The 72,089-nt window shown below is 38.4% G+C and overlaps 1 protein-coding gene and 2 non-coding genes across 3 annotated transcripts; 2 read left to right on the top strand and 1 right to left on the bottom strand.

Annotated features, from left to right (window-relative positions):
• Positions 1–13,716: 13,716 nt before the first annotated feature.
• LOC119721044 lies at positions 13,717–43,958 on the bottom strand. Its single transcript, XM_038190915.1, has 3 exons — positions 43,773–43,958; positions 30,161–32,071; positions 13,717–13,876 (listed from the first exon to the last, which is right to left on the bottom strand). Exons 2-3 carry the CDS (start codon positions 31,524–31,526, stop codon positions 13,788–13,790), a joined length of 1,455 nt encoding a protein of 484 aa, XP_038046843.1. The 5' UTR covers positions 31,527–32,071; positions 43,773–43,958; the 3' UTR covers positions 13,717–13,787.
• A 22,388-nt stretch (positions 43,959–66,346) lies between these two features.
• Positions 66,347–66,418, top strand: Trnaa-cgc. Its single transcript has one exon. It is a non-coding gene; the product is annotated as a tRNA-Ala (tRNA).
• A 1,587-nt stretch (positions 66,419–68,005) lies between these two features.
• Trnaa-cgc lies at positions 68,006–68,077 on the top strand. The gene has a single exon. It is a non-coding gene; the product is annotated as a tRNA-Ala (tRNA).
• Positions 68,078–72,089: the final 4,012 nt, after the last annotated feature.

Genomic DNA, 72,089 nt, shown 5'->3' with positions numbered 1-72,089 from the left:
TGTCAAGTGGCCAAACATTTGGCTCAAATAATCTCTGAGGGTCTGAGTGCACCGCTTTAGTGCATTCACTCTTCTATTCACATTCAATTTGGATACGTCAGATACAGCGATAAGAAAGACAGGAGAATTGGTTTTGATCCTTCACGGCTTCTGTGCATATCCACAACATTTACAAACAGCTGAGGCCAGATCATTTGATCAGCAAGTTTTTTCAACAAATTGATTACATTGATTGCTTAATGTAATCGTTTGGTAAAGCTTTAGTCCAGTCACAAAAAAGTGACAAACTTCTGTTTGATCCCATTAGTTTGGTTGATTCCTAAAAAAACATTCACCCAACTCAACTCAGTGATTTTTTTTTTTTTAAGAGGATGGCTTTTAAGAAAAATGGATGTAAAGAACTTATTAGGCCTGAAAAGAAGTTTCAAAATAGGTACAGAATCATACAGAGTTAAGGAAAGGAGAGACGAGAGTGAAAAATGTTTTGAAGATTGATGGAAATGAGGTTCACACAAAAAAGAAGTCGCTGGCACAAACCGGATTCAGAAAACATCGCCAGGATCATACAGTAAAAAGAAAGACCTGAACCTATCGGTACCGTACATTTTTCTCCATTATTATTATTACTTTCTGGTAATGAAACATTTCTGGTAATGAAACCAAGGATTCCTCAAAAGCGCCCTAGGCACTGTAGCCCGAAAGCCTGAAGAAACCTGTGGAGAGGAGACAATGAGAAGAAGTTACAGTTTTAGGGGTGGGAGGAAAAGCCCAGAAGAATATTCTGGGGAAACCCACGGAATCAGGTAGGGACTGAAAACCCAATCCACATATTGGCCCAGGTGGGATTCGAACCCGGGTCACAGCGGTGGAAGGCGAGGAAAGAACCGTTACGCCAACCTGACTTTAGCTACTCAATAAATATGTCTTGCTCCTGCAGACAAAATGACTACGCATCCCATCTATTCTGAAGTAATACCACGCAAGACCTAAATTTAAAATTGCTTCTTTCATGTTTCCATGATGTGCAATTCCACTAATCCGTAGTGATGCCACGGCCATATTTTTTGTTGTTTTGTAGTTTAAGGAGTATACCATATGCACAGATATGCCAACAAATATGCTAAATCCATAACGAGTCAAGCTTATAAAAGCCCACATGTCCCTGTTTATGCTTCAATTGTCAGATGGTGGAGTGTTGTGGTATAATATGACATCCTAGCCTCATGCTGTTCTGGCAAAAATACTAATGAAAATGACAGACATGATGCCAAATTACACAAATATTTGTGTCATATTCTATCTGTATTTTAAGTCTTTGATGTAGTTTAAATGCAGGGACTAAATTTTATGAACAACATTATTCAGACCGTTAGCCAAATGTTTTTTCTTTCTTTTTTAATGAGAGATTAAGTTCCTACGGGGGGTCTACCCGATGTTCCCCAATACCTATGTTCCCCAAAATCGTTAGGGTTAGGGTTAGGATTAGGAAACATCTAGTATTGGGGAACATCTAGTATTAGGGAACATATAGGTATCGGTATGCACCCCCTACAGGAACCAATTGCTTCTTATTCTAGGTATCTTGTGATAGTGTGATCTATTTTATATATCTCCTGACATTTTGGACACAAACTACATAGATTGAATTTGTACAATTCAAATTTTCTTGACGGTGAACTGGGCAGTGCTATCATATAGGATTACCCCGTAACATCAATGAATGGGCTCAATCCGGCCCATTATGTGTAGACCACATGCATGAAAAGACTCCCTGTGAATAGCCATTCTGAATCAATCGAGTAGAATTATGTGCACTCTGGGACTAGCTTTACTGGGCTTACCTCGTCTCGATCGTTGACAGATAATCCTCAAGAATGATATGACACCCATGTGGCTGAGATTGTCACGATCTTCTCAGATACGCAATCGAGAAAATGAGCAAATGACCAAGATGATTTACAGTCAATGTGGCACTGTGTACACAGACAATCCATTCACGCGGATATTTATGTGTGTCATTCTGGAAATGGTCACGTAATGCGCAGGAAGGGATGCTGGTGATTTTATCGGAGGGAAAATCACCGGCCGAAACAAATCATTGTTGCCGAGACTTCGATAGTGTCAGGTGACAATGTTCGTAGATAAATCACGCAATGTATCAGTGAATGTCGGAATGTATTGCTGTATGATGCGTCACTTTACGCATGCATGAAAAACTTGTTGAGCTATTTTGAATCGAAATGCTTTGCCATTTTCCATAACAAGTACTGAAAATGTAATACATTGTATATGATATTTTTACACTAGCCTAGGGCTATCCCAAATATATTGAAGAGTTGAATATGCGATTATCAACCAAATATTCAACCGAATATTCGTATAGCTTTTTGCAGGCATGAATATTCGGCCGGGAAAAAAAAAGAAAAACAATATGCACATACACATCGTAAAGTTGCAGCACTTTTTTGTCAAATGCCACTATTTTGTTGACTGTAACTTTTTTTTCAATGGCGGTTCAGTGTTCACTTCCTTTTAACAGGTTACTTAAAACCCTTTACAGTTAAACAATACTTCCCGCAAAACACTGCAGCACCCCATATCGATCACCGCATGCAAATTTTAACACGCACACTCTTCGGCCAACTCTTTACCCGCGCAGCACGCAGTTGCAGCCGGCAGTTTCGAATATCCGAGTATTCGGTCCAACGCAGTTTCGAGTAATTGGATACTTAATTATTCAAAAGTGGACAGCCCTACACTAGTCGAGTGAACTTTTAGTACAATGGATACTTAAGTCTTGGAGAAAATTGAATAAACAGCGAAAGTATGATTGAGGAATCTCCACATAGGGATGGAGGTTTGCAATTAGACATGCGTTTATGGTAGCAGTTAAATCCATTCCCCCGTATATAGACACGTGTTCACTATTGGTTACTGACCCCCGGGAAGGGGAAGGGGGAAGGGGGAAGGGGTGCCAGAGGGGTGTACGGGGAGAGGCGGGGCTAATGAAAAAGGGAGGAATGGGTGTTATACAATTCCTGATGCATAATACCTACTTTTTTTCTTTCCGACACACAGGAGCATGCATTCCACGAGACAGCATTTTTCCAAGGCACTCTTGATCCTTGGGTAATGTCTGAAACAGTCCATACTTGCCGTGACGTTTAGCCGCAGGCAGTAACATCCACAACAACAACAACAACGACAACAACAACAAGGTCTGCGTTGGAATTGGGCAGGCAGCTGCATTGAGGATGCGGCTGCTACGGCTACCTCATCCAAATCTCTCGCACTCTCCGGATGCAGATAGAGTGGTTTTTTTTTTTTTATCTTCCAGGATTTACATCCTCATTGCGATATTCCGTATCAATAAGGAGATCCTCTATTGTTTACTCCAACAACGACGACATCTAATACTTCTTGGAGCCACTGCTTGAGATAAGTCTTCTCAGTGATTCAGATTTTCTGGGAAAATCTTAAGTCCACGAAGCAGAGCCCCATCAGCCTCAAGGACGTACAGCCATGTTGGCCAACAAGAACACACCATCTGGTTTTTAGTCCCAGGATATAATTTTTTTCTTCGCTGAGATTTCAGGCACGCACTTGAGAAGGTTTGGTATGCGTTGCAGAGAGGAAACAGAGATTGGGCAGATGTCTAAGGGATAAATCACTCCATGACGATGGTTGCCAACGGCAACCAAGGAACTCATCAAGGCAACTGATGAAAGACAATGAACATCTGGTAGTGATGTTTCACGTGTGTGTAGTAAAACAATAAATACCAATAAGTATTTTTGTAGACTCTCCAAAAAAAATTTAAACATTTATTTCTCCATCCAGATTTTTCGAACTGTTCGAGTCAAATGAGGATCTCCAACTTTCTCACAGTCATCCTTAATTTATTTCACACGAGGAAACAACAGCAGCATCTCATTGTGGCAATTAAGACAGTAAACAAACTGTCAGCATGACAGAAAGAACACAATGTGTTTCATCCATTACAGAATTCTGCCGATATACTTCAGGTAGCTTTCCAGCAGTGACAGAAACTCAATGACACAAACTTCCCAAAATAACCAATGAATTAAAGGCTGTGCCAGAAATATACACAGCTATATTGCAGTCATTCAGTTGATTCAACTCACTATGTAGTAGAAGTAAATATTAAATGATCCACCATCAAATAAATCTTGCTGTCTACAACTCTCACCAAAACGTCAATACATGGAATTCCGTGACAATTCCATGCAGATGGAGAAAAGTTGTTTTAAAGCCGGTTTTTGAAATGATGCAAATGATCCATGGTATCTATTCTTCCGTCGTTAATGTATACACGCAGGACACAATGGCTGAATTGATTCAACAGCTGACTATGATGACCGTCGGCAATCCACCGTAAACACACACACATGTGCTCGTCGGGCTCTCTCGCGTGTTGCCTCAACAGCGAGTGTCATATAACTTGTGGTGCATACGTGTGCATTACCGCCTCGCACCGTCACACACCAAAGGATTAAGTGGAAAACTTGCGGACTGCTGAAAAGTGACAACAGTCAATGCAGCAACAGACACATCCATATGTACATGTACGTATGAAAAAAATGAGCAGGAAACAGCAGTTGTGATTGGCCAGCAGGTCAACATCACTACGGCAACCGATGTTTGACAATGTCCACCCACACGTACCGACAGAGACTATTTTATGTCCGCATAATTTGATGCTCATTGAACAGTTTGTTTTTTTTCCTCCCCGGTGATTTTTTTCCCCTGGCTCCCACCATGCAATAACCTCTGGGGGAAATTGTCAGCGGTGGACATATGGAAGATTGAGAGAGATGCGCCGATGTTACAATCTCTACAGGTCAGCCGCAACCCGCAAGGCGCAAAACGCTCCAGCAAATTACACCATCCCTTTCACATGTAAATCAGCCCATTACGATAATCCGCAGCCTCTGATGGGACCGATTCATTCTCCCACGGGGGTGATTCACGAGGTTGGTATTAAAAGAGCGTTGGTATCTGGAGGGGCTGCAGATGCAGACGTTGAATGCACGGATCCCAGGGTTCGTTTTCTTATACAGCGATACCCAAGCTGTGTGGACGACAGGTCAGCTATGCGTGGTATGAAGCACCGATGCATCTATCTCATGTGATATCTCAACAAATCATCCTGCTCGAGACATCCAATCGAATATGAAGACATTAACACCTTAAATTGGATGTAATATACGCTGTGATTAATTTCTGACGAGCTTGAGCTCGTACTGAGAGGCGTTTAGCGGGACCTCCCTGAAACGCAGTGGGTCTAACCATCAAAATCAAAACAAACACAAAGAAAATCAATAATACCCTTAATCCTGGGAATGTTGAATGTCTTGTTTTGATAATGAGGGATACCAGGAAGGCTCGTGCACATGTGTGTCGGTTGTCAGTTTGAAGATTTCCGAAACATGCAATCTAAAACTTGATAATTTATGCAAATTTAAATTCTTATTGAAACATGTACATTGTACTGTCAACTGAACTTAATACGCAATTTAGAAAAATATTGTTAAAATTTAATACATTAGGTATGTAAAGGCATTTTAATTATTCCAAATGTCATGCCATACACAGAACAACTTAGACATACAAAAAACTGACATTGAATGCAATTATACTTTTGCTGGTAGTGTCACCAAGAAATGAATATCTTTGAACAATTAAAAGTTCAAGGAGAATTTTAATAGAAATTGTAAGGGATTATGTTGAAGAATTCCAATTTATACCAAACAAACTTTTTTAATTTGAATTTTTTTTCTGTTCCTCTCCTTTTTATTCCTTCTTGATGAAATGATGGTTGGTTTTAGATTGTTTTTTTTTTTTGGTGAAAAAGTAAAATGCTTTTTTTCCCGTGAGTTTTCTTACATATTGCAGTTGAGCAATTACAAAGTACATGTACATTTTTAATATGATAATTAACACAAAGGAAATTTGAAACATGCATGTAGGGTTGGCTGAATTGTATAACTTGTGTAATACAATTGTTTTACATTGTACATGTATTACATGTACTTTTTGTTATATTACTACATGTACCTGAATGTCCTTTTTGTTTGTACATAGTTAAAAAGCAGTTCAACACAATATTAAACATAGTACTGCAGTTTTTCTTTAATTTTTTTGGATTCCTAGGATTGTAGCATATTGTATTTTTGATTTGAAATAAAATTGTGTTTTTATTCCAATCCGTTAATCTGTATATTATCATAAACTTTTGTATTTGTGATGTTGAGTTTTGTAGAAGTTCATGTAAAGTTTTGCTACATATCAGAACTTCCATGAATGTTGAAATGTTGGTTTATTTCATCATAGATTTTATAAACATACACTTTTCACGAAGGAACATGAAAGTGTTGGAAAAAGAGTAGCGAGCACTCTGGTTTATCCTAAAAAAAGTTCAAGGAGTTTAACATGACAACACACAAACAACAGCAGTGTCTGAAGATGAAAACACATCATCCTACCTTGCAATTATTCCAGAATTAAAAATTTTAAAATTTAAATTACTCTATCATTACATACACAAAAATATTGTAAGATGAAAATATCACGGACAAAATCTCAACAACAGAAACACAAAATCATTTTCATCCGTAACCGCAAGTCAAAAACCTCTTAACTGTAGAGTTCAATGACATTATTTTTTTTAAAACCCCGGCCTGTATTATTACTCGGGTACAGTGAGTGTATATGAAAACATCACAGAGTACATCTTATTTTGATAGTACGTGACCTACCTCCTGTTAAAATTCCATACCGGATGATTACCGGACAAATCTAGAGTTGCGTAGACGGAAATTTATGCAGAGAGCATCCGAAAACATCTCTCAAATTCTGCCCGTGGCAATACTTTGTGTTTTTTTATGATATAAATTTATCCATAATGTTTATTTTATTGCGGGATTATCGAGTTCAAGCTCACGCACATTAACAATGTGGACATCCTTTGAAATAATTGTGGCTGCATTGTGAATTTTAATTTCTTAATTGATTTTTTTAGAGTTAGGTAACGGCTGAAATTGGCAAAAATAGGGAATGGATGATTTGCTAGAATGTGACAATAAGAAACTTTGCAGTTTCCTTGGCATTATACGTTAAGGGTGAGACTATCAATTTTTTAAAAAATATCTAAATATTAGATGAAAATTCTGAAAGATGTATTGCTTTCAATGCGGATAATGTCTCTCTCTCAGATTAAAAAAGTCTGATTTCAGAGCAAAATTCTGCCAAATCTCATGCCTGTGTATTCAGATGAATATTTCTCTTGTTGCATTAGTTATTAAAATTATATTCATGAAACAGTTGTACACTATATATATAAATGCTTCCAACCAATATTTGACGATGTGAGTACATATCCTTGTGATATACTTAACAAGTTGATTGCTGCATAATTTCTATGGGTGTCCTCTAAGCATCCCATTATTTCTCGTCCCCGAGAGTAAACAACTTGCATTCATGAATTGACAAATGAAGTCATCTCCATTGATTGGGAAATGCCAGGACAAATACCTCAAATTTGCCGGCTTTAATTAAAAAAAATCACTGACCTGTGGAAAATAACTATTACCATGGCAACCCCACTGTCATGCCAACTTGTCATTCCAATTGCAATTTGTTTATTCCACGACCGTAAAGAATTTTTTTTTTTTTTTTTTTTTTACGATATTTTTTTTGTATCTTGCAGTCAATTTTATGCATAATTGGTATATATACTGCACTTGTTTTATATTTCTTTAAACATAGTATGGTGTTATAAATCAGACAAATGTCGTCATGGTAATTTGTGGATTTTCATCTCTTTTCATACAGTTTGAAATGGTTTCTAGTTTTTCAATGAATTTTTTTGTTTCGTGGTTTAGCACAAGAAATAGCCACATTCAAAAACAGCCAAATTTAGTTCATTCTTACAAAGTTTCTACCCATGATCAGCAAGTATGCCTCGGATTCCTGCACATACACATGGCACGCGCGCAATGTCCTAAAGATGGTTTCGCAAAAACTCCTCGGGACCATCTCCAAATTTGAGGATGGATCAGACTATAAATCACTGACGAGCAGCTATTTGCAGAGTTGAAGAGGGGGAAAAAGAAGAAGAAACATCGGGGGAAACGATCAAGCAATGACATACGGTACGGTGCCCTGAGGAACGATGAATGATAGAATGTCTCTCAGATGTGAAACGCAAGCAGCTGTCGCTAGTTTGCTATGTAAACCGTCGGGAATTCTCAGCCAATGTCTGCAGGACAATCAACCACAAACTCTGGAGGGTAAACCCGATCATTTTTCGCTTGCATCTAATGCTCGGCGAATGAAACACTACCACTAATCGGGAAAGTCGGTAGGATGAGATCTGCAAGCGATTTTGGAAAACCAAGCTGGGAATTGGATGTTCCAGGGGAGCGATGATTTGAGAAATGACTTATGGCATTAATCTGGAGACTGAAGGCCGTAATGGCCAGTTTCTGGAAGACATTAGCAATCGATTCAATTGTCAAGTTTCTAAGAAGGGCAAGTTGAGAAGTCCCAGAGGAGAGAGGGCAAGCTTAAAGAGAGTTGATAGGTAAGTTCATCTCATAAAATGTTCAAAAAAAATACGAGTGTCTCCCAAAACTAAAATGCTAAATGAGTCGTTTGCCGGGAAGTTTCATTTGGAGATTCAGGCCAAAATAGGGCCACTTCATCACATCACTTCATCACATCTCTTGGTGTTCCGACTTCCATAATTTTTGAACTAAAAATGGTATCAGCATGTGGTTTTCACAGCAGTTATGCTGAGATTATGTTCGTTTCAAATCTGTAAAAAAAAAAAATTACAAGGGTCGACAAACGACTCATTTAGCTTGATCGCGTCACAAATAAGTAGGTAAGATGTAAAGAAACACTAAATGACACATCCAATTAAGGATTAATTTATGTTTTCAAATCAAACCTACATGTACATGTAATACATGTACTGAGTATTTCGACGTATTAAACACACACTCTACATGCACATTTCCCAACCCGATTTAACGACATAATTGCAACAACCAAATGGACGTTAAGTTGTTAATAAAAAATCCCACAATGTCTGTTAGGAAGGCATGCCAATTTCCTTTGAGTGTCAACATCAATTGTCGTCAACATTAATGCAATATAGCGGAGATTATTTGACAGGTCCAATATTAAACTCTTTACTGCTGCGTCTTGTCGACGGAGGTTTATATCTGGAATTTTAAGAGCTCTCATCTCAGTTGAGAATTTTTAAAATGATGCCGTTCTGTTTGAAAATGATATTTCAGAGTTTTGAAAAAGATTAGTTGCTGTACTGTTTCAGAGTTTAAATAAAATAAGATTCAATTTACATTATTAATAAATAGGGTTTCAGAATTTTGCATATATTACCGTGGTTGAGTTTCAGAATCTTGAAACAATCTAATGCCGTTCATTTTAAAAAGATTGTTTTATGTCTGTAGGAGAAATTAATTGCCCTATTTTGATGATATATGACTGCAGGGTGATATGACTACAGGATGATATATAACACCAGAATGCTTGTTGTCGGATGTCACTTCACAACTACCAGAGATATATTGATGTTGCACGGTCTATCAGTCTGTTTTCACCCCTGCAACACATTAGTACAGCTCATTTTCAACACCAGTGTCTTACGACACCTGGCAAATGCATTATTCACAACACTGTCCTCAGTTGAACCTGCCCTGCGATAACACAATTACTTCAGCTTGTGAAACTGCACTGGAAGAACTGCCTAACCTTTCACAGTGGCCGCCTATCTTCTCAATGTGCCCAACTAACTTCTCACACTGCCCGCCTAACTTCTTAAACTACCCCCTTACTTCTCACTGTAACCACCTAACTCTTCACTGCACCTGTCTGACTTGTGGCAGTGCCCGCTTAAATGCTACTGAAGTTTGCGAGACACCCAACACTTACATCAGATAACTTACTCATAGTTCTGGCCACACTTTTCAAAGTACCACCCCACTTTCGCAGTGCTCGCCTTAAACTTCTAACAAACCGGTATACCCTCATTTCTCGCAGTGCAAGAGGGGGGGGGGGGGGGGTGAATGAACGAACCCCCCCCCCCCCCTCCTCAGGGAATGAGCCTGCTTGCTTACATGTACCTCAGGGCATCCAAATAACTTACCATTTTCCAAACATCTCACAAACAAAACTGTTTTTGCTACAAAATCTTATACAAATTGCTGACATAAAATGTCATTCAGAGGATGCAAACTTCAAAAAAGAGACAACACTTCAAGTGAAGGAATTAATAAAAGAAAACTTTGTCTCATACATGTACAAACAATTCAACACGTAATTCCAAAGCTGAAGAACAAATTTGACACATTTGTCCTTGAAGAAGAATAATTTGAATCAACAACTACAACCCACGCAAAGAAGAAAGAAAGTCAGATTCGGACAATAAGGCAAAATATGTAAGGATTAGGATTTACAGTTCCTACTTAAAAACACAAACACGTATGTGAGAGAAATACAAAACGGACACAAAAACTAAAATGAACTCCAGAGCAGAGTAAAACCACTCAGCCCCTGGTACTCTCAAACCTCCAAGTGAGGAAGTATGACCCCCCACCCCCACCCCTGGGGCAAGGGAGACGATGATTACAATGTAAATAATTGATCGCATCACTGCTGTGGGTGAAACCCTAGGTGTGAAGACAACTGACGTAAAGGCATCAAGACATGATGTCCTTTGTTTGAATTATTGATAAACACGGATGACTTGGGATGGGAGCGGGAACAGATTCGCTCAGACATTTCATAAAAGTTGTTACGTTGGTGATGATTGTCTAATGATTAATGTAAGACTATCATTAATTACCAATTTGGACATTAATTATCTTGACTCACAAGCTGAAAGTTTAGTTTTTGGTACTCTCGAAGTACATAAGCTTAAAGTTTGTCAAAATGAAACTAGTGAAGTAGGCCTAACCACCCTCCCCAAAAACAGAAGACAAAATGTGCATCATGATGTTTTGCCTTGTGTTGCTATTTTTATTGCACAGGAATATTTTTAAAAGATAGAAATTAGCTGATTTGAAGGAAAAATCTCACTCAAAAAGATTTGAAGAAAAACAACACCCCAATATTTCAGATGATTTTGCATATAGGACAAATTATATTGTCATTTTTTAAAAGAAACAATGTGTTACCCCCTCTAGTGACAAAACATAACAAACTTGTAAGATGATTTCACCAACAGAGGGCGCTATTGAAAATTTTGGGAAGTGCAGTGCTGCAATCATTATCAAGCATCTGAAAAAAAATCTGATCCCATTTTCTTAAAAAAAAAAAAACACCAGAAAGGACCAAGAATCTTGCCTTCATTTTGTTTCCAGGGTCCTTATTGTTGCAACACATACTTTTACAGAAATCTTCAGATCCTGAAAACTTGTCAGATTTCTTTAAACAGATGTCTTTCTCTTGGTCTGAAAGAATCTGAGAATTTTGTTTTCAGCATTGGTGTAACAATTTCAAAATAAATTGGTCAGATTTATTACTTACAAACTTCAAGGCTCTAGAATAAACTCATCTTGGGAGACTTTCTAGAACAAGTTCTTACAAGCTCTATCTTGAAAGACCTTAACTATCTGAGAATGTTAAGTTTGCTTGGCCCAACTCAATACCAGACCGCTTTTTACATTTCAGATCCTCAACTTTTTCTCAACTCAGTCTTTAGTTCCGATTTTTTTTTTTTAGAGAATACAAAAGACAACATTCACATGGCATGAAGTTCATTCAATAAATCTCAACCTGAGTAGAACAAAAATTGAGAGAAAACACAGAGAGTGAAATAAAGAAGACAAAAAATCACTCGAATTTCAACAACAATGAAGGTGATACCCTCACAAGCGCAAAATGAAAGGAAGCCTTGGGACGACCAATCAATGTATTGATTGAAACTCAAGTGCCGAATGACTAAATGTCCCTACTCCCAGGGTGAAAAACAATACTGATCAGTTGTCATGGAAACGTGACTCCATTAATTTCAGAGGACACTGCTTAAATTGAAAATGATAAAAAGAAAAACTTTAAAAAAAAAAAAAAAAAAATTAAAAGAAAAACAGAGAAAGCATATTTCATCATGAATTCACAGGAAAATACAACCGAGAGTTGAGATAAAGCAGAAGAGTTGACTCACATGTAACAGACCACATAGAAAAGAAAGGGCAAGACAGCTATGCAACCTGATTGGTCAGCAGTTATTGGTGATGTCACGCATCACATTTTCAACTCATGAATATTCATTTCCAACTGGCAGTAATTGGTTTAAAAAGTTGCAATGATGTCACAGACATGCTCTCCAGAAGTGAAGTGACATAAATTACTTTTAATGCCAAATCTGGCTTTCATCAAGAACTTTAAAATTCAAACATTGATTTAAAAAAAACTTATGACCTTTCAAGACGATTTGAAAAAGCTGATGAAAGAGCTATTTTTCAAATCCAAGTATGTTGCATGTAGGTTAACAGTTTTCATTTCAGAAAGGAAGAAAATACTAAAGAAAAGAGTGAAAAAGTCAATGTTTCTTAATGAGAATGCAGGGGGAAAATGACAAAACATCTACATTGCGTAAGTACTTCTATCAGCATCTAATCAAAGAAAATCACAACAAACTACAACTGAAAACAAATCATTAGATCAAAACGAAGAAAGTCAAATGAAACAAATCTACAACATCCATGTTCTTAATCGTGGACTTATCATCCGGATTTCTACCACAAGACTCCATGCTGAATATCAATAGGCGTCAGAGATGGCAAAATGAGTGAGTAACGAGTTATAACCTCGGGGTTAATTAAAACCAGGGTTAAAACAGGGGGACAATTTTAACCAGGATTGACTAATCAGGTTAGTGAACCAGGTATTAAAACCATTTGGGGCTTTCGGAAGATTAGGGAGATGGGGTTAAGAAAGTGATGTGCTGCTGGGAAGAATCTCAATATTTTTTTTTTTTCAGGGAATTGTTTGGTCAAGATTGTTAGGAACAGACATCTATGATTGGTCTATTTTTTATTTATTTTATTTTATTTTGTTTGCTTCCAATATTTGACACTCATTTTTTGCCATCTTCGATTTCCCGTGAACGGCGTCATCAGAACTAGCGCACATGCGTGTGTGTGACTCGTGTGCTTTTGTTTAAAAGCATGCTTATTTGCATATGATTACTATGTTTGTGGCATGAAATTATAATTGCTTTTCAAAAAGAAAAATAATTAAAAGAAAATCTATGAAATTTCCCCTTTTTTGGTTAAAACAAAATTATAATTGAACAAGTTTTCAACTGGCAGGGAATGGTGTATCTTTGAAAGAAAATCAACAAAACTTTCATCAATTTAGTAGTGAATGTGTTAACGTCACATGCATGAAGCGTGTATGAATACATGCAGTGCAGTGTTTGCTTGTTTTCAAGCAGTGACAATTAATTTTGAGAAACCAAAACCTAAATTTTGAGTGACGAAAAAGCAACAAGGGTTCTCACCACCAATTTGAAGATGAAAAAACATTCCTACACTTAAAAGAAACATTCCTTCAGAGTGGTTTAGCAAAGTGAGAGAATCTGTGGACATTCGTAATCCATGCTGCTTTTGGAACAGGTTAAATATGAATTTGTTTTTCTTCTTTTTTTGATGTCTGCATTTGAAAACTTTGTTTATCTGTTGTATTTTTATGAGCACACACGCACGTCTACTATGCAACTGAGAGCCGGACTATCATAGCAGACCTGGGTTATCGGAGGAGAGACTATTCAGACCCGACGATGTCTTTTTGCGGTTACCCATCTCCTGCACCAGACGTTGATCTGCGAGGGGAGGGGGAGGTAGAGGTGGAAGACGGAAGAGGTGGCAATAGAACGTGATGTTAGAAAACAAAATTGTCAGTGTGGTGGGAAAAACAGTAAATCGGGGTTAATGGAAGTCATTAATTCACTTAAATAACCAAATAAATAAATCAACAAATTTGGGGGGTTAATAGTCCTTCCAAGCAGCAGAAGCTGAATTGCGGAGGAGGAAGCTACAACGTGGTCGAGCCGCAGGCATTAAGGTGCCTTAGGTAGCACCATACGACCCTGGTCTCACCATGGAGCACAGCCAGATGAAAATTGTTGATTTTTGCTGAAGGAGGAAAACCAGAGAACCTGGAGAAAAAAACCCTTGTGGCACAGGAGAGAACCATCGAACAACTTTACTTACATACGACCGAACCGGGAATCGAACCCGGGCCACAGCAGTGAGAGGCAAGCGCTTTACGCACCGTGCCATCCAAGCTACCCTGATACCCTCTCACGTTTGGGGAAAAAAGATTTTGGAACAAATGGTGATATTATACATTTGAATCAACAAATTAATCAACAGGTATTTTGTAGAATTTGGGAAAGAAATGATTATTTAAGAAAAACAGTAGACACCTACGAAAAACGATAAGAGTTGAAATCAACGCTGCTGAGAGCTTGTGTAGACATTAGCGCATTTCTGCGTGTTTTGTCTAAAATGAGGCCAGGTCACAGGATCCATTACATAGTAAATAAGTCATTAGTGCCACAAACTGCCAACCTAGGAATTTTAAATGACTGACGGAGTTCAGTAACAGGCAATAAAATGACCATTAAGCAAGAGCCGGCTGGGACCAGTTTTTAACTGGTAATCGGTGCAATATCTATGGCATAAAGGCAGTCAAGTGGTTGTTAGCTATCAATATTTTATAGAGGCTCACTACAATGGCCTCGGTCCGTGGCCATTTCTGGTTGAAGTTTACTGAGATATGAAACCGAACGGCAAAAGGATTTCGTAATTTATCATTTGATAAAGGAAAAAAGCGTACTAACAAATTGGATACATTTTCTTGTGGAATTACATGTACATGGGTACTTACTGTTAAGTAGGTGATCAAAAAATGTGAATCAACAGTATAATTGACAAATTTATATTCAACAAATGGCCGTCCAAAAAAGGTCATCACCCACCCAAACCGCACATTACTGTGAATATTCTTTTGACTTCTACACGTTTATTAATCTGCTATTGATTGCATATGTAAACTTTCAATTACAAAATTAAATTAGCACTGTTCTTTTTATAGAAAGTTCATCAAGTTGAACACTGCCAGTGTAACAAATAGCTCAAAGGGAACAGGATGCAATTAAGCCTGCTATTTTGAGTTGGACAGGTGTTTTGAGCAAAACATAAATACCGCCCACTTGGAATTGGTTACAACCGGTAGGTTTTCTGTTATAAAAACAAAGTTAGCACATGTATGTTCATGTTGAGGTTCAATGTAGGCCTATGTAAAAGCAATATTACAAGACATGACAGCCTAAGAAGACATCACAGCACTGACATTTAGTCTTCGACAATTTTGCACGTTCCACTGCGCTCAATTTAGCTTTTTGTCCTGCGCCTTGTCTACGCCCACAGCCAATACAATTTCATCAGAAGCCTTATAAAGACTCGACTGGTAAAAATACATGATTTCCATGGCAACAGTCTCCCTTGGAATATCTCCAGGTACTATAGGTTTTGAAGAAGGCCTGGTCTTAATCAATATTGAAGTCATTTGTAACTTAAAACTGGCCACAATTCCACACTGACATTTGGGACTAAAATTATGGTGGCATAAATACAAATAAATGGCATTTTACTCAAAAATCAATATTATGTGCTTGATTTGTATATTGAACTCTAGTTTTGAATGTGTCTTCAGTACAACTCAAAACACAACATTCATAATTCACATCTCAGGATGGGAACTAGTTTGCTTCCATATGTGCACATGCCAAACATACATTTACAAGACGTACCCTGAATTTTTACATTAAACAGACATTAAACTTTGGGATACATTACATGTGATACATTATGTCAATATTGAGTTTGTGCATAATTGCAACAGGTGTATTCAACCGCGACTAAACATGGCTGATGATGGATGAGTTGCCCCCAATCATGATGACATCAGCAAACTATAGTATGAGATACCATGGAGATACCAAGGAAGGATCCAAGGAGGTTACTGCTGGGGGTGGGGATGGGGGTGCTGGTGGGTGCCGGTGCTGGTGGGTGTCGGGGGAAGGGGGGAGAGAGAGGAGGGGGGGGGGGGGACTGACCCACCTAAACCAACTATCAAACATGATCCATCAAAAAAGCCAGACGGGTAAATGCCATACTGAAAACCAAACTACACATATGTTTCGGCCTGCACATCAACAGATTGCAAATGTTCCACGTACATTTATTCCACAGATTACAAGGAGACAGACCGTCGGGTGCCCGGCAGAAGGGCATATGAGCGTTCTGACGCAAAAATCACTTTCAAGAAAATTGCATTGAAAGGTTCCATTGTTCCCTCGCGCGCATTTTGTATCCAATGCTCTCCCCCATGTAATATAAATCGTACGAATTTGAAATTTGTCACACGTATGTATCATAAGTTTCAGAACAACACTTGTATTAATTTCTGATAAAAATGTTTAAATTTCATTGAAATAGAGACAGTTTTCTGCATATGTGCCCTTTTGCTGGGAACATTTTGGTGATTATGCGTTCGCGCATACGGGCATACGCGCATTTGACCTTCTGCTGGGCACACGACGAGACACTATAGTACAGAATTACTCATACTAGACTCTATAGTACACGGTACTAACTTGTGTTTTTAGACAAGTCTCATTAGGCTAATTGCAGATTGGTATTTGGCAAAGCGATTACTGCTTAGCTGTAATCAGCTGCAAATGGATGATGCACTCCCAAGGACAAACCAGCTTAGCTTAATTAACCAGACAGAAATTACGCTATTCTAACAGAGACTGTCCAGCGATATGCTTCTTGATAATTCATAAAAAGCTAAGACAGTTTACCCATTCCTATTTGTCGAGAGCTCGTTAGGTGGGTGATTTTATACGATTGATAAAAACCCAAACTGGTTTTAAACACTATTTTCTGGCACTGCTGCGTTCTGCGCCACATCCCACAAGACATGCCACATGCGCCCCAATGTCCATGTAAGGAGATTCTTAGTACTACTCCCGCGAGGCACATACCATAAACATAGCTAGAGGTGTGTTTCACAAAACATGAAGTAAAATTGTTTAATAAAGTTTTTGACTGAAAAGTATTTATGAATGGGATGTGCTTGGCCAGTTTTAAAAAAAGGATTTATTGAAAAGCCGGTTTTAAATGTAATGGTTCTTGTTTAAACCAGCCAAGCACATATTTATTCCCTCTAACAATGTTCACTAGGCCAATAAGCGTGACAAGAAGAGAGGTTTACTGAAATGGTGAGCCTTTTTGAAGGACATGCACGCGCAGTTGCTATTATTAGTGAAAATGTTGAGGGAAAAAAGGCACCAATGACAGTACAGAAAGTACCAAACTGAAAAAATTACCATTCATCGTAGGAATGCAATATCATCAACCTCTATCAATGCAGAATCAATCAGGCATTACACCTCACGGGCCTGCGCTATAACTTCACTCTCTGTACTTACCCCTCACCCGACTCCCCGCTCCCTGGGGAAACCAAAGATACACCCTCAAATGGCAAATATGGACGGCACGACTCACCATTTTTCTGCATAATCGTATCGCTCAGGGAAAAACTCTCAATCAAGAAAGACTCAACTCCAACGTAGTCCGTGTGAACTTTGCGTCAGACAGCCAACGTGCGAGTCAACTCTTCAAGTATGTGCTCACGAGAATTAACTCCTCAAGTATCGTTGCGATGGATCCAAACACAACCGAACCACAAGCACAGAAGTTTGTCCAGTAACCAATTCTCACACTAGCCACAGAGTTTGAAGGCCCTTCTCACTACCACCGATGCTTTTCAAAAGTTTGAGAATGAATATCTTTAGAATCCATACAAAAAAATATAGAATTGTATTAAGAGTAGAATCCAATTATGACTCGCCGCTCCAGGGTTGAAATCTACCTTTTACTATTACCGACAAAACACACTTTCACAATACGCTGTGCGTCGATGTGTACATGTGCGTCAAGTGTCCATTCAGGGATTTTACTCGGGCATCTGATAATTTATTGCTACCAATAACGATGAAAAGAGAAGCTACGCCTGAGTGGTTCTGCTCGCCCCTCTGCTGCAGTCTGTGTGTGTGGCACCAGCCGAGCTCTAAAGAGTCGAGTCTAGCTATTTCATCACTTGATCTTGACATGTCATGGACGTACATTGTGAACTACAGGGATCTGCTAGATATTGTCTATGTGTATCTATGTAGGGTATTAAGGTTTATAAGAGGATCCATCATCGCCAATCCCCCCCCCCCCCCCCCCAAAGCCCACACAGGCATAAGCTGGTGCCGAATTGAAATATAAAATGCACTTACCCTGGGTAAGCAAGTTACTGTTTAAAAATGTTTCTATACTTTCAGATGATCATGCATGTATGGTGCCTGAACAACCCCCCCCCCCCCACCCCTACAGATACATTCAGTACCCCTTATTTGCACCCCACCTCATCTCAACCCCCCCCCCCCCCATCCCTGCACAAGTTCTCTCTGTTCCCTTCAGATAGTTTCCAAACAAATTGACACCAAACATTTTTTGTAAAAAAAGTCCTTTTCAATGACATCCCACACGAGTTTAAAAAATGTATGACATATTCTGCCATTCCACACAGGAATGGCAAATGTATGCATATTTCATTGACTAGAACACTCAGTATCATGTACTTCAGTAAAAACATATTTTATTTTTTTTTTTGGAGGGGGGGGGGGGGGGGGGAGGTGGGTCAGTTTTCACACACGCACTTGTTTTCCCATAATAAACAAAGTCAAGAAGGATTACAGTCCCATTAAACTGATGATGCTGGCAGTGGGCGTAAGCTGGTGGAATCTGCAGGTACCGGTAAGCTTTCTTAGAGTAATGGATGAAATATTTTCGCAGCTGTCTGGGTCAAGGACTTAAAACAAATGAAGAGCAGACGGAGTCAATGCCAATGAAAATAGGGGGCCAGGCGAGGCAAATATGATTAACCCCCCTCCCCCCCCCCCCCCTCCACGAGAATAAAACATGGTACAGTTCATTACAGAACAGACCTCATTGTGGTTTGTTGGACAACAGAGGGCGGCAAACAGCAATTCAGGCCAACTGCCGTCCTGCTCCATAGTGTCTACACATCATAAGGGGATAATGACATTATATTACTGCTCATCTCAGGCTGCATCGTAATGATCATGGTAACCTCAGCCTCAGGGATTCCTAGGTGGTGAATCAACATCAAACATTAATGACCTGCAAAGCTGCTAATAATGTGGAAGCAATTAACATCGTCCATATCAAGGTTTTTATGAGGAGATGTAGGCCTACAGACTGTTCTGTTATGTACTGTACCATGGTGATTATTCAAAGATATACTGTAATCCACAACAGAAATGTTACCAGAAATAACACTTACATGTACATGTAGCGTGTTTCTAAATATTGAGTTTCGTAGCGCAGGACTATCGTCTTCTCTACTGAATAATTTGAATCTACACCAGAAATGTTACCAGAAATAACACAAGCATGTTTCTAAATATTGAGCAGGGCTATCGTCTTCACTGTTGAATAATTTGAACCTCCCCCTCAAATGTTACCAGACATAACACAAGCATGTTCCTAAATATTGAGTCTCATAGCACAGGACTATCGTCTTCGGTATTGAATAATTTTTATTAAATTATTTTTCTTTTACTACATAAAAGACTTTTTAAATTCCCAGGATCCTTTTACCCTAACCTCCCCAACTCCATCAAAATCCCCCCCCCCCCCCCATTTTGGTGGATTTGGGGGACTTGGTCCTGCAGGTCTGGTTTGACTACATATTGATGGAGTATGATGGACTTGGGCTTGGGGGCCTAAAGCAAAGCATGCATTGGAAGCAGTGTGATTGATGGATTTTGGCGGACTTGGTCTAGTACTAAGTAAAACACAGTAGGGAATTACAGTTTATCAAAGTGCCAAAATACAAGTCAATTTCCAAGGTCCTTTAAATGCCCAAGCACAATAGCCTATTCACAGGGTACTTTAAATGCCCAAAAAGAGTTGCCTATTCCCAGGGCCCTTCAAATGCCCAAAACAATAGCCTATTCCCAGGGTACTTCAAATGCCCCAAAACAATAGCCTATTACCAGGGTACTTCAAATGCCCCAAAACAATAGCCTATTCCCAGGGTACTTCAAATGCCCAAAACAATAGCCTATTCCCAGGGTACTTCAAATGCCCCAAAACAATACCTATATTCCCAGGGTACTTCAAATGCCCAAAACAATAGCCTATTCCCAGGGTACTTCAAATGCCCAAATACAATAGCCTATTCCCAGGGTACTTTAAATGCCCAAATACAATAGCCTACTCCCAGGGTACTTCAAATGCCCAATACAATAGCCTATTCCCAGGGTACTTCAAATGCCTAAAACAATAGCCTATTCCCAGGGCCCTTCAAATACCCCAAATACAATAGCCTATTCCCAGGGCCCTCCAAATGCCCTAATATGGCACATTCTACTTTTCTTCTCAGAGCAAACCACTCAAACATCTCAATCCAAAAAATACTATCAATCTCAGAAAATCTGGGTTATTTTCACTTTTTCCATTGTGTGCTGTCCTCCTTTTTGACGAATCCAGTTTCATGTTTTATGTGCAAACAATCTGGGTCTAGCCTTAACATGTATTCCTTTATGCACAGATATAATTCTCCTTAATTCGGAGCCAAGGTCAGACATCCTTTTAATAAAAGCGCAGAGTATTGGCGGATTAATCTCATTTTACACAGTAGGACTTCTACGCCTACATCTAGTAAATTTACGAGGCTACACGTGCGAAAACCCATTTCGTTCTGTGCTCTCCAGCTTTGGTTACATGTATACTGCACAAATTCAAAACTGCATAAAATCTTATTAATAACATCTGGACCAATAAGTCTGACTCAAGATCCTGAGATTAATCAAATGGCAAAGGTATTTCTTTGTATTCTTCGAATGCTATAGATGATTTTTTTTTTCAAAATCATTTGGGCTGCAATTTTTAAGGTCATTGAAGGGAATGTCGAAGAGCAGTAGTGCATGTGATTCATTTGAACATTGTCTATCCTCAATGCAGTTTTTCAAGTCCTGTGAACAAAAAATCATTCTTATTCACAGAAATCCAAACAAAACACCAAGTACATGTACTTGGGGCCGAGTGCAAAAAGTGACAGAGTCTAAATATCATGGCACTGCAATTTAAGCAGGATCAGATGTAAACTGCCAAAGGCAACATTTTGTGTTGTGAACCACTCATATTATGATTACATTTTAAAGGGAATGTACAACATTTGCTTTTGCTGCAATTTTCAGAAATAAATGGATTAGGAGGAATAGTATGTTATAGCAATTATTGTTAAATTGACTTGCTTCACGTTTTGGGTTAGGAGATCCTAGAAAACCAAGAAAACCAACCATGTTCTTGTAGTCTGGTTCCCTTACCCCACTTAAGATTAAACGGAGCAATTTATTGACTTTTGGGAATTGTTAGGTCAGAGTATCAGTCCAGCAGGCTTGTACCATTTCACAGGTGACTGTTAACAATTGCAAAGATAATGCGGAATAACTAAATATGAAAAAAAATAGGAGCAGTTTTTAAAAAAAAGTCAGTTTTCTCCAACGCTGGTCAACCGACCAGCGTTGGAAAAATACAAGTTTTCTTGGAAATGTCAGCACACCAGGAGCCAAGATTTTACAGGATGCTTTGGACTGTCATTCCCTAACAATCCAGTAAGATATTTTGTGATAATTTGATCATTTCATTTTGTGATGTTTGCAAATGTCGTATCTTCCCTTTAAAGATCAGTGCTGTAAATGTTCTGTCAAAGGGAACCGACTGACTGCATTTTGTAAATGTCACAGATTAATCTTTTAAGGCTATCCGTAGACACTGTGGGCGGACTCCAGGCAAGTCACTATCTACAAGCCCTTGGCATCTTCAGAGTACGGTATGAACGTCAAGATGAGCAAAGGCGCAAGCGCAAGAACCTGCGATAGTTGAAAATGGACCGTTCCGTATTTGGCTACAAGCCCCGCCCACCTTTGGTTTGTGTACATTTCTCACATTGCTTGTGACCAAGTCTGACCGAGGTACAGTGGTCACCTGACCTAAAGTCTGATCTGATTGGTCAAGGCGCACTGTTTGAATGACAAGCAGGAAGGGTTCACAACCGGACTATTTTCTCTGGATGCCAACCGTGTGACAAGGCCATGTCTGCAGGCACGAATAATTAGTTACATGTAAGCACAGAAGAAGAAAAAAATGGTTACCAGCTAAAATGTCATGCAATATTGCAGGTGACTGGTTCCCTGTTAGTTTTGCTACATGAATTTAGGATCTGCTAAGCAATATTATCCGCTTAGCAGCGCCCAGGAAATTGGGTCCAGGACTCGGGTCCTTGCAAACCCCATCAATCTCTCAGCATCTATTTAATCATTTCATTAATTAGTTCACCAGGGTAGTCTTCAATTGTCATTGAAATCGTCTCCCTCGGGGAAAGACCCTGGCCAGTACTAGTACATAGAAACAATACAAATCTAACGATCAGAAAGCAAATTAAGCAGTGGCTCAAATTCATGTTTACATGTGGATACGCCGTAGAAGTGTGACGTCACACAGGTTCGTCTCATTAGAGATATGTCCAAACAATGTCTTGTCCACCATTTTTACAATACGGGCGATTTTAGATGAACATTTTCTATTTCTCAGACATTACGAATAAATGAGACTAAAAAATGGAACAGTGCTTCCTAGCTGACTGTACATGTAGTCATTACACAGAATGTGACAGATGCTATTATTTTTCTTTTCCAATGGATGAAAAATTGATGGGCACATTGCATATTGCTACTTTAATTAAGGCCTGGTACGGTTTGTTTAGACACATCACCTCGGGTAATGCGTGACCTCAGCAGCGTATGACGTAACCATTTCTACGGTGTATTGAGAGCAAACTGCAATCTGTGTCAGGCTTTTAAGTAGTTTTTGTCAGACCCAGAGGGTCAGCCTTCATTTGTCACTCTGACTGACTGACTGACTAAGTGACTGACTGAGTCACATAATCTCCTCTACCTGGACTTTCATGTCCAGCTTCATCCGTCAGGCCTAAGTCTTTTTTATAGCTTTCCATATTTTTTTATTTTTTGGTCACACCTTTACCTGCGAATGGAAAGTTACACAGGCTGTCCAGGGCTATCCAAACTCCCAAACAAAACAAAGGTGGTCAACATTACATGAGAGACCGCTGTCACCGCTCTGTCTATATTTAAAGCTTATCCTTTCGGTTGATCCCAGGACAGGTGCAATGTACGGCAGAACAATCAGGGTCGGATCCCGGTTTTGATCAAGAGGGGGGTTAAGCTGCACAGAAAGAAGTTCAGCGGGCATTTGCTGTGTTTTTCAGCATGATTGTCAATTTTCTTGTTTGGTGGTCCAAGGGGGGGGGGGGTTTAGAACCCCCTCCCCCTCTCCCCCTAAGATCCCTCACTGACAATATCTCTAACATGGTTTCACCTGTGACATTTTGCCCAATCCTCCAATAATACTGTGAATGTAAATGTACCCGGGCAGTCCTGCCTTCGGAGACATTCATTCTGGTGTTTTATTTCAATTTCATGGCTACTACTGGTGTGCTACAAAGCTGTGCACATAGGGAATTGCACAAACGAATCCCGGTGGAGTTTTCAGCAAAGGGAATAAATGCTCCTTCAATTAGGGTATGATGAAAAAGAAACGCTTGAAGGGATTTGTCCAACTTATACTAATTTGACAATGGTGTTTTTTTTCTACTCATGTGTACAAGTACCAACATAGAATTGAAGAGAAACTTACAATGGTCGTACAATAAAAGGGTTTTTTTTTTTCAAGACAGTTTTTTTCTGTGTATGTTTTGACAACTACACCTTTAAAAAATCTAGTTGCCCTTTATTCATAAAATGTATTATTATTAACATTCATAACATTTTAGGATTTAAAAATAAATAAATAAAAACAATTTTAAACGGATTTATGAATGCCTAGTTTCCTCAAAAGATATAAATTATATATAAAACAAAAATTAGGAAGAAAAAATCTTTTGCCAAAAACATTTTAAGCACAAGGGGTATTTTTTACCTCGATCCTACAGAGTTTACCTACACTGTCTTCCGTTGAAACAAATCTATTTTCTGTCACTGCTGTGTGGCCGTATAGTTACAGAGCTCAATTAGCATTAAGCCATTCCCTAATGCGTAGGGCGCAGTAAGTGCATGCCATCAATAAAAACTGCATTAACCAAAAACTATTGACGAGCGTGATAACACCGTCAGTAGTCATTAGGGGGTTTAGTAACATGGCCGTCCTGTCTAAATGCATAGGAAACACAAATATGATCAAACATGTGTAAACACATGTGGTCTTTTGTGCATATTTCCTAATGTGATATACCAAGAAAGATCTTTATATCAAAGTTATGTAATGTTGTTAGCCTAATTTACCCATTTAAAAAAATGTACACGGTATTTCTTTAAAAAAAAAAAATAATAATAATTTTTAACTTTTGCTGAAATGTAACCTGGCTTTTGATTTTCACTTTTTTAATTGCAGTGAACACAAATGGGTTCATTTTACGTATATACTACATGTAAATGTACATATGTACTGTAGATGCCTTATAGAACATTTGATTTTTGACTTATTTTACTGAGAACTACTGTGTTTGCAAGCATTTGGTATTTTTTCCTAGGGTAGCCTGTTATTGCCGAGCAGGCGAGCAAATTTATTCTAGTGGGGTATCCTCATCAAATTTGTGTTAGCAGCTCGGGGTAACTTAAGAAGTAAAATGTGTGTACATTGCCATCAGAAGTGAATCAGAGTCCACAGCAGTTACTTGGGAGCGCCTGCTCTTTGCAGACTGTGCTGTACATGCCACATATCATCTTCTTTGTTTAATTCAAGAGAAAGAGCAAGGGGAGAGAAGAGATTTTTTTTAAATTTATTCCAAATCAGTGTTCAAACATTGTTCTCCCTCATATTGATGCCTCGATATTCATGAGAGAATTCAATTCTAGTTTCAGAAGAAAGATACATCCAAGTAAGAAAGTCCACGAGAGTAAAACCGGCAATATGGGCTGATGACAACATCTGACCCTGCAAAGAATCGAACCAGAGACATCGAAGGTACCGGTAGAAGGCTAGAGCAGAACCACTGCCAACCAATAGCTGCCCAAGAAAATGACACCTGTTTACTGCTAACCAATAGTTGCCCAAGAAAATGACACCTGTTTACTGCTAACCAATAGTTGCCCAAGAAAATGACACCTGTTCACTGCCAACCCCTACCGTAGCTGCCCAAGAAAATGACACCTGTTTACTGCTAACCAATAGTTGCCAAAGAAAATGACACCTGTTTACTGCCAACCAATAGCTGCCAAAGATAATGACACCTGTTTAAATATGGCATGAATTCCAGATTCCCACCTAGCCAAAAAGTAACTTCTGAAACCTATTAGATTCTCTAGAATCTGTATCTGTATCTGTCATAGTCACTCCAAACTGTTTCAAACACTGAATTTTTCCATGACCTTAATTCAAATCTTCGGAATAATTTAGTTTAGTTTCAGTTAGGACCACTGGAATCAAATGTGTGTGAGCTACTTTGAACTCCCTAACAGTAGCTTCTTAGGTCACCCTACTTTGTGCCCCACCCACCCTATCTCATCTCAAGACGTACTGGATGATGAGATTTATCACATCCAAGCCTGACTCTATCATCCATTAGTGTCTTGTGTTTTTGTGCTGTCTTCTTAGAGTCTCTTAGCACAAAGACTTGACCTGGATAATTTGAGGGGGGGGGAACACCAGGTTTGGGGCCTCGGTGAGATGACTCGGTTTTGGCTAATTGGTTAGATGGTTTGGCCGCATAATGTCGCGGCATGAGGGGTCATTATTCATGTAACCTGCGATGAAGTGCAAAGTTGGATGCCAATAATGAGAAGTCAGTTAATCAATGCGGATGTGGTTTGGTTCGCGCTAGAATTTGTTTCAGGCTACCTGAAAAATTGCGTTTGCAGCGGGACTTCCCTATGAGCATAACTTGTTTAAATTATCTTATACTTCAAAACTGTAATTTCTTTTCAGTTTTAAGCTTTAAGAAAAACGTAGAATAAGAACGAAAGAACCCACTAACATTGTGTTTTGCAGGGTAGGGTCTATACTTTATATTTGCTTAAAGGCACTGCTTAAATATAATACCTGCTTCTTTTGCTCCATACATGAATAAACTTTTTAAGGTTAAAACACCTTTCAAAAGTTCTTCTTTCAAAACCTGAACCCAGGAGAAATTCTGACAAAAAAATTCCTGAGAAATCTCACACAAGTATCGACTTATTTTTGGTCAAATTTTACTGGATAAAGCCATCAATTTGTACATCTTCTTTCTTTCCCAACCAATTAAGAAAAATCAGCTTTGAGAAACCTTGGCCCTTACAGATCTCCATTTTATTGCTTAAGGTCCAGATGGTATTTAAAAAAAAAGGTTTATAAATTGCGAAAGAAAGGCGGGCTGAGTTTGTGGCTATAAGGCTTTGTAATCAAAGAAGCCAATACTTAATCGAATTAAATTGCACTTTATGTAATTAATACGTGTGTTAAAGAGCACAAACACTTGCATCATAACATGTAACCTAATTATTTCTTCCTTTTTGGCAGTTTTGGTTCAAACACCCAGTGGCATGAATATTTCACAGGGACTTTTTAGAGTCCGCGCTTCTAATATTTAGCTAGTACTCTCCCTGCACCTGTTCACTCAATCCAATTGAACCGTCTTCGGAGTGCTTTCCCGTCAGACGGGAGACGCTTTCCCATCATGCCCCTGGGCCTCCAGACAAACATCAGGAAAGTACCGTCTGCTTAGACTGGTAATCTTAACTACACGGGCAAAATTCTCAAAGCTCCTGAAATTGTTTTGGTTTCTGCGCACCGTGACGGTTCAACATTTCCGGTAGTGCGATTAGCCAACTTCTCTCAAGTGCATACATGGATGCAAGAAACGTTCAGGTTTAGTTCAGAGGTCAGGTCCATGTCAGAGGTCATAAGGACAATGATATGCACTAGTCGTTCTCTGACTCTTCATCTGAATTTGGCATTAAGAAAGTGTTAAGACTGTCTCCATCGTTCAGCATCCACAACGTGACATGAGAAATGACTCTCACACTTTAGCTTATTGCATCGTCTGCTTGGTCGTCTGATGCGGATGCCAGCCGCATCTTGATTAAGAGACTTTGGTAAACGAGGCTACGGAGCGCCAGTTAACGTATTAACTACTTATCAAGGTGTTGTCAAGCTCCGTTATTTCAGAATATTTAAGTATGTAAATGATTTCTAAAATTAAATACATGAACGCTTTCCTTTATGTTACAATTTCACACTTTTAGTTACAGCTCACGTTCCAACTGCTACATGTACATGTAATACTTGGTTCTGAAGTTAAACACCAGGTTGAAGACTTGAATCCATGTCCATGATTGCGTATGCTTCATTAGTAATCCAGCGACAGAGGCGTTATTAAATTCTCGACACATGCATCCCGGTCTCAAATGATCTAAGAAGGGCGGACGAGTCTTAGTGTCGCCAAGACTGATGATCCAGTTCACTTCAGACCGCCATCCTTCAAGATTCATCTTTAGTTGAAAGTAAGTGCATCTTACAAGACATCCCATGGTATACATTATCTTGTACACGTAATTGTGATGCATTAAATCAAAATTGTACATTCATGTACATGTACTGCATTATGCAACTTTCACCCCAATAACATACCATGCACCTAGGCCCCCAGACATTCATGTACTCCCATATGGAAGTATTTCAGAGTTTAGTAATGAAAAATTCCCCTGGGCTAAAACCCTCTTTCCATTAACGGACGCGTGATATTAGATTAGTTTTCTCAGACGGTATTAGTTAGACGGATGCCGGGGGAAATCATCCAGACAAAATATGAAGAAAAATAATAATAATTCCTTCCGCATTTGCAGTGTTTAAAGATAACCTAGGAAAGAGATGACTTTTTGCACATAAAATACAAATTTAGTCTCACTAGATTAACTTTCAAGCAAACCAATACAATTTCCACAAGCTAAAAACATTTTCTAAATAAATATAATGGAAAGCAGGTATGTGATCTCCTTTAGATAAGGTTTTCCTTGGGGGTAAAAAACATCTTCTTTCAATTACATCTTCTTCATTATTGTACAGTGGTTCTGCCGTTGGCATTTGGATGCATGGGTCATATTCTTATTAAGAAGACATCCTGACCCGTGTGAGGCACTCACAGTACATGTACCGGTGGCAGACTGCCTATTTGTAAACAAGGGCAGATCAGAACACATTTTTTTTGGGGGGGGGGGGGGGGGGGGCAAAAGAAGTGTTTTTGATCTCCAAAAATGTTCTGCTCCAAATTTAATATGAAAAGCAAAGGTGGCGCAATTTTAAGGCTGTATGCAGTGGCTGCCTTTTTTACGACGTCACTTTTTTGTGTCTTCCCCCCCCCCCCCCGATCCGTTGTTGTTTGTAAATGTCATATGCAAATGTAGTTTGCAAATGTACGTGTCTAATGCAAATTACATTTTTGTTATCAATGTACATGGGTATACATGGGTATACATCTAGATACATTATTCCAAAATGTTACCTTGCTTAGATTTTTTAAGTTGTCAAATGTTTTTACACTTGGGTAAACATGTTACATTTCATGAAAAAAAATTATTTTAAGGAAAATATCCTGCTAGCGGGCAAGAAATGCTTTTTGGTAAAAATCTGCATTGAAATAAGTCGTGGGAGTCTGTAACATGAAATCATATGAACAGGTCTACATTTGAATTGCATGAATTCACCATGACATTGTAGGCTGTGCAACAGCTCTACTTTATTATTTACAAAAAAAACCCAGAAATATAATGGCCAAGTAAAGGCCAGTATCGTGCGATGCAGCTTAGAGGAAACACAAGTGATACGTTACCATAGCAATAGTAACCAGCGATATGTACAAGTATAATGTACAATGTCTAGAAGATGATCCTATTTATAGGATAGTCACTTTGCGTTCTGGTTCACTGGTAATCTTTCTGCCTCACTTCACCGATTTAATTCGATGGCAGTGTGCTCATTTGTTACTGTTAAAAGTCAGTGAAATTTTTAAGACTCCCTTAATTTTAATACTGAAGGTAATAAAGTCACAGAGCGAGAAGGTTTTCTTTTTAAAAAAAATGACAAATCCCTGAACCTTTGAGAAATAGCTGTGTTCATGGACGAATGATCTGACATTTTAACGCACTTGCTCAGAGTCAATAGATATGTTGCCATTTACAAATGTGTGTACTGACCTTTGCTGTCAAAAAATTCCAACATTTTGTGCATAAAGATCAATTCGATTGTCTTCTTACATACATCATAATCATTTGGACCTTTACCTTAGTACCGCAACTTTTTACGGCTCAGTGAGTTGCAAATGAGATTTAAGCAACATCACTCACAAAATGTCAGGAAGCATCACAGCGATGAACGAGTGAGATTTCAGGTGAAGATTGTACATTGTATATGTACAGCAACAAAAAGTGCATTAAGAGGCAACAACACAGAAAAAAAAAAAAAAATATTTTAACAGAGTGATTACAATAGCACAAAATGTAGAAAAGGGCACAAAACAGCAACAATTTTAATGTTGATGTTTAACTTTCCAGAAAGTCATGATGTCAAACACATTCATATTTCAATGAGTAATCAAAATCTCATCATATGGTTATAACCAAAATTTAAACACATGGTTTACCACACAAAAAAAGTCTATCAAAAACATGTGAATATGCTTTCTCCTTTCTTGAGCAATCAAGCTTATCAGTTAAGGAGGATAATGAATGGACTCCTAGGGAGTTTCAGAATGGATAATCAAAAATGCAAGTTTCAGCCCAACGGTTATGGCCTTCAAACAAGCAAATAAGATGAGATACAACTCTTCGTGACCTAAATGTATGTAATTAAGAATGAGTACATGCATCTGAGTGAATGAAACTTTGGAAAGTTGGGTAACGTTTTACCTTTCTTAACTGCACGTCCTGTGATTCGTGCCTTTGCCTTGGAGAGGATAGAGGACGTGAAAGAGAAAGTTGGCTTGAGAGATCTTGGCGACGGGGTCCCGGTAGCTTGTGATTGAGAGTTCAGTCTCTTTAATGGATGCTCTTGGATCTCGGATGCTGGTACCCTGTTAATTGCCTGGTAACCGCCATCACTCATGGTGGAGAGCGCAGGGCTCGGCGGTACACCGCTACTGATATCCAAGCTCCAACTGTCAATGTTTAGACAGTCCATTCCTTGCGGCCTCTGGAACGGGGAGTTTGAGGCTGCAGGAGGCTGGTTGGGGGTAACGGCAGAGCTTAGCGATTCTACACCGGATGGCGTGTGGGTGGAAGTGGATCGGGCGTTCTCGTCGCAGCCGTCAAACTCCCAGATGTCCTCCCCTACCATGTTGCCCCCCTCGGGGCCGAATATGGACATGGCATGGCCGAACCCGATTGGCCGCATGGGGATATGTTCGTCTTGGGATGTTGGGGATGGATTAGAAGAGGTAGAAGCTGATATGGTACTAGCTGCATCTGTATGATCCAGGCCACGGAGACGAACCCGAGGGGAGGGCGACCGAGACATTGAGGACACTGTCCCTAAACTGGATGAATCCAACCTATTTCGGAATGCATAGTTGGAAACAGTAGCCCCGTAGGGCTGGTATCGATCCCCGAGGAGTACAGTGGAGACGTTGTTTGGAGCGTCCAGAGAATCAATTCTGACCATCGGTGGAATAGCTTTGGTGGTGGACACCCCTTGCGACACTTTCCTCTTTTGTCCGTTGTTGTTGTTGGAGCAGAGTCCGTTCTCTTTGCCGTTCATTAGTCTGAGCATAACGTCGTCGCCGTTTTCTGGAGAGTTGCTCTGGGAGGTTTCTGGGTTGGAGTCGACACCCTGAGTAATGCAGTAGTAGTTGGATGAGACCTGATCCTCCCTGCTTCGTCCCACGTTCTTATTCCCTTCGGAATTCTCGGATAGCTTCTGTAATTCATGAAGCTTCTCCTCTAGCCATGCGAGGTGTTGCTGTACAGCTAGTATCTGCCCTTCGGTGCTGGCCCTGGGGGGACCGACGCCGCCACACCCCCTGGGATTCAGGTGTCTCATACCAATGTCCGTGTTGCCGACAAGATCCTGACCGTTGGTTCTCTCAGTCAGCACCGAACCTTGCGTAGCACCTTGGACCCAGGCTGAGGTTCCAATGCACGGCTCAGAGCGGGTAAGCGTCCGAACCGGTCGGCCTGGTATCTTTCTCCTCTGTGAGGCTTTTGGCACCGTGTCCATCCCTATCGACACCGGTACCTCCATGTCCAGCACGCCCTGTCTTGAGCAGATTTGCGCCATCTGGTCTCACACAATTACCGCATCGATCCAAATCCCATGATCGCTTACTCATCCAAGTAAAAAATTTACATCGATAATATCTTGCACCGATTGGCGATCCAATTAAGCAAACGTACTCTCAGTTCAATACGACTCATACACCAACATTGCTGATGACAAGTAATCCGGGGCTGTAAACATCAATTGGATCAGCTCCAAAAAGCTAACTGTAGCACGAATGTTGACTGCGACATAATTATTGGCTCGTGGCAATCACAACTCTCCTTGTACAGGAAGCTACTCTGATTACTCTACGTCGCCCACAACAAATAATCCGAGGGTAAATGTGGGTCGGCAGCAGGACAGTGACCACAGGAAACAATTCTTAGTAATTGTCCAGTACGGCACATCTCCCTCTCTATCTACCGGTACTTATTGCAGGAATAGCATCCATGCATATCCATAGCGATGATAGTAATGAGGTAACGATGACGATAACGTTGGGTCAAGGTCCAAGTCCGGTCAACATGACTCACTCAACTCCTCTTCTGTTTCACCCTCGTCTCCTTGATGAATAAGGAATTCAGGTTACTCAAGAAGTACAGACAAAACACGCAAGACGTCCACACGTACACTGACAGGTACAGAGCACAATGCCTGAACGCACTTAGACATTACGGACCAGCGTGCAACAAATACCGCATATGAGTGCCACATGTGTCCATGCATGCAGAGGAGGATGATTAGGCCACTATCTGGCAAGGTGAACATGTAACGGCAAGGCAGGTGTTATGAGAGGGGTCACACTTTAAGATGGAGTGGAAAGGGGGAAGAGTAAACACACATACAGAAGACACAAGGGAAGCACTGGTACTCTGTTGGGATTGGACATGATAAATACGTAATGAATTATGATCCTTGGTGATTAATGTATGGCATATCGAGCAGGTCTGCCACTGTGTTTTGATAAAACTGTCCATGCTAATTAGTTGATAATTTAGTTTTATTACAGACTGCAAATAATTTTTACTGAGTTCAACTACATACAAGTGAACTTAAATTCATATGTAAAAGCACATCAATGATCTGATAATTTATAAAATTAAAACTTGACAGGGAATCAGAACAATAGTGCGATGAAAATTGAGTAGTGTTTTTTTTTTGTAGCTAAGCATTTTCAAATAAACGTACATGAATGTACACAGTACATGAAGTGTACATTCAAATCGGAGAGTTTCGGCAAAGGTCGTAGGAATACGTGATGACGCTGCCTCTGCATACTTAGTAAGTAAATACTTTGATGCACCAAAAGAGAATAAATCCGTATGTCTCCAGGCAAGGACAAACCGAGTCGACCCGATTTCCACACACGGCCCTCATCAATACAAACAGTGAGACAAACGGGAATGAGTTATCGCCAGGAATCTCCCCCAACCTTGTTTGGTATTAAAACACTGATCCTACCACTAATCTCATTTTATACTGGGCCACGATATAAATACCACAATGACAAATGATGATTTGTTCAAATGTCCATTCTAATAAATCAGTTGGACTTTTAAACTTCCTGTCTTCCATGAAAAAAGGCAGTTATTGATTTTAGTGTGTCGTTTATCAGCTATCTTCCGTAGCTGCTAATGGTGACGCTCACCACACTGTTACATGACTGACAAACTCTATTGGCTTGCACTCTTGCATGTGGGTCAGTTTTGTTGTTGAAGCACAGTGTGATCAAGTGATCACTACTGTGGGCCTCGATCGTAACGATCGTGCGTGAGTCATTAATGTATTTTCTTCGCACAGTATCTGCGCATGGTACAAGATTTTTACCTACCGCAGTAGATGACAATAAGGAAACAGAAATTTACTACGGATAATTTAGAAATGATGTCCACTATTGAATGTGTTTATTGCTATTGATGAAAGTATATATGCATACCAACGTGATAGTGCCGTCACAAGAATGTGACAGTCGCCAATTTCTACGGAGCAAACTATTTGGTACAAAGCTTTGTTTAACATGAAGGAAATTGCAGAGTCTGTCAACAGAAGGCTAACTTCCCCGCTTTGTTTATTTATTGTCAAGTTCCGATGTTTTGGAGGCCCATCTTAGGAATGTCAGTATTTCACGTCCAATCTTGCGCTTGCCTAGAAATCAAAGATGTGACAACGGAGTTGTTTTCATTTCTGTTTTGACAGATTATATTATAACCTTGCAGCTACCAATCCCATAATTGCGGCATCTCTGGATCGCCCATAGTCGGTTGCAAGTCTTGTTTTACAAAGGGCCCTCTGTTGATTTCAATTTGAATAGGCAGGCAAAAATTGGCTGCAAATAACTAGGCAAAAAATGTGAAAAAAAAACCTACATGATTCTGATTATTACTAACATTGATGAGGTTGAACATTTAAAGAAACAAACTGCCCCTTGCACAGAGGTGAATTGCACTAATGTACAATGTAGAAAAAAAGATGTACTTTTTTGGAGGGAAAATACAAAATCAAAGAAGGAAGTAAAAACGGTATGGAATTTTCAACTCTTGAACATATGTTAGTGTGCCTGAGTAGAATGCAGAGTTGCACAGTATATTGTGCAGGTCTATTACCGTTGTGATTTGAAATGTCTTAGAATATGCAAATGATGATGGAGCAGCAGCTATAGCTATTACTGAGCCTGTCAGGTAGAGTCCATAGCAGGGTCAAGTGTTTGAGGCAGGATGAATGGACCATGAATATGAAGATTAACATAGTGTAGGTGCTGTGACCCATTCAGCTGAACAGTAAGACAAGACTCAAACATATAAAAGCTTTCATTTAAATTCTTTCTGATAATTTCAGGGGGAAAAAACAGCTCATTGATGAATGAATTGATATCGTTGATTGTATTCCCTGTTCAAAAAAGAGAACCTATTTAAAGAGGGAAGGCAAAGATTTTCCTAATATGAATGGGAAAGAGGACAATTGTAATTTTATTTTCATACTTGGAAAATGTCTTGATTGCATCTTCCTTTTTGTCTGGGACTGTGAAAGTTTTTTTAGATGTTGATTTTGCCGTTGTTTTACTTTAGCTTATAGTGCATGTTTGTGGTTTGCTTTATGATTTTTTATCACACTTCTGTATTTAATATCATCTCTTTTTTTTTTTAATTTGTAGAAACTAAGTTGCAATGTTATAATTCTACGAAAGAGTGGAGTCTGGTGAGAGTGGAGAGATTTTACTGCCGCGGCTTTTGATACTGATTTGCCACAGTACATGAAAATATCATTTTAGTCGCAGTCCAAAATGTACTATGACACGGCAAACTCCGAATAAGTGTATTGTACATGTACATGTATCTTACTTACAGAACGTAGAATAATTATATGGGCAGCTTTCTACTTTAGCTAATTGCATACATCTACGTACTGTAATTGATCAGTAAACCACTCAATATCCTGCTACATATTTAACAGTGCCATTGCAAATGGAAAGAAGGGACAGGATGGTATACAAAATGAAAGTGAGCTACAAATACGCCAGTGTGGTATTAAGCTGTGATATAATGACGTCACGCTTTGTTTACATGTGCGCTTTCTTAATGGCAGCTTGATGGCTTTCATCCCTACTTGGCTCCCATAAGAAAGCGCATACATGTATGTAAACGAAGTGTGACATTACAATGTTTCAAACCTATTGTACAAATGAGTGCACACATTTTTTACTTCTTTTTTTTTTCACTTCACTGTGAAAAATCTGTCAAAAAAACGCAAACCATTAGGGTTCCAACCAAATTGAGTTTCTTTTTCCCAATTAGTAACACATTTTCAAAAAATGTTGTGATTTGAAGTAGGGTATTGCGAATCGTATATTTCCTTTATTTTAATTGCATAAGAAATAGCAGAAAGCAGATTGGTTTCTTTTTTGCCCAAGGAAATTTGTGTATTATCTAGTGTTGTTATCCAACAATGAAAATTGTCGAATGTTCTGTGTCACTTGTACACTGACTTATTAATTAAACAACTTGATGATTCTTCATATTCAACGTCAAATCCAAGCCAGATCATTCCTCAATCTTTTCACCCACGAGAAATGTTGAAAAATCCCCAAACCCGCCCTGTTTATTTTACTCTAATAGCAAACATACCTACGAGGTTCACATTCAATAAAAAATCCCCCGCTCCCGACAAAAAAAAATTTGAATAGAGTCAAGCAGCATCAATGTTGCCTGGGGAATCCACCCACTTAAGTGTTCTCTAGTATCCATCCTGGAAGTATCCACTTCCTCTACGCATTATTAATGCCACTGCCACAAACCCCTAGCGACTGGTAATGTAATGTGAGAGTCATGAGAGGGGAAAGTTGGGTACATTGTTCACTTTGCGGATTAATCTTTTAAAGGCAAGATCATTTGCATTTTAATAGCTCAAAGTAACATACCGAATTATTATCAACAAATTTACTCGGATAAGATATCATACTGGTACTAAACACCCAAGATTATTCTGGCTTGCTGTCTTGTAGATGAAATCAAGAAAGGTAGGTGAATTCCAACGATCAGTCAAATTGACAGATTTTTAAGTAAGATTTGGAACTTTCTATGGTGGTGGTATGAACTAGTAAAAGTTTGCGGTAACACCATGTGGAAATATCTTTTGGAAAGATGTGTGATTCTGAAAAGACCGGTGGGTTGTAAAACTTGAGATTCCGATCAGTATGTTCTGATCGTCTTCAGAAGACTGATTTTTTGATATAAAGAGTGCTGTTGACAAAATCATGTTTCATGATCAAAAGGTTTTCTTATTCAACCTAACATGTACTTTGCTTATAAAGTGGAGACAAATTTTTCATTTAGGTTCATTTGATTTTGAAAACCATTTTTTTTAATACAGTTTAAACGCAAGATCATCTTTTTAGATTTGTAGTACCTTTTAACATCTGTATTTCCTGATTTTTTTTTTTTTTTTTTTACAGTGTACTTTGTTTTGTTTGTTTGTTTGGGTTTTTTTGTTTACATTTTACAATCTATTTGAAGACTGCTGACAAAGATTTTGGACAGTACATGTATACGCAATGTGATGGATAATGAAAAAGAAACTTAATTGAGGTCACAATTTGGTTCATCTTGCAAATGTCATTAGTTATTCATACCGGGGTAGCAGCACATAGACAAATTGGCAAGGGAGAGGGAGGGGGAGGGAGGGAGGGTTTGGCGAATGGAAAACAGACCCAACGACAAAAACATTTTGGACAGTACATGTATGTAATGTGATGGATGATTTTAAAGAAACTTAATTGAGGTCACGAGTAGTTCACCTTGCAAATCTTATTAGTTATTCATGGCAGCACATAGACAAATTGGCAAGGGAAATGGAGGGAGTTGGCGAATGGAAAACAGACCCAACGACAAAGCATGCAACATCACGAGCCAGGCAAACCTGTGTCAATCTCGCTTCAAGTACACAGCTGAGACGCTGCTTTCTAAAAGGAACTCTTGGTAAATTACTAAGCTGTGCTAAGGCGTACCACCAGTAGAAAGAGCAGAAAAATGGGGGGGGGGGGGGAATGTTGACGTAAGGGCATTAGTGCTACGTAATTCAAGGTTGGATTCTTGCTCCAGGAAAGTTCAAAATGAATCGAGAAGAAAATATCAAATGTGTAATGCTATGAAGTCAGCGAATTTCCTAGACTCTAGACGTGACTAATAAGAATTTCAAGCAAGGTTGGTGATGTTAATCAAGCACGAAGAAATTTAAAGTACACAATGCAGGCATAATAATGGCATTAACAGATCTTTCACTGATACACGTCAGGGATTTTTACAAAACCATTCCAACAGATGATGCCTCTTTATATTATTTTAATACGCCCTTTGTCAAGCACACAAATCCTGATAGGCCGGCGCATGATAAACTCAATCAGCACATTTCGAATATCCGAATAAACGATCAAGTCCAAGTTAGAATAACTGAATACTAAATTATTCACAAATGCACGGCCCTAAACAAGCTAATAATTTAGTGGGTCATTCTGAAACACAAAGCGCAATAATATACAACTCTGACGGCTTTGAAGTGATTTATTGGACATTATAGAATGCGTCAACCATCTCGGACTCTCCTCCCCACACTCATAGCAAGGTAATCATCACAGACGATGAACTAATCAATATATCGCCTTCATTTCATCGCGATCCAGGTGCAAAGTTGGTGGGATTGGCAGGCATGACGGTACCAGGAGGGAGATCATACGGTACACGCAGGAATTGGATCGATTTTAGGATCATGGGACTCGGCTGTTATTGAAGAGGAGTATATGAATGAGATTTGTGGAGGATGTTGCATGATAGATTAATGTCTTCTGTGAAGGAATGAAAAACAGAAATGTGTGTTCTTTACACTCCTCGGGAGAAAGCTCATTTCAAAAATTATTTTAAAAAGAGCTTTTCGGCAAAAGCTTATGAAAAGCACAAGCAAAACTTATTTGTCAAACACCATTTTACTTCTAAGGATTTTGTCAGAGATTCGCTTGGTATTATTTGTTTTATTATTTAAAACAAGATTGGTCAATAAGAAAGTTATAGCAATGAATCAGAGAAAGGAAGTTGCCAGTAAATTTCATTCAAATAGTGAATTTTTTGTAATTAAATGTGAGATTTTGGTGCAAACCATTTTCTCACAAGTCCACTAAATAAATGTATGGCTCTGCATTAAGCTGTTTATACAGGTATATACATGAAAACCCAACGAACCTGAACGCAAATCGTAAGTGACAAATCTCCGAGTTCAGAATCTACAAGGACAGATTGGATAACGGTTTGTTTCCAGTTGGCAAAAATGTCAACAGTCTGTGTGTCCTTCACCTTGACGGGAATGCATCTACAGGGACACCAACCCCGGGGCGAGGAATACAGGTGAAAATAAAGCTGTGGTGTATCATTTCTATTGATTACGACAAGCGATGAAATTATATTGTGACGGGGACAAGATGAATGCAAATGATGACAACATGAATACTCGTACAGTAACTATGGTGTATTATGCGATGGTAATTACTGTTAGACCTTTTGGTGATTATTAAAATATTTGAGATTCTTAAATTTTGTTGTTGATTTTGAGATTCTGTAACCTTTGAAAGTTATCACATTGTGGCAAACTTAACTCAAGGTCATAATTGATGTACACGCAAAATTGTGATTTTTAAATCCAGAATAAACTTTTCCTTTTTTTGTAACATGTATGGTCAAAATGGATAACTGAGATATTTCTCTATATTTCTTGTGGTATTTTTCTTATTCCTCCTTGGGAATCAGTTCCAATGCCAACAATTTAACGCTTGTGACCCCTTCAGTTCACCTTGCCCCCCCCCCCCCCCCCCCAAAAAAGGGCCCGGTTGCTGGAAAACAGAAAAAAGAAATCACAGCCCAAAAAAATCTATATTTTGCACCTGCTGCTGTGAGAGATTTTCTATTGCAAGCAAAAAACCTGTCAATAATTGATTGGATTTTTAATATCACACTTACATACTTGAAGCCGAAATATGGAGCAAGACCTGTGCAATATATTACGCAATGGTACTTGAGATTCTCCAATCTTCAATTTTAATCTTCGTCTGACCTTGACGAGAGAATCTACACATATCATCTGCAGAGATGATATGGCATACAGATCATCGGTTTGTCATCAAATTTCATCATCCGATAAGGTCAAGAGGATACGTACATCTTCAGTTCTTAAGATTCTTGCATTTTGATTATTTCCAACGATGATGAAAAAGATGGGTTTCGGGTTGTGTATTGAATTTATGACTAATGTGAAATCAATGTGTGGGCAAGATGGGTTCACAGGTGGACCTTATGTGGGCAAGATTTCATTAGGGGTAATCATAAGGCCCAAAAAAAATAGTTCTGCTTCCGATTACATGGCATTTGAAAATGGGGTAGGTACATGTAGGTAGGGAATTATTATTTTTTTTTGCAATTTTTTTTTGTGTACGATCATATATGGAGGTATCTGCATGTAGTCAAGGGTAAAAGGTAGAAATTGATGGTTTTGGGTGTTTTTCCCCTCATTTTTCCAATAAAAAAAAAAAGGGTAGGGGCTGTCAGAATAAGGTAGGTAGGGAAACCGGAAGCAGAACTATTTTTTTTGGCCTAATAAAAAAACTAATGGGCGGGGACCTGTACATGTACACATGTACATGTACATGTATGCATGATCTACACATGTACACATGTTGCAAATATTTACATGTGTAACACAAACAAAATACGATTTAAGTTTAAATAACAAAGCATGGAACAAAACTGCTACGAATAAAATAAGCCACTTAATAAAGGCCCTTCGTTATAAAAACTAAGGTTAAGAACATTCTACATTCAGACGACACATACATTTGTACATGTACCATCATCTTCCGTACAGCCAGGACAGCCAGTAGTCAACATATTCCCAACTCCCAGAACACTTATAAAAATAAGCTACAGGGATTACGGGGGATTTACATGGAATCAAAAAGCAATTTCTTGCTAGGCGTAGAGCATTTCTGGGCAAATACCGCTAAGTAATAAATATGTCGTAGGGCTATGTACAATGTAAAGTGTGCTTCTTCTCAGCTGGTGATAAAAGATGTGATCAAATGCATTTTGTCAGCAACGCTTCTCGTGGGTATTTCTGATTTATGTCAGTACGTAGAACGGGTATTCTGACATCCTGCGACAATCACATGTAGCAATTTATAAGGACATGAGTTTGTTTGACAGTGGATTTCAAAATCTAATTTGGTCAGGGCATCACCAAAGTGCCACATCATTTCATATTGGCTTGGGATTCGGAGGGCGGGTGGAGGACAGGAATAGCAGTCTCATATTTTGTGTGTTTCTCGTGAGGAATCGGTTTTCCGACAAGGGCTAAAATTTTGTTGCCAGAGACAGTCCTCTGAGATCCTGATAAATGCATTCGATAAATTACCACCCCTGCAGACCCCCATTTTATAGCAAATATGACTTCACACCTCTTTTTTTTTCTTTTCTTTTTTTCTTTTTTTTCCCCTTTTTGCCCCCCCCCCCCCCCCCTTGTCTCATCCTGGCGACGCCCATGGGTTCTTCTATGGTTAATTTCTTCAGAGTTTGTCTATTTAACGATTTACTTTGACTGAGATCTAGGAAATAATCTGAACTATTTCAGTTGCTGTTTAAACACTTAAGTTCATTTAACACATTTTTAGTGGTTTGGTTCTTAGGAGAACTGTTTTTTTTAAGAACAACTCAAAAACGAGATACACGATGCTACATGTATCAATACCAAAATCCTCAGATGTGTCAAGTTGGATTACAATTTTTGTCATGTAGTGAACAAACGTCATAAAATTTGTTGAAAATTTAGCAACTTTTTTGCTCAGTTCAACTGAAAAGAATCTGAATGCTTCGCCTTCAGACATGTCAGATAAACTGCAAGTTTTTGTCGACTGCTCATCTTTAAGAAATGTAATGATTCCGAGAGGCCACTTGCTCCAGATAAACTGCAAGTTTTTGTCGACTGCTCATCTTTAAGAAATGTAATGATTACGAGAGGCCACTTGCTCCGAGCTACTTCACTTGAGATGGATGATAGCCAGTTGCTTCTCAAGAAACATCAAGACGGATAAAGTCCTCCTCCTGAATCCAAAATGAAACTGGACACCCAGAGTACATGCGGGCATGTTCGTAGTCGTCTTAAAGACTTGGAAAGATTCCTCAACATCTGCTTCATTCGCAAACCTACTGATGGAGGACTTTTGGGCCGCGCGTCCACCATGTGTCAACGATTCAACCTGTTCATGTCGACAACTTGTAATAAATCACCCACATCTTCCCTACAACATCTTGACTTCATCTTTGGCAGTTTCTTATATCATGCTTCTACTGTTCAACATTGTTGAAATTATATTGTTTTTTTTAATATTTGATGTTTGTCCTGCCCTATTTCTTATCTAGACCACAGAATGTTATTTGTTTTTCTCATAAAACATTTTGGGTGATAGCCTATATATATCTTTCAGACACACGACTATTGGATAATAAATTTGCCTATTGTGTAATATTTGCAAGGAGTGGTTAATTTCTTAGATTTTTCCTCAAACTGTATGAAACAACTGATACAGGGCAATTCTTCAGAAATTGAACCTAACTTATTTTTGGGGGAAAAAAGTTTTTGTGATGTAATGCAAACGATTATTGTTCATAAGTGCTGCTAGTAAGTAAAGATGCAGATTTCTTAAGAAGTTTTATAAGTTAATTGGTCTTTCCGTGCATAAATTAGCATAATTTTAATTACAAAATGTCACACACATGACAGATCAAAATGTCACTGACATGACCACAGAACAATTTCCATTTAGTAAAACTAAAGCAGAGGGTGTACATTGTTAATGCATTCTGTAAATAACAAAAGACTAGCCTCCAAAATAAGTATGGGTGTGTGTGTGTCCTTAAAATTTTGGATAAAAACATGAATTTCCGATATGGGCCGGATAACATTTTTTCGTCTGATGTCACACACGTGACCAAACTTTGATGACCCCTGCTAATATTTCGACACAATTTGTGAAAGTAGAAACTACCGGTAGATACTCTGAGGTAGGGAGTAAAAAGTACTAACTTGATGAATCAGTGAAAGTAATAAGTCAGATGTAGTTAACAAGGGGTAAAGCTTCAAAAATCAGACGAGCCCAATTTTATGTCACACAGTGACCAAAGAATGGCCCTACAATGTTAACACCCCTTAATGGTTCAAGAGATTAACTTTTTTTCAACACATTTTTCAAACACGTGTATGCGTCAAAGATCCAAGAGCAACAATTATTTTCCCATCGTTCACTAGCCAAACATTAGTCATCCCAGAACTAAGGAGACAGGAGGATTACTCACAAGATACTGTGAAGACATTCAGCTAAGTAAAAATCATCAGGTCTAGACTAAATTCTGCCAGTTCGAGGAAAAAAACTAAAACACTCCAAGCCCGAGGGCTGGTTTCCTGTGAGCGTGCCATGACTCACATCGGACGTGGGTCATGTTCCCAATAATGCTCGGAATATTCCCGCCGATTTTATCATCAGGTTTGGCAAAGATGTGCTTATCATACTCGTAAACACGTGGACTTCACTAACACTTCACATTTCTAGGAATTAATGAAAATATTCACTAACCTAACTATTTTTGACAATGGATATATTCTTTTAAAAGGAAAGTTGTCAAGGCATTACGAAGGGGTTAATTCAAAGAAACGGTGAGTCAATATTATGCTAATTATGTAGGCCTACTCTCTAGATCCATTAAATTCTAACCCTTTGGTGGATGATAGTGAAGTATTTATGTTAACCTTTTCATGTTAATTTCCCAAATGGAATCTCTGTTGAAAGAAGAAACTACCGTGGCTAACAAGGGAATTATAGGAACGGAACTGCGGAAGCATCAAAATAACAGCAATGTCTACAATTTCTTTTAGCTAAACATTGCAATCTTCAAGTTGTCCATTGTGGCTTGAGTACTCCATTGGCTCACACGTTACCATGGCAATTGATGCAGTCACAACTTGAAGGCCAAAATGCTTAAATTTGGTTTAATAACTCAGCAAGGCAATACACGTAAGGACACGGTAGGGCTATCAATAATATATGTCAACAGAAAATTATATGTAATTAACCGAATCAGGAAAATTCCATTAAGAGTTTGTGTGAAAATAGGCACACTTGCATTATAATTTGTTTCCTGAACAAATATTGAGGGGGAAAAAATTGCTTTGAAGACAATTTATGAAAGTCAAACTGAGACTAAGATGTAGTTTTAAAACAAAATATTAGATTTGAACCATTCTGAATGACATACAGTATGACTGCAGATTGTGATAGTAACCTTGCCCGAAATGAATTTACATGTGAAGTCTCATGTAACGGAGTGATCAGTTATCAAAACAAGCGCTCCCTCCTTATGACAATATTTGGACCAAAACAATAACTGCTTGTTGAATGTAATATGCTGCCTATACTAAAAGAAAAATCTTAAATTCAATCATAATTTAACTGTACATGAACATCTTAAAAAGTAAAAACCTACAAATTCCTTAAAGATCTAACAAGTGTCCAGCAACAATGGCTGAAGAAATTTTGAAGAAGTTCTTCAATGCAAACGTGCAGGCATGCCAGCAAATGTCACACAGCCATGCAAGGGTAAGCAAGCAAGCTTGACAACGACGACGAGACAATGTCGTACGGACTGAACAACGTCGACAACATGCAACACAGAGAAAACATACCCCTTAGTTAGCAGGTCATCGGATACTCGTATGTTAAAACGACGAAAGCTGTGCAACATGACTGTGGTGCCAATAGTCATTATGCTACGGTAAGGTGTCAACCACAGCACGCTCACACAATCTCATCAACGAGCGAGGGGGATGCATGCTTCAATGGGAAGGAGTGAGTCAAGAGAGGGCTCACTTCACCATTCAGTCCATCTCAACTACGTCTCAACATCAACAGTGGTGATGTGTCAGTATCCAGGCTGCAGCTGTATTCACGGTTGGAGGTTGACCGTTGCCATGACGGCATGGTTACAAAATGACAGCATCTGTTGCCATGGATTCTCAAGTCCATGGATGCAGGCAGAGTATACACGTATGAAATCTGGCATATTGGACTTCCAAATTTGGAAAACGATTATTACTAACTCAACAAACTTTTTCATTTGAAAAGATAGCTGATAACTTACCACCACTGAAATGGATACGAGGACCCTAAGTACCTGCATTATCATAATTATAACCAAAACCATAAAAAAAAAACATTTTTGATCTCTGATTTGATTTGAGAAGCTGCAACAGCAAATATTGATATTTTTTCCTTTGCAGGAAGGGTCAAAGACACTTTAATTAATAAGCAAATATAAGTTTCGTTTGGGTTTGCGGTAACACCATGTGGTAATAACTACTGTCGCTCAGTGGATATTTAGTTCTGATAAGAACCTGTCCTGCTTATTATCAACTTTCGCTATTAGTAGTTTTAGTTCTGATAAGAAAGTCTGACCTAAACTTTGGAATTTCATCTATGGGTTTACTTTAAGTGAGACAGCACGCTGTTTCACAAACGTCGAGAAAAGTAAGAGTTGTAACCATCGTCTGCAAGATCCCTTGAAGAATCTTGATACTGCACTTGGCTTATAAAGTAGAACTTCAGTAACAATCAGATGCAGTAAAGACGTATAACATTTCATGTACCGGTAACTGTTTAGCAGAAACCAAGTGACCATCCACTTTGGCAAAAGAAATTACACAGAAACACAAATTTGACAATCATTATGATGATGAAATTAACAAGTGTACATTTTTCAGTAGAAACTGTTAATATTTTTGGCTGAAGACTTTTTAAACAGAAAAATACACACTGTTCAAAGTTACAAACAGAGGACAGGCATGCATGCAAAAAACAAGCACCAATATTTCAAAAGGACTCAAAATTATACTGAATGACTGAATACTATTAAATTGAAAAAAAAATAATAATAAAATTCTGGGAAACAGAAGAAATCCAAGATCCAAGACGTACGTAATACGATGAAGCAGAGGGCGAGAGAGATCAAATCAGGCATATCCGAGAGATGTCCTTCAAGAGAAGATAAATTGATCTTTTGGGTTACGACAACAATCTCCGCACGGGGATTTCATTTCGGCTCGAATCGTCAGCCGACGCTCGGCCGACGCCGGTCTGTTTTCTTATCGTAGTTCAGACAGGCAGAAAATACTGGCGAAATTGGTTTTGGAGTGCTTGGACTCGCGTGTTTGTGGACATGTTCTTTGAAGAGTCGGTACTGAGTTTTTTTGGAGTAAGATCAACAATCAGTCTAGCCAGGGATCAGAAACAAATGAGACAGATTTAAGGCTTCAACTTATTCAAATTGAGTTAAGACTAAATAAAGCATTTACATGTACTTGTTAACAGTCTCCTTATAATCACTGTCATAGTGTAATTCTGGAAAGGGCCTGGAAATTTACTGATACATCACACTATGTAGTCTGGGGACTATACCCCAGGTTACAATTACATTACAATAAAGGGGGTAACTTGAAGATGAATCTTTTATTGCGATTTATCCAAACTTGCTTTAACCCTCCTATGCAAACGTACATTGTGCTAAGTTGTTCTTTCAGTCAAATCAGTCAAGTGACTGTTTTCAACGGTTAAGAGCTCCCAGCCTGTGTAAAGCAAGATTGACTGGTTGCGACTGTTTATAAATGCAACTTGATACAGCTGTGCTTTGACTGTAGGTGATTGATAAGCCAGCTGTGCATACCACTTGTCTGCTTTTGTCTGTTGACTGAGTTTGACTAGTCACAGTGCTTGCTTAAAATATCATCCGACTGTTGGTGACCAGCCTGTGTAAAAGGCATGACAGGGGAAGTGGATGGAACTCTAACTGTCTGTGACTGCTCAAACAGTAGGAGGGCTAATGAAGATTACTTTTTTTCCCCTAGACCCAACAAATTTTGTTGTCTACAAAGTTGCATCAATTCCATACAAGCCATACGTACATGCACAAGCCCAGGCAAATTTAGTCAAGATTACTACATTACAGTGCTATCTGAGTGAATTTTTATCACAAACCTCGCAATTTAACAAGAATATTTCACACATTGTTACCAAAACTCTCTCTTGAATTCTGAAACAAACTGAACACTTTTTGTCCTAAAATCTGAATAAATGAACTCGGCGTATGCACAAATCAATGTTTTTCCAGACAAGTGGCCTTTACAAATGTTAAAACAATCATGACAGCTGAGGTTCCAACACATGAATAAATCACGTCCACGCACGGTGCATTTTCTGGCCCTTTCCCCCTGGCTTAAATGTGGTGTGCTGCCGAGAATTGGATGACAAATTAGGGGCGCTAGTGATCAGATTAACATGTTCTGTCGTCTGGATTGAATCCAAGTTGGCATCATGCATGGTACACGAAGGTGTGTTAATGTACAGTTCTCCGACTGCAATAATGTACAGAATTTTGACATTATACAAGAGAGGCACACCTGCATTTTAACCACTAACAAATATATTGTCATGGTTTTTATGAGACAAAATTCCTATCCTTCAAATTCAGACAAACTTTTTGTCTCTTTAAAGAAAGATGTCAAAATACGAGCAAATTATAGGCCTACAAGAAACCACACACAGAAATTCAGCTTTTTGAGGAAATGTTTTAATGGTCAATTATCAAACCCTCAATATTTTTGGCTTTTTTTAACTACATGTTAAGATTTCAGTACGGATATTTCTGCATTGTGACATAATCAGAATTTTCTGATTTATTGAATTTAAAATTTTGATTTTAATTTAGAAACGGTGCATGATTCACAGAAGTGTGACGAGTTCTGTTTTGGATAAACAAAAAAAAACTGACTGTTGTGGGAATCGAACCAGCAACCAAAAATTGTGGTGCAATGAGGTTTGAAATATGCACTATAAAAGGAAGGGGTCAACGACCTTTAGCAAAGGCCTTCAGTCATTATATGTTCAGCGTAATGATGCATACAAAAAAGTTATCGCCTCACTGCACACGCTTAATGAGATCTCAATCAACCCATACATCACTCACAGAAATATGTATACAAATGTATACATCACAATTCATTTACTCTCACACGCATTTAAATGTATACAATGTATTGCATTACAGCGTTACATCCCGTTACAAATCCAGATCTGTGCACCTTAAAAACTCCTATAAAACTGGCAATTTATGTGAAAATTACTTTTTTGACATTGTTTCAGACTTGAATTTTGCACAAAACTGTCCTATTTACTGTAAGAAACTCCTGTTTGCAATAATAAAACCTTTGATATTTTTGTACACTTTTTATAAAATTTTCTGCGAAAGCATGGCGATTGTCTTGCAGTTTGGTACATTAATTATCACGCGCACCTTGAATGCGTAACTAGCAGATAATTCTAACAAAGTTGACTATTATTTTGTGAGCACAGGCAGGATATTTAGGCCCTGCTCTTTTGATGAATTTTGCCCCCCCCCCCCAATTTTTGGATCATTAACAATGAGAGGTACAGAATAGGTATACATTTTGTACAAGGTGCATGTATACTTTCACATATACAAATGTATGTTCCGCCGAATCCGCCCCCGCTTTTTGCAAGAGCATGAAACATATTAAATTTGTGTGCCACATTACCTTTCCATACTTTGCATTCATGCGCTGCACATTGCACAGTGGTGTTGTTCATGTAATAGCCTACAGGTGTGTTTATGGAAACAGCCAGTCCATGTACAGAAAAAAAGAGATAATATTGATCTTTCCAAATGACTGTGAGTGCTGCTTTCTGTATCGGAGGGTGGGATACAAACATTACAAATGGTTGGAGCAGGTGCCGTGTCTGAGAAGGATGGGTTCCACTTCCGCTAACGATGGAGAGAAAAGAAATGCAGGTACCCCTAATGGCTGTCAAAGTGGAATGACTGTTAGGCCAAAAAAAAAAAATAAGTTGGTCTCTGGTCAGCACGCGCGTCGATTTTAATCATGCGTGTCAATCTTTTTTTTTCTAAAATGTTCCGCGGTAGCTCCAACAGCACCCTCTATTGCCGCACCTCCTCATTTTTTTTTACCAAAGAGCACCAAGGAATGGGAAATTGCACCGAGGCAAATGATCGAAAGCACCAAGGCAAATTATGGAGGACACCAATGTACATGAGGACACCAAAAAAGCAAAATAGTACCCACCTTGTCTGTACAATCCAAGCTTGAAGAAAAGAAAAAAAAGCAAAAAAAAAAAAAAAAGCCGCGTGGCCGCGTCAATTCCGGAACTTTGGTCTGACCAGAGACCGAATATTTTTTTTTTTTGGCCTTAAGGCCGGTGAATACGTCACGCGAGTGTCAATGCGAAGTGAATCTGACATCTTGAAACATTCAATGCAAAAATTCACAGGAGATGAAACGTATTCAACTTTTGCAAATTCGCAGTGAGAGTACTTGCCTTGACGTCACCCTTGGATTTTGAACGTTAGCATCTTGGAGTATTTACATGTAGCTAGGGCTCTTAATGTTTCCATAACAAGGGTGTGACAATTTGCCAAAACAAATTACATTATAGGCCAGAACCCCCCCCCCCCCCCCCCAAAAAAAAAAACCCACATGTTTTGGTCACTACTAAGACTACATGTACATCAACAAGATCCAACAAAAGTTTGGATCTTTCAGAATTTGAATTTGTTGGTAGTAATTATAATCAGGATGCACTTGTAACCCATATCAACTCACGTACAGTACAAAGTATGCACAGTAGTCATCAATAGAATTATGGATGAAGTTACAGGACAAGCCATTAGATGGATTAAATGACCTCGTGTAATCAAGTAAGTACATTAAAGGGAAGATACAGCATTTGCAAACATCAAAAAACCCAATGATCAAATTATCACGAAATATCTTTCTGGATTGTTAGGGAATGACAGTCTAAAGCATCCTGTAAAGTTGTGGCACCTGGTGTGCTGATATTTTTTTTAAAAACTGTATTTTTCCAACGCTGGTCGACTGACCAGCGTTGGAGAAAACTGGCTTTCTTCAAAAAGTGCTCCTAATTTTTCATATTCAGATCGTCCGCATTTTCTTTGCAATTGATTACACACCTGTGAAGACTACAAGCCTGCTAGACTGATTCTCTGATCTAACAATTCCCCAAAGTCTGTAAATTGCTCCATTTTATCTTAAGTGGGGTCAGGGAACCAGACTACAAGAATATTGTTTTCTTGGTTTTTCCAGCATCTACAAGCCCAAAACGTGAAACAAGTCAGTGTTACAATATTTGCTATAATATACTTATCCTCCAAATCCATTTATTTCTGAAAATTGCAGCAAAAGCAAATGTTGTACATTCCCTTTAATTAAGCAGATGATGCCCAATGGTAAAAATGAATGTATAGGCCTACTTCATATATGTAGGAAATCATGAACAATTCATAACATTCATAAACACTTTTATTTATTCACAAATCAAATGCCTAAATGTACATGTGTTTATTGTATTTGGTTTAAGCTTTGGCCAAGTGGGATACAAACGTAATCCGAGTAACAACCCATTTCTCTGATCTTTTAAGACGATTATTGCCAATTTCTTTTCGGCCCAGACAAGTAGAACAAATGGCTTTCCTTGGGATTTTTGAACACCGTCCTTGTTTATTTTATCGGTTTGACTGGATCAGTTATGTCCAATTGTCTATGCTCCAGATGCTTGACCATGCCGAGAAAAAACTTATATCACACTGGAAACCCACAAGGACGAAAGTCTTCGAAGATTTGCGGTTGTACTCAATGAAGCCAACACAATAAGCTAACTGGATATTTTACTTATGGGTTCGCAAACCAACTTGGGACCATTTCCCTTTTCAGATAAAAAGTTTATACATGTAAAATCAACGAAATTAAAGAAAAGTTCTTCAGACAGGGTGCATTTTTGTACATGTACATTGCATAAGTACATATACTGTAAGAGCTGTTTTATATGCTCCAATTTTGTGTAAAAGAAAGTTTCATGTTCTTGTTGATAGCATGAAAAAACTTACAGGATGCAGATTCATTTACCATGTCCCCCATTATCTCGTATGCATTTATCTGCTGAGATTTTTCTGAAGCAAAAATTTTTACATCTTGTTCTCCTTAAGCTCTGTTGGTTTATTAATTTTACTAATTATTCAAGATTGGTTATCAAATAGGTCTCCATCAAGTGCTACTAATGTAATAAACTATTCCACTTTTTTTATATTCTGACAGAATGGCTAAAATATTACACAATTTACAAAATGTCCACACTGCTCCTTTGAAAGACGTTCCAGCCGAGCAGTTGTAACAACATCTATAGCCCCCCCCCCCCGATCCTCCCCACAAGACGAAAAAATAAACAGCTTCCTTCCACCCATCAACATAAAATGTAGTTTACGAGTCCCTAGGTAATGGATTTAAGCCTAGCAGAGTCTCTCTTTTTAATTTCCCCTGAAACTCTCCGAAACATCAATTGGCTCCGGGGAAGAGCTCGCGATCAATTGTGTCAATCTGTTACTACGCTATGACAGTCTCGGCGACTGTCAGATTATAAGACAAAGATTAAAGAGGTCGTGTCGGTGAATCGACTGTTTTCTTTTAATAAGAGTAGGTGTATACAAACAAGGTTTTAATGGGATGTGAATGTAAATTTAACAGTCTTGTGTCTTCTGTAAAGTTCTTACAATCTGCCTCTTTGGGGAGGGGGAGGAAGTCCCCTCCCCTTATTTCAGCTCATTGCCCCGCCCCTATACTATCATTTCCTCCATAACCTGACTTCTTAAGAAAAATAACCTCATCTTATGCAAGCTAACATTTACAGTGAAAATTAAATTTAAGATAATGTGACCTTTCATTTCAATCCATGAACTCGATCACTTTTAATTTTTGTCTTAAGATATGAAAAAAAAAATATTTGTAGAAACGGAAATCTTAAATTTAATGAATGTTCATTTCATTCAATTGAACTTGACTGCTGTTTAATTTTGCCTTAATCTGACAAATATTCTGCTACGATCGAAACCTCGGGTTCTGAGTCTTCACAAATTTAGTTACCTAGGCCTACTTCTCAATATTTAAACTTATTTACAGAACATCCAACATTTGACCCGCTTCTCCAATACTTACATGAACCCCTTGTAAGGAAACTACTTAATAAATAATTGAATAATACACTCTCACAAATTACCAGAATATTCTAGTTTAGGGCTTCTGCTGTGCAGTGAATGTAAAATTGCTGGCATTTGGGAACAACAAATTCCGCCAGCAGGCTTGCGTGCCTCCTCTCCCCCCCCCCCCCCCCCCCCCCCACCCACTCTGTGTAGCACCTTTCATGAACATGTACGTGTACCCCTGCAATGAAATTTGATTATTTCAATTTTCCAGGTCAGGGGAGCTATTAAACACATTCAAATCATTTATTGCATCAGTGACGTCTGGCATTTTCACTGTGGGTCTCTCGCTGAGCTATTTTTGTAAGACAGAGGGAATTGATTCGGTCGAAGACGGGTGGACGAAGCTACAAATGTACTACAGTAGCAATCGGTATTTTATATTTATTTACTTGTTTTATTCAAACACCAATGTTTGGAAGTAGGACGATACTGAAATGAAGCAATTAATAGTGTATATGACATGCATGTATGTCTGGTCCCAATTTCATGGCTCTACTTAATACATGTACATGTAAGCAAAACCAAAGCAGAAAAATATGTGCCTACAGCGTATTTCTCAGGTTAGCTCTCAAGAAAATTTCGCTTAGTATACATTCCGTAAAATATTGTCTCGCTCTTTACAGGGTAGAATTTCTGTGCTGTAAGCACATTATTGTGATCTTAAATTATTATAAGAAACAGAATTATACGGCTGGAAGAACCAAAAATTGAGCCCTAGTCATTTCCCCTTTGAACAATATTCGTAGTTGGATTGACACAATACTGAGAATCCCAACCAACTCCCTGGACGACCATACAGTCATCACTAAAAATGTCTATCTCATATCACAGCAACTCCAAATGGTAACATACGTATGCATACATGATGTGCACCACGAGGGTCGTAATTTAAATTACATGCATTGTACATGAACATTACTGTAAACATTTGGAATGCAGGATTTCTCAATTTTCCAATTGGGATTAAACAAATTACGGTACATCCAAAAGACAGGGAAATAAATGCACATGTGGGGCTCTGTGGTCCAATGGTTACGGTGGTGGTGCATTGGTTCGAAACCTAATGGGGAACATGGTGCTTGTGTTCTTGGGCAAGGCACTTTACTACGATTGGCTTTCTTCCGCCAGGAGTATAAATGGGTGCCTTGGCAGGTACTCTTTTCCCTGATGAACAGGGATTGTAGTTGTTCGACTCATGAGCCGTGGTACATGGGTTCAAACTCTATCGGGGAACATGGTGCTTGTCTTCTTGGGCAAGGCACTTTACTACAATTGCCTTTCTTCACCCAGGAGTAAAAATGGGTACCTGGGAAGGTAGAGACCCAATTGCGCTGATCTCGAGCTGCTGCAGAAATATGGTCTCATTCCTCATGAACAGGGATAATATTTGTAAAGCGCTTTGAAACCTTAGGAATAAAGCGCTATATACATGTAAGCACCACATTATTAAATTATTATATTCATTATGGTTTCTCTGCTCTTTAACCAGTAAACAGCAACATGACAATCATTCTATACCAGGGGCAAAACTTAGACAATCCGTAAGACAAATTATCGACTTTGTCCATCAAAACATAGTTAAAACAAACTGTTTACAAATGTACACATAAAATCTTGATTTAAAAATGTCAGCTGGAGAGTCAATTTGAATTCGGCTTACCTGTTCAAATATACACACTGCTTGCATACATAGTGTGTATTGAGCGTAAAGGTTAATTCTAGGGATGTGAGGCAGGTAGACAGTATTATACCTTGTGTAAACAACTATTAAAATGTTATCATTGAGTGGTTTTCATTTCTTTTTCTTTTTTCTTTTTTTTTTTTTTTGCTGGTTGTTAATCATTTAAAGAGAATATTATGATAACAACTGACTTTCATTTCTTTACCGTTCACTACCCCGGTACTTCTTGTCTGTTTCAGAGCTTGTTTAAAGGGAATATACATCATTTGCTTTTGCTGTAATTTTCAGAAATGGATGGAATTGGGGGGTTGGAAATATAAAGCAAATATAGTTACACTGACTTTTTGGAGGTTTTGGGTTCGAAAATGCTATAAAAACCAAGAAAAACGATCATTTTCCTGTAGTCTGGTTCCCTGACTCCATATAAGAAGAAACAGAGCAGTTTACATACATTGGGGAATTGTAAGGTCAGGGAACCAGTCTAGCTGGCTCGCACCCGTTCATAGGTTTGTAATCGATTGCAAACAAGTGCAATGGTCAATTGGGGCCAGTATTTGAAAAAAAAGCCAGTTGTTTCCAACGCTGATCGGCCGATCAGCGTTGGAAATTGATACAAAAATACCACCTTTCTTGAAAATGACAGTATACCAGGTGCCATAATTTTACAGGATGCTTTAGACTGTCATTTACCAACATCCTATTAAGGTATTTCGCAAAAACTTGGTAGTTTTATTTTTCGATGTTTGCAAATGTTGTATATTCCCTTTAATTAACTAAAGGTAATACAACATTTGGTTTTGCTGTAATTTTCAGAAATGAATAAATTTGGGGGTTAGTATTTTATATCAATTATTGCTGCACGGACCTGTTTAAAGTTTTGTGTTCACACATGCAGATGCTGGAAAAACCAAGAAAAAAAAATGCTGTTCTGATAGTTTGGTTCCCTGACCCTGCTTCAGACAAAACAGGGCAATTTATAGATATCAGGGAATTGTTAGGTCAGGGAACCAGACTAGCTGGCTTGCACTTGTTCACAGACTATGTATCACCGAATGGGAAACAAAATGTGAACTGATTTGGTAAATTGGGGCAGTATTTGATTTTTAAAAAAGGCAGTTTTCTCCCCAACGATGGTCGGCTGACCATCGTTGGAAATGGATACAAAAATTCCACTTTTCTTTATTTGTATTATTCACTTACAGTCAAGTAAGGTATTTCATAATAATATGTTTGTTTTTGCTTTTTGATGTTTGCAAATGTTGTACACTATCTTTAAGTACAAAGAATGTACTACAAAGTCTCAGATTCTGAAAGGTATTCAGGATTGTACCAAGGTGCAAAAAATGCCAAGGGAATTTTGGCTATTTTTTTCACAAATGAACATATGAACATGTACAAAATACAGTGGGTCATACTAACTCATACTTTCATGTATGTAAACTAAAAACAATGTATTTTTCTGGCCTGTACTGTATATGGCATGCATGAACATATGCAACCATACCGGTACATGTGTCTATGTACAATGCTGCAAGGGCACGATAAACTTGGCCAGTAGAAGGGCCTCCGCAGGAATTTCATTAAATGTAAATTAAGATTAATGCTGTCAAATATCTCAACCGAAGGCAGGCTGGGCTTGTTTAAGACTATGTTCTTGGAAGGAACGGTTCTTAAGAGGCAGGGGGGAACATGGGCACTTTCTCAGCCAGCTCAGAGGTGGGAAATTTGCATAACATATTAGATTTGCGGAATTTTCTACATACGGTGTATCGGAATATTGCACGGTTCATTTTTCGCTTGAGACTAAGAGTGACGCTGTTACAACCAAAAGAATGAAAATATCACTTACATGTATATTTTCTTACCTGTGGTTTTTATGTTGCAGTTAAAATGTCGTACAGGCACACGTATACAGGACATAGTGTGCCAGTACATGTACATGCACATATATTAATGTTACAGTGACATGAAACCGTATGGCGAAACGTTTTAACATTGATCTCCCCTCGCTTGAGTTTTATTTGTAATCTGTACAGGTCTACTATACATTAGTACTTGTACGTATGCACATTTGCAAATTGTGAATATAACAACCATATGGGTTCTCTGCAAGTGTTATAACCATGCAGAATAACTTGAAGGCAAGATACACTATAGACGCAGGATGGAATTCGGGCCTTGAAGGAAAGATAAATATACATGAGTGCGTAACGCATGAAATACCTTACGCTCTCTGCGCATCAAATTTGTTCTTTACACAAATGTTTCAGTGTTTATAGGGTAAGCTAGCTGTCACTGACTACAGGTAGGTTGGCCCCCACTGAATACTTAAGTCATAGTTTCCGTTTAAAGTAAATTTTTAGATTAAAAAATATATTGTTTGGATGCAATGTACATGTTTGTATTTGTAATCCATATCAGTCCCAGTACTGTCCCAAACAGCCCTGCCTGAGTGTATAGTTTTTGTGAGTTCATCACAGAATAAATACAATGCAATTATTGATAATGGTCTAAATATAAGTTTTGTTCTTTCTTTTATTTGTCGAGCATACATATCACTGCACATTTTATGACGACATCTGCCTGCTTTTTTTTCCTTCAGCGAAAGGCTAAAGGATACAAGATAACAAAGGGTTGAGACATGATCTCCTATGAATCATTGTGTATTGAGTCAATCAATGGATCATTACCAATGTGATGTGATTAGTCATACAATGTATGTAGCTAGCCTGCCACGATAGATCGGAGCTCTTCAACGTTGCTCAGCAAATCTGACAAGCATCAAACACTACTACTACCAGCAGAAAAAAAAGTAACAGAATACAAATAAGAGGGTGGAAATACGGTACGTGTACATCTTTTTTACATAAATCAAAAAGGCTCCAACAAACCATGAAGAGGTGCAGGGAGACTGGCGTCACTACAAATTTGGTTAATTGACTCTGTTGTTAAACATCATTTAATTAGCCACGGTTAAAAAAAATGTCATTTGAATCAGGTTACTTTTGATCCTGGTTAAATGCAATCTTCAGGTTTCAGTCAGTTAATGTCAAGTTATTTGATCCAGGAATCTAGTTTAACGCCATTTGACCCAGTTATTTGACACAAATGTATGAAACAGCTCACTTTCATTTGACCCACGTTGACCCAACCCCACTAACTTCACAATAACGCAAAGCACAGTTGATGCCCAATATTCGCAGCGAAAGTTGCCATTGAAACGCAATCACAAAAGTTAACCACACTTTGCAGCGCGAAAACGTGCCCTGACATCACAAGTTCGTGATTGTGTTCGTGCCAAGTATCAGCCTTGACTCAAATCGAAATTCCATTTAAACTTGGTCAATGCCATTTGTAAAAGGTTAAATGATCTATAGGAAAACTATGATGGTGCCCGTATGTACATGTAGACTCTCTGCTTAGCTCTATAGTCTGGCACTCTTCAAATGCTACACCAGATGTTTTGATGAGCTAATGACTACTTTTCCATTGACGATTTGAGTCCGAGCACCGACCGGCATTTTCGGTGCCGGCCATTAAAGCCCAGACTACACGATGATAAATCCGCACACACGCTACCGACATGTAACAATTTGTCAATAGAGTCGGGATGCGCACATTGCGGCAAGCTGATGAAAGGTGTTTGAAGCCAAGGGACGCTTGGAATATCATCCCTGTCAGTCAAGTCTGTAGGGGGGAAATATGGCTCTATCACGCTGCTCAGACTCTGGTGATCTATTAAAAATTCTTAGCACGTTATCAATGTTGATGCAGTCAGTTACCCCACAGTGACTTATAAATGGTTGCGCTGGGGTTGTCTCTGACACCCTCGGCGCAGTTTTAATTGCACAGAATCGATCACGACTGGGGATAATGTAGCCTAAGTAAGGATGAAGACAAATCTGTTGAGAATTTCAGAAGGTACAACATTTTCTGAATTAAGTGAATTTTATTTAATTAATTACGGAGCCGCAAACGAACGTGTAAGAAATTAGAAATGCATGTATTTTGCAACGTGCAAATAATTGAAGACTGCAGTGCATTTAATTTGGTCAAAGGTGTTGAGTTCTCGTTGGCATGTGGGTAGGTTTTAAACCTGGTTAATCTGGCTGATACAGAATTTTTAACTTTCTGTAAAAATCTTACCAGAAATAACCAAATCTCCGAACCTTACTTTCAAAATATCATTTCCATCTGAACGGGCAAACAAAGCTCGTGGCTGACTAATAAAAGCTTAATATGTTGTGTTCAAGGTAACACCACGATTGCAATTACCATTAAAAATGATGAAGGTGCATAAAATATCCATTCCTGTAAATAAATCACAATAACTTTTCTCTTCTTTTATTGCAAATTCATGCTTTATCTCTCACAAGTGTAGTTGGATGACTCTCCAGGATTCAAAAAGGCAAAGGAGCGCTCACTTCAGGATTGGAAATGCCCAATAATAGACACAAGTGTCACGCTTGACTGAGGAGTTGCCTAGGTAATTTCAGTTGCGTTATCATACAATATTCATGGACGTGCGGCTACCAACGGCCAATTTGTGCAGGCTTTGGTTCGTCATTTCCAAAAGCGCAGGGGGTCATTTTGCGCATATAGCTGGCTGACAGCGCAAGCACAGGTGGTACATTTTGTAAATTACAGCTATACATTCAAGCACACGACAAAATGATGGTCGTGCTTTACAGGGGGTCCTGCTTTCCTGCCGTGCAAACGGAGAAATACGAACATGTGATTTTTTAGTCTCAATTACATCTACTGATTGTGGCAGTGCTTGACTTTATCCGGCAAAAGTAATAGGCCTACATGTTAAAGACTTTTCCAGAGGAAAAATGTGAAAGTTTACATTAAGAGCCTTTTTTAACAATGAATTATTATTCATCTTTTTTCAATACTGGAAACAAAAAATTTTGGTGTAGTCCTTTTCATTACGACTGATGAAATATTAAACAGTATTTGAACAAACAACAGATTAATCTGATGGCCAGAATTAAGTAGGATATTTTACATTTAGAAAATCTGGACAGCCTTGACCCTAAAATTTGAACTTTAGGCCTATGTCATGAAAAATGCATTGAAGTGCATAAACGAGTTATTAAGTCAACTTTTATACAAGTATAGGGCCTACATCACAGATTCACAGCTCAACAGAGTAATACATTGTAGAATACATACATGTATACATAGGTTTCTCTGGGTAATAATGTATCATTTCTGGGGGAACAAATCAGATTAAAACTACTCCAGTACAAAAATTGTGCCCCTGATGAGACAAACAAAAATCTTGTCTGTGCATACATACACATAACATGACACTGCGGTAGAGCTGTAGGCTATCAAATTGTATACATGTACATGTAGCCAATCTGATAAAACAATGAAAGCAGGATAATCTCTGAGAGTCTCTCCAGGGTATTTGTGCGATGTAAGTGAGCTGGAATTCATCCAAGGAGGGAAATCTATTATTAACATGACGACTTTATTTCAAGTGACGCTCTCCAGTGCCCGACTTGAAAATCTTGGCCTTCTGTATGCCGCGACAAATCAACTGCGAAAAAAAAAAATGTCTGGGTTGCCTAGAATTCTGCACGCGTCTTTGCCCACAAATTAACTTGTCTGCGAGCGAGCAGCAGTGGATATATTTTTAAAGGCGCAAATGAACGAGTTGAATTGTTCCACGTGATATTGATATGTCAAAGTGCGACAATGGCAGGGTGTTTATGATATGCCACCCAATTTCAAGACCAAGGCTATGTCCGGCTCGTATTTTCCAAATAGATTTTCTTTTTTTTTTAACGTTGGATAGAATTAACTCTCATGGGCATTGTGTTACAAATTGCTTGCATTTGATTCTCCTTTTGCATGGTTTCTATTGACTTGGCATTGAATTTACAATTACTTCTGTGGAGTATTGGTGACTGTAATTAGATGATGTTCCATGGTAGTAATTTGTTCTGGTTTATATTGAAACGGTTCGCTCATTTGTAATTTCTAAATCAGTCAATAGTAATTTCATCAAAGCCTCAATATACATGTACATGTACAATCATTACATGACTTCTGACATTAAAATTGAGCCTTGAATAAATGAAGCAAGCCAGGTGTATGTAAAATAAAAATGCTTTTTCTCTACAAATCTATTTTGAGAATTATTAAGTACTCATGTGTACATGTAGTTCTGACAGCCTGCGATGCAATTTTTCTAGAAAATGAAACGAGAAATTCGAATATTTCTGCTTTAACTTATCACACTCTGATCACAATGTCCAATTTCTGTCAATTTCACACGTTGTGTGTCGCAACGTTGCGAGCATTCTCACGACAGGAAATTTGTAATTCTAACGGAGGCTAACCATTTCAATCGTGTACATGATCAACCTTCAGTCCTGTATGCCAATGTTCCGTGTAGAGATGTTCGTGGTACAAGTACCGGTAAATGTACACGTACAGGAGTTGCATTTGGAAGGGATATATAATTCATTTTGGTTTACAATTCAAATTCAACTGAGCCATCACATTGACGGCATGTCATTTTTTCAGTTGCATCGGCATGTCGTTTTTTTTCAGTTGCATCGACATCTGCTGACCGACGATCTTGACAATTATGTTGCATAAGTGAAAGGCATTACTGCATCCATTGGAAAATTAGTGTGCGGCACGAAGCGATTTTCAAGGTTCAAAGTAGGAAGACGCTAAAATCTAATTTACATCTCACAGTGTCTGGTAACTCGTAATTGGTAACCTGATCAACTCATTAGAAAAATGATGGTTCTTATTCAGTTACATATTCAGAATGGGTGGTTAGCTGCAAAGTGGCAAAGTAAACAGAAAAGTCCATACAATTGTAAACTTCAGATTCGGGGCCCCCCCCCCCAAAAAAAAAAACCCGTTCTGCTTCCAATTACATGGCATTCTAAAATAGGGTAGGTAGGGATTTTTTTACCAATTTTTTTTTGTACAATCATATGTAGGTGTCTGCATGTAGTCAAGGGTAAAAGTTTAATCAATGATTTTCGGGGTGTTTTCCTCATTTTCCCCCAAAACAATCAGGGTAAGGGTTGTCAAAATAGGGTAGGTAGGGTAACCGGAAGCAGAAGTATTATTTATTTTTTTGGCCTTACAGTACAACTGTAAACTTTCATGTCCAGTAATATTTTGTATAAAAGAAAAAGTGTGTAAACTTTCACAACTTAAATTCAGAGACACATGTTATGTTGATATAGCGGATCACTTAAAATATTAATTTACCCTAAACAAAAATACCATTTGTGAATCTCAACTTGAGGCAGACTACGATTTAAAAACGTTAACTTTGTGATGTTGACCCTGAAGTGAAACTTTATCTGACAACACTTGGGCCAGTTTCAATGAATTGTGTTGTTCAGAGCAAAAGGGTACTTTCAAAGATCCTCTTTTTTTGTTCAGATTTTGGATTCCAGTCAATTCAGCTGGTGTTGCAACTTCACTGTGACTATATTCCATAGAATTGAGCATGCCCCCAACCCACTTTTAAAACTTAAAAGTGGGTTGGGGTAGAAAAGCTTTTCATATGGTACCATCATTGTATCATATGGTACCATCATTGTAAAATATCACACAAGATACACAAAGATTGCATGCCATACTGCACATTATCATTCATTTTTGACAACTTCACAATAAGAAGGCTCCAAACCCAGGCTGGATGCCACAGATCACAGATTTTTGTGTCCACTGGACCAAAGATTTGTATATTTTGCCTGTGTCACTTTGTGAAACATGTGGAGGCACATGTACATACATGTACATTGACTTGTGCATATATATATGTGTGTAGTTCGGATACGAAAAAAAATTGTATGGGGTACCTGGGTAGATCCATTTGAATTACTGAACAAAACTAATGTATAAAAGACCATAAAATTAAAAAAAGGTGGCCATAATTAAGTTTATCAATCTTGTAAACTTAATCGACAGATTTCTTTTACACTTTTTCTGTTTACTCACACTCGTAAAAGGGTTAAGTCTGGATCATTTTGAGAAAAAATGTAAGCAATTTAGAGTCTTTGACTTCAAAAAAAATAATCTTACAAATGGCATTCAAATATCACTGGCTCTAGACTAAGTTATATTTTTTTTCTCAAATCAACTGAGGTTAGTGAAATGCTTAACATGTGTAGTTGACTTGTGTTGTCTCATTTCCCTGGTGGATGGTTAGCCTTTTTTAATAATAGACAATTGACAGTAACCTTGCCGTAGGGATAGATTGTATGTGGGACGACAGTGACTTGGGAAGGGGGGGGGGGTAGTTTGATGAGCACCATCACCGGATATTAATTTTACATTGCTTTTTTTTCTGTTCCACACTCAGCTTCAGCTGTTGTTAACTTGTAATTGTATTTTATTGGAAAGCCACTGGCAGTGAATACAAATCTAATAATAAAAACTGAATTTTTCAAAGTCCCGGATAGGTACTTAATGTACAACTGCCTGCAGGGGAAACTGAAATCTGTCCAGCACATGGCTTGGAATTAAACAATTCAGGCTGAAGAATATTGATATCTTGATACAAATTGTATTGATATCACATAAAACATGTGATGGTAGTTTATGTTTCATTAGATATTCACTTCTCCTGTTCTGAATTTAAAATGTACTGTTTCATGTAATCATGTTAAACGTAAATGCTACTCCGTGCGCACTGACATGTGTGTGGTAAAGTAATAAGCCTTTTCGGAGTTCCAACTGCGCATTCATCACCTGTGACAACGCGCATTATTTGTCTCAAATGGCCTTTGACAACATCGCGCCACTGACTTTACAAAAAGGCTGTTTGTGCATTGTGGGTACTGTCAAAGGGCATTTGAGACAAACAATGTGCGTTGTCACAGGTTACGAATGCGCGCAGTTGCAACTCCGAAAAGGCTTATACTGTAGTAATTTTGTAATTTCACAAGGTGTTTATAAATAAGCTTGAAATTTGACAGTATGCCGAAGCTCTAATTAATCAATATTTCAGTCCAGTTCGGCCAGTTACTTAAAGTCCCTTTTGTTGTTAAGGATTGTATGCAATGATCAATAATGCTTAGACCAGACCATTATCTAACATTTCACTCAGTATGCTATACTTGTACGATAGATGTGTGCGACATGTGTACCCGCATGTTGTGATGTACGCATACACTGTATGTGTGCATGCATTGATTACGTTATTAAATTCTGATAAGATTTAAAGGTTTGCATGGTAGGATCAGGAATACACATTGTACATATTTACCACGAGACAGTAAATATATTTTGCAACTGATGCAAGCTTTTATGAAACGCTATAAAAATATGCATTTAATCTATGAAACTTAATTTTTATTCAAAATACACTTACATTCTTGTTCGACACGAAAGTCAGAATAAAAACAAAGAAACTTTGCAAGTTGCCGGTAGATAATACCATGAATTTTGGTTACATTATTAGTAAATTGCAATTTGTCCTTTTTTAAAAAATATTTGTGAAAAAATCTATTTTTCTTACATTTATAACAAGTACCATAGTAAGATTTACCTAGTAGGATTTTGGCTCAGTTGAATTTAAAAAAAAAACCTACATCTAAAGTTGTAACTGGATATGTTCAACTTCCTATAAATCACAACAAGTCATTGTCAAGGTCACTGTGCATATTATTTACACTGTCCATGTCCAGGTACATAATTTACACAGTGCATATTTGCCTTTATTCCTGACTTCAAGGTTAGCAAGCAAGAGTCGTACATGTAACACTACAGCCACCCTCAGTCTTATTAGCGTCAGTTAGCCGTTCAACGTGGGCAGCACAGGCACCGACATTGAAGTCAAATGCCAACCCTGAGCATATCAATGGTATACTGGTACCGGCAATTCTAATTAACGACATACATCCATGTAGATCTGTGCACACGGAATTGCAAATTTCAAGAGAAAAAAAAAAGGTCACAATAAACAAAGGTACATGTATACGTGTGCATGTATGTGTGCACATTATACTTTTACTACTGGTTTAGCCATTTTTTTGGTAATCCTTACTTTTAGGACCCCGTTCCTATTTAAGGTTAAAAGACTCACCAAAAGAGCAGACTAAATGACACTCAAAAGTGACATTCTGATATTTCTTGTCATATATCTGAACAGTATGACACCTTCTTGAATATCAGCAGGTTTAATTTTGTGGAAAAAAGGCTGGCAGGGCTTTGATTTTAGAGGGAAATTAAGGGAGAAAGACAACGATGACGAACAGAAAACTGACTCAAAAACCAAGATGGCAAATTGCAAAAAAAAAAGGTAGGAAAGTCACATTTTCTTTGAAAGTGCTTTCAAAATTACAACTTAAATGAAATTATCTGAAGAGAAAAGACTGCTTTAGCCTGCAAAAACCACTTTGGTACTGGACAGTCATCTGCAAAAGTATTGAACAGAACTCGCAAAAAAATAGAGGTGTCCTAAAGATAAGGATGACCTTTTTTTAAATAAAAGAAGTCTTTTTGTTATATATGGATACTGTTTCCTCTGGGGTAAGTATTCTTGTACAGTTGTCAAGTTTTCTGGTTTTTGGGGAATCCAAAAACTCTTCATTTACAATTGTATAGGAAATTTGAATCTGTAACTTATTGTAGGGACTTAAACCATGGTTACCACAACAAAATTATAAAAGTAACACGTTCAACACCTTAAAATTACATTTTTATTGGATAGGCGGGCGCGTACATCCGGGATTTTTTTTTTAACATTAGCTTATCTAGCTCCCAGACCATTATTCTTGAAACTCAATGGTTCATAAGTCTAGGGTGCTGAATGTTAACACATAGCAATCTATGAAAACTGGCGTGCAAATGAATAGATGTTTTCATCGGATGATGCCACTCTGCCCCAATATTTTTATTTGATTCATGTTTTAACGTCTCGATGTTCAGCCCAGCATGCCCATTTGTCAAACATTATTCAAAGCAATTCAAAAGATTTGACAATATGATTATCCCTTCAGTTATAACAGCACTACTGTTGTAAAAATCGATCAGAGTAACATGTGTAATGCATGGCAACAATGAAAAGTATGATTTGATTAAAAACAAAATTAAGTAAATGAAACTAGCCTGTTAAAAAAAAAATCGCCCAGTGCGGGTTTCGATCCTGGTACCTTCGGCATGCATGGTCATGCGTTTAACCAATTGAGCTACCGGAGTGCTATGGTTGGGAGGGCAGTAATAAACGTGATATTCGCAATGGTGTTTTTGCAATGCCGTAACAACAGCAGCAGTTGAAAATCACGTTACGGCTGCCGTAACGATAGCCGCTATGTACTGAGTGGTAAACCTATTCTGTTACAAAAAAGTTGGTCATGTAAACAAAACTGAAATGTACCTTTAAACACCAGAAAACATTTTAATTACATATTTGGGTTCTTTGCCTATTTTAACTCCAGGTCAGAATCTGTGAAAGGAAAAGGTTTAAGTACAAAAAAATGGAACAATGAATTATTTTTAGTGGCTATCGTTACTGCAGCTGTAACGCGATTTTCATCTGCTATCGTTACTGCATGCCCAACCAAACAGAGTGTTTTGGTAGCTCGATTGGTTAAATGCTTGGCTACCATGCTGAAGGTCCCGGGATGAAATCCATGCCAAACCAAACATTTTTTTTAATTTGTTTTTTATTTTTTAACACTTTCATTTACTTTTATGTTTTTAATCAAATCTTCTTCGTAATCCGTGGCTTTGGAGGATTTTTTTGAAAGGAAATAAAGTCGGTTGCTAGTCTGGTTCCAAGAGCCAAAGACCCTGATGTTGTATGCTATTTATTACTAAGTCAGGGAACCAGATGGCCGACTGCCGTAACAATAGCCACTGCGTAAGTTATTCCTATCCATGACAATTGACATGCATGAGAAAACAAATTTCAACAACTGCCAGTAGCAAATGGTAAGCCTATCATTTTTTTTCCTGTTAAGGCGAAAGGAAAAAATGTTGCATCCTGATGCCAATTTTTTCTTCATATATCACCTCAATAAAGGTCAGTCATTGCAAAAATGTTTAAATAAAAGACATGAATCTGGGACTGACAAACAATTCCAATTGTGTTAGGCCAAGAAAAAAAAGTCTCCGGTTTCTGGTATGCGCGCGCGTCGCCGCAGCCATGCGCGTCGGCAAAATGAAAAAGTTTTTTTTTCAATACAAGATGATGTCTCAAAACCGCCAAACTCACTGGTTTGACTGGAATCCTGCTGCTGCACAATTTTAACGTGTTTTTAGATGGGGTTATGATCGAGAATAAGCTTTATGTGGCCTCTCTGGACTCCCATATATTTGCACTAAGTTTAGTCGGGCACCATTTGCAGTCATCAGCCGACATTTGAAGCCAAAAAAAAAAAAAAAAAAACAAGTAAAAAAAAAAAAAAAGCCGCGTCGCCGCACCACTTTTGGGGCAAGCTCCATACCAGAAACCGGAGACTTTTTTGGGGGGGGCCTTAGGAAACACTTTTTTTTCATTCTTGACTCTCCATAGACTTTGTAGAAAATTGTACACAACTGCTGAAGTGGCGTCTGGAAACTACATTCTTTCCCAAATAAATGCAATCAATAAATGCATAAAATGAAATTTTGAAAAGTAAAAGTCCAGTGTCACTGCGTTAAAAAAATGTTAATTGGGAGAAAATTAAAACTGCAAACTTTTTTTACTCACTGTTCGATCCGGATCCATCTTCTTTCTTGCGTCTTCTACTCCTCACTCGTTTCAAAACTTGACCCACTGTGAACGACAAACATAACACAACAATTTTACTTTCAGAAATGGTTGCTCGTTTCTAGCAAAAACTGTTAAATACTGAACCGAAGCAACTTACTCATGCCACAGATTTCGTTGGAGGTACGTTTTCCGAGCGCGAGCAGACGATAACTCGACGTTGCAAACGTACGGGTTACGAAGAGTGCCGTTTGTTGTTATTGATTTTTGACAGCAACGTAAAAATCCACATGCGTACAGAACGTGTGTCCAGGTCCCCGTTTATTGCTCCTGTGATGAACGCACATTCTTTACATGAGATTTTATGTGGGATGTGGATACCAGACCAAGGGAAGCCGGTTTCGAAGAAGGCCCTCTTGTGGTATTGCGAGGAAAGGGGAAAAAATCGATTCAATTATATTTATTTTGATGGATGATGAAGTGAATCACATATTATTTGGGTTAAAAAACAGAAATGGTTTCATCATGGTTTTTTTTCACTTCAGGACCTCTTACGGACTTTTAATCTATTCTTTTTTTTAACCAAATTTTATTCTGCTTCATCATCACACATCACCACACTTACCCAACACCCAACTGATCACCACTTTAAATTTTCATCACCATCACCACAATGACCTCTACAATCTTTGTTAATTGTACTTTTACCCTAATCCTTCAGATCGCCAGCTAGAACGCTTAAATTGTTAACGGGGATATAGCTCAGAGGTAGAGCGCTCGCTTCGCATGTGAGAAGCCCCGGGTTCGAATCCCGGTATCTCCATTTCTTCTTGTGGAAATTTGTTTATCTATTTTTTGTTTGTTGCATTCGAAAAAGAAAATCCTTCTTGCATTCTTATGATATAAATTGCAAAGACGATTTCGTCGCGAAGTACTCGTAAAACAACGGAGGAGGACCACTTCCGTTTCTTCATCAACTGATGGAAGCTCAAATCCCGGTATCTTAAGTTCATTTTAAATCGTTTGCTGCGACAAGAATGGCTACAATCAAATAAAAATAAAAAATATGTGCGCGCATACAAATAGTTTTCTACAAATACAAAATACCCAGTCTAAGGGATAATTAATGGTCTATTTATTTTATTACCTATCATCATTGTCACCGAGTCATCTTGATTCATGTTATCTTTTCATGTCAAAATAATTGACGACTACTGAGCCCAAATTCAACAACACAAATGCACGGGTAAAAAAATAAACAAAATGTAATAATCAGTCGATTACTTACTTTCAGGAGTTGAGCTAATCCTCATGCCTGCGGTAGCCATTTTGATTCACTCCTCTTCTTTCGTTCCCAACAAAAATAATTTAAAAATCACTCCAGTTTTGTACTAGATATACCATCCAACTTATTTGACACCCTAGGCGCATACAAAAGATGCATTTAGTTAATTGTTGTTGCATGCAGAGGCCTGGATAGCCACAAATGTGTTGTTCAGGTGACTACCCCATCCGTTGTGTTTTATGATAAAATAGTGATTTTTTTTGTGTCCCCTAATTATAATTATTGATATAGCGCATCCTTCGCAGTGACCTTCGAGATCCTTACACGTGAATGGTGTCCGAGTCGAGCGTTTATTGTTGAGGAGAGAACAATGGAACACCTGTTCTCACTAATTGGACCATTGTGCGATGCGAGTGCTCCTGGCCTACGCGATTTATTTCGAGCCTCTATTCATTTATCTATTTTTTCATATTGACGATGGCAGTTGTGTGATTTTTATGATTAGGATATTATTATTATTAACTGTTCATTGTTGCCTGAAATTTGTGTTCATCACTGACTTTTTAAAATAAGAAAAAGGTAGAATAATTACAACATCATGACAAATTTTGAGCGGAACTAGTACGGCAAAAGAGGGGAGAGGTGGACAAATGGGGAGGGGCTCTTTTACTAGAAACAGGTGGTTTCAACCAATCAATCATCAAACAAACATACCGTGACGTGAGTGGACCGACCAACCAACAGACAGACAAACTGACAAACCCAGCACGCCTCATTGCGGGATTCCCCATATTAAAACATCAATCTATAACCATTTTATTTCCAAGTTTTCGACTTAAATGATGACCCCCAAAATCTATTTGAAACTATTATGGGGTTTTTATTGGTGCACACGAGGCCGTCTATTCCCAGAGGTTCATCATTGAACGGCTAGAATGAGAGGTTAACCTTCCTCATGAGGAGAGAAGGGGGGAAAATCGATCGTCTTAAGGAGTCTGCAAGGATATAAATTGAGGTCTCCATGTCAGGCGGTCACCATCCACCGGGGACTGCAGAATGAGAAAGGAAAAATCATTTTCAAGGCAGCGTCAACTAGATAATTGCTTGTTACAATCCGCCAGGAAAGGGGATGTAGCTCAGAGGTAGAGCGCTCGCTTCGCATGCGAGAAGCCCCGGGTTCGAATCCCGGTATCTCCAGTTTTTTTCCTCTTTTTATATTAATTTTCCAACCAAATTGATACATTAATTTTGAAGAGCAGAAGCTCCATATTATACATGTCATCGAACAAACAATCGAACGGAAAATGGAGGGAAAAGAACCGATTAGGCCTGTACTAAATGCACATTTTTGAACAAGTTACAAGGACACATACATTTTGAACACAAATTGCTATAGTTTTGTTCTGACTCGGGCAGCAATATAAAGACGTGATTGCATTTAGAAGACTTTAACTTCCAATTTTAAGCGGAAAATATGATTTTTCTATTATTATATGGCCAGGTGAACAAAAAGAAAAAACATGCATTGATTTCTCAATCTGAAATCTCTTTTCCCAAGTCGCAGTGAAGGACAGTTGATTAAAGCTGACGTCCAAGCTAATCGTTCCCAAAATCAATGAATGTCCATCGTCCCCGCCGAGCCGATCGAAAACCTCCCAGGTCCTGGGTGATTTTTGCACATGGGGGGGGGGGGGGGGGGGGGTGCTCAAAGGGGCGACGGCACATAGCATTACTGACGATTTTTGTTTAAAGTTTAAGTGGCAAACGATGCAGAAACGAATTAATAACCTTTGGATGGCAACAGATACGAGTCATGGCCGAGTTATATTTCCCCCCTTTCCCTTCTTTAAGGGGGGGGGGGGGGGGTTCGGTGGTGAGGGTTGGACGGGGGGGGGGGGGGGTGTAGAGTTTGAGATGGGGTGGGGAGTGAGGATTCAGAAATTATGTGGGGAATGACCTTTCCCCCATAGTATTAGAAATGTGTAAACATCCCTCGTTTCCTTTTTTTTGTAAACAATGATAATTGATATTTGTCGTAAATCTCAAACAAAATCATAAATTTTAATTTCTTTTAAGGCCACCCCCAAAATTTGAGGATTAGATTCGTGGCAAGGCAAGCAGATAGTTATCTTACAGTATTTTTCTGTGAGCTTGACCTAAAATGTGGGTGACTAAATTTGGTTGATTTTCAGGGAAGAACTGTATGGGTTGAAATTGGCTTCACATATGCCATTAAAAAAGGAACATTCTCGGGATCATAATTATTCCAGAACAGCACGTTCTTTTAGACAAACAAAACAAAATAGGTGTTTCAGTTTTAAGAATGGAGATGTCGTCTTTGGGAAAAGGAACGAAATGTAAAATACAATACTAGAATAGTCATGTTTTGTAGTTTTGCAGAAGGTTTGCAGGCAAGACGAATGGACTTTTTTTGAGATTACATAATGTGATTAACGAGTGAACAGTAGACCAGGAAATGAGTAATATCAAGTGGTTCGCTTTTCGATTTTATTGCACATGAAATAAAATAAGGGAAAAGCAACTTTAACGAGATTTGACCAGTCCTTTTAACAGACTTCAATTTATGGTACATGTAATCGTTCAAGTTGTTTTATACATAAATACAAACTTATGCATTTATAACACAAAATCTTGAACCGATTTACATACAACAAAGTTCTCAACCATTTGAATCATTTTACCTGTATAAAAACATTTGTAAACAACACAGGAAAAATCCCATGCTTGTTTTTTTTTTACTTTGTCAAACAATGCTTAATCTGCATAAATTATAGGAATTTTATACTAAATACTAATTGCTATTGTACTATACTCTTTTGTTTTAATACACAAACAATGCACACTGATACCATATCATGTGTAATAAAAATGCAAGCAGATTTTTTTTTTCTCAATATACTTTGAGAAATCTAGATGATTTAGTCGTTCGTTTGATATGTAGAAAATGAAACTTGCTTGACCTTGAGATGCATAAACGTTAAAAACATGCTGAGCCACTGAGCAAGTGTGCATTCCTGAGTCATGAGAATCAAGTTTCTGAAATAAGCAGCATATGCAAATTAAAAGTAATCAAAGAATGTGACACCGTTCAATATTTACATTTTTACATGAAGTCTGCATAAATGTTTGAGGACCACCCTAATTTCACACCTAACACATTCTGTACAGAGAAAAAAAAATCTGACAACCAATCACAAGCCATTGTTATTTTAGCTGATAACGGCCATTTTGTCCTGGAAAGATTGTGTTCAGTAAATGAAGGTACTTTTCAAATGTCCATGCATTTTTCCCATTCTCACCAGCTCACAAATTTGCAAACTGCCTCACTGACACCGATTCAACAAGGAGTGCCAATCCACCATCAGAATGAACTTTGTAAAAAAATATATTTCATCTTTGCATCATTGGCTTCTACTTCCCTTGTCATTCAAACTTCTTAAGATGTATTTAGTGCAATCCTCTAGATGGTTCAGGGTTTATAAGACAAATAATCTTCAGACCTAAGGAGAGCATGCAGTGTACTCTTACACAAGTCTACTCATTCCAACACTTCTGATGGAGATTTTCTGTGCATTTTAGCCAGGCCAGTTGAAGTGGAGAACTCAGTTACACCCAGGTAGTTGAGATTTTGTTGAAGGGTGTGTGCTAGGCGCCTACTGGCTATGATTCACTCCTTCAGTTGGCTCATAGATCTGATAGGGTTTCTCGAGGCTGTAGACATCTTGGTCTTATTCCCCGAGGCCAAGGGTGGAGATCTTTACTGAAGTGGGTATTTATGGCATGGGCACCAGACTACCTAGATTGTCAGCTTGTTTTTTAATGTTGGAGGTACTAGTTGTATGAGATGCAGTTGTGCTGAAGAAAATCTTCTCTTCAGCTTCCAATAACTTGTTTTTGATTGCCTTTCGATATGACTTCCTATTGCAGCAATTTTTATTTTTCCAAAATAGTTCAGATGAGGACCAAAAAACCCAAACAATTTTGCCACTTTCATAAACCAGCTGTCTGGTTTCAAAATAATGATGTGATTGCTACATATACCTTAAGAGTGCTGAGACAACAGAATCAATATTTGCAAAAAAAAACACCCCAAAATTATAACAATTCAGTAACAATAAAAAAGATTACATTCTTTTAGGTTATTATCTGTAGGCCTTTAAGTCACATAAAAAAAATCTGACAGGCCAGACCCCCCCCCCCCCCCCGGCCAAAATTCCTGGATCCGCCCCTGAATAATTTGGTATTTTTTTTAATGTTTGCAAATGTTGTACATTACCTTTAAAGTGAGGGGTCATTTCACAGGAAGAACGGGAAAAAATGTTGCAACCTGACGCCACTTTTTTTCTTCATATATCATCTCAATGAAGGTCATTCATTGCAATAATGATGATAAGACATGAATCTGGGACTGAGAAACATTTCCAATTTTGTTAGGAAATTTTCTGAATGGCAGTGCATAATACAAGAAATGTATACATGGCATTGATATAAAAAGTTATGGACATAAAATATCAGAGTTTGGTGTTATTTAACCACAGTAAAGCCTTATTCATTCATACCCAAGGGTGGATCCAGAACACAATTTTTTTGGGGGCAATGTTTTTGGTCCCCCTAAAAAGTTTAAGGGCCCTGAAACATTTTTGGATTCTAGATGCCCGTTGGTGCAATCTGAGGCAATTTCTGACCACTTTAACCATTTTTTTTTTGTGAGGAAAAGATGGTGGTGTATGCAGTGCCTGCCTTTATTGCGATGTCACTTAAAAAAAAAAATTGGGTTCGTTTTTCCCCCCCCCCCCATCCGCCCTTGTTCATACCTCAAATAAAAGCTAAGTGTGGAGCAAAATTGGACTGTAAGATAAAAATCTGTAATGTCATAAAAAAAAGATGAGATGCATTCAATTTATAACTACCCCAAAAAATAGGATTATGTTTACAACAAGATTTGATTAAATGTAGAGAGTTGAGATTTGACTGTGATATCAACAGGTAAGAAAGCACAACATGCAGAGCCAAAACTTTGCCAACTGAGGGGAAATTGCTTTCTTTAACGTTGTGTTTTCTGTTTACATATCCTCTCTTTCAAGTGCGTGGATTTACAAAAAAAACAACATCTGCAAGGCTTTTCAATCACGGTAATTGGTCACGTACCGCCGTCCCGATATGAAATCCGATAGCAGCTAATTTCTCG

The sequence above is a fragment of the Patiria miniata genome, unplaced genomic scaffold, assembly GCF_015706575.1.
Source record: "Patiria miniata isolate m_02_andy unplaced genomic scaffold, ASM1570657v1 HiC_scaffold_9, whole genome shotgun sequence".
Taxonomy (NCBI): Eukaryota; Metazoa; Echinodermata; class Asteroidea; order Valvatida; family Asterinidae; genus Patiria; species Patiria miniata.
The sequence above is the reverse complement of the archived record's forward strand: the minus strand, read 5'-3'. Positions and strand labels throughout refer to the sequence as shown.

What these genes read in the sequence shown, in the direction of transcription:
- LOC119721044 (XM_038190915.1), bottom strand. Translation starts at nt 31,526, where the DNA reads ATGGCGCAAATCTGCTCAAGACAGGGCGTGCTGGACATGGAGGTACCG. An exon ending in AGGACGTGCAGTTAAGAAAG is followed by an intron (nt 13,877 to 30,160) that starts GTAAAACGTTAC and finishes CTCCCCTCGCAG; the next exon opens with ATCAACGTCTGGTGCAGGAG.